The sequence below is a fragment of the Anas acuta genome, chromosome 1 (genome assembly GCF_963932015.1).
Source record: "Anas acuta chromosome 1, bAnaAcu1.1, whole genome shotgun sequence".
Taxonomy (NCBI): domain Eukaryota; kingdom Metazoa; phylum Chordata; class Aves; order Anseriformes; family Anatidae; genus Anas; species Anas acuta.
In genome coordinates, this window is record NC_088979.1 from 158,580,321 (window position 1) to 158,650,495 (window position 70,175).

General features: G+C 42.5%; 4 protein-coding genes, 1 long non-coding RNA gene and 1 other non-coding gene across 6 annotated transcripts; 4 read left to right on the forward strand and 2 right to left on the reverse strand.

Annotated features, from left to right (window-relative positions):
- Positions 1–17,262: 17,262 nt before the first annotated feature.
- SNRPF (small nuclear ribonucleoprotein polypeptide F) lies at positions 17,263–18,544 on the forward strand. The gene is made up of 4 exons (XM_068668648.1): positions 17,263–17,421; positions 17,532–17,657; positions 17,770–17,834; positions 18,413–18,544. Exons 1-4 carry the CDS (start codon positions 17,419–17,421, stop codon positions 18,477–18,479), a joined length of 261 nt encoding a protein of 86 aa, XP_068524749.1. The 5' UTR covers positions 17,263–17,418; the 3' UTR covers positions 18,480–18,544.
- Positions 18,545–23,105: 4,561 nt separating this feature from the next.
- AMDHD1 (amidohydrolase domain containing 1) lies at positions 23,106–33,756 on the forward strand. Its single transcript, XM_068668663.1, has 9 exons — positions 23,106–23,309; positions 24,397–24,503; positions 25,386–25,450; positions 26,029–26,306; positions 28,395–28,620; positions 29,585–29,709; positions 32,332–32,425; positions 32,829–32,989; positions 33,492–33,756. Exons 1-9 carry the CDS (start codon positions 23,173–23,175, stop codon positions 33,604–33,606), a joined length of 1,308 nt encoding a protein of 435 aa, XP_068524764.1. The 5' UTR covers positions 23,106–23,172; the 3' UTR covers positions 33,607–33,756.
- Positions 33,757–36,711: 2,955 nt separating this feature from the next.
- On the reverse strand, positions 36,712–50,241 carry HAL (histidine ammonia-lyase). The gene is made up of 20 exons (XM_068668653.1): positions 49,861–50,241; positions 49,350–49,410; positions 49,146–49,173; positions 48,765–48,839; positions 48,588–48,660; positions 48,424–48,490; positions 48,208–48,245; positions 48,003–48,128; positions 46,439–46,578; positions 44,927–44,974; positions 43,322–43,469; positions 43,145–43,240; positions 42,969–43,027; positions 42,396–42,476; positions 41,421–41,486; positions 41,167–41,332; positions 39,600–39,734; positions 38,689–38,797; positions 38,514–38,583; positions 36,712–37,537 (listed from the first exon to the last, which is right to left on the reverse strand). Exons 1-20 carry the CDS (start codon positions 50,105–50,107, stop codon positions 37,388–37,390), a joined length of 1,983 nt encoding a protein of 660 aa, XP_068524754.1. The 5' UTR covers positions 50,108–50,241; the 3' UTR covers positions 36,712–37,387.
- A 2,328-nt stretch (positions 50,242–52,569) lies between these two features.
- On the reverse strand, positions 52,570–67,542 carry LTA4H (leukotriene A4 hydrolase). The gene is made up of 19 exons (XM_068668671.1): positions 67,324–67,542; positions 66,454–66,584; positions 64,270–64,390; positions 63,744–63,812; positions 62,874–62,978; positions 61,525–61,577; positions 60,817–60,889; positions 60,348–60,488; positions 60,076–60,099; positions 59,003–59,073; positions 58,768–58,879; positions 57,703–57,847; positions 57,417–57,520; positions 57,007–57,077; positions 56,385–56,439; positions 55,413–55,508; positions 54,792–54,874; positions 53,425–53,529; positions 52,570–53,098 (listed from the first exon to the last, which is right to left on the reverse strand). The coding sequence occupies exons 1-19, from the start codon at positions 67,474–67,476 to the stop codon at positions 52,978–52,980; spliced, it is 1,833 nt and encodes a 610-aa protein (XP_068524772.1). The 5' UTR covers positions 67,477–67,542; the 3' UTR covers positions 52,570–52,977.
- A 92-nt stretch (positions 67,543–67,634) lies between these two features.
- On the forward strand, positions 67,635–69,546 carry LOC137849184 (uncharacterized). Its single transcript, XR_011091751.1, has 2 exons — positions 67,635–67,757; positions 67,942–69,546. It is a non-coding gene; the product is annotated as an uncharacterized lncRNA (long non-coding RNA).
- TRNAD-GUC (transfer RNA aspartic acid (anticodon GUC)) lies at positions 67,741–67,812 on the forward strand. Its single transcript has one exon. It is a non-coding gene; the product is annotated as a tRNA-Asp (tRNA).
- Positions 69,547–70,175: the final 629 nt, after the last annotated feature.

The following is a 70,175-nucleotide window of genomic DNA, read 5'->3' on the forward strand; positions in this document are numbered from 1 at the left end:
ATAGCAAAGCTTTGACTTCGTGAAAGACTCCTAATGTCGCTGAGACCTTGTTCTTCCTTTCCTTCCTTTCCCAAGCATACAGAATTACTCACCTTAGACTCTGAAATGTCCCTTTGCTCTCAGAGCTATGATCACTGAGAAAGTTTGGACATTTAAAGTGTTAATTGTTAATTGGTCATTGACAGTTGCCAAAGGCACTCAGGTTTAGGATGAGTTGTTTATTACTGAGGAAAAGTCGAAATTGAAATAATAGAAAAATATTAAAATACTGCCTAGCAGGCAGTTCTTTGTCATTACAATTTACCATTACTATGCTAGCACTGTCTTGTTCAGTCAGATATCCTAGAAGCCACAGTAATCAACGGAAAACATCAGCAAAGATGTGTTAATTTTGTATACCACTAAGAAGAGAGCTTTTTATGTTCAAAGGAAAATATATTGATAGTTTCTGCCTATCTATTATTAGCGATAGCTGAATACTGAGATTTCTAAATCCAACATCAAACAGAACTAGAAACTGTATACAGAAAATTTGATTTTTACATTGCCTTTTTTTTTTTTAATGAGTTTTGCTGTTTACTGGCTATTGAAAGACAAATTGGTCAACACTCTCAATAGGTGTGATGAATGTGACAGTGTTTATATAGAGTTGAAAGACAGTACTCTGACATAGGCAGGGTTTGTCTTTAGATCTGTAAATTGCTCCTTCATCTTCTCTCTCTCCTTTTGACTTTGTCACAAGCTTGAGTGAAATTCAGCTGAAATAAGGAGGTAGTCATGATTTCAAGACATTGACCCTGGCTTGCCTTGGGCCAGACATCCTTTCCTGATGAACCTTGTGGACGTTTCTATTACCAGACAGGTTGAGCTTTCTGTTTGTAACATGGCTAGGGAGTTATGGAGTTGTTAAAACCTCATATCAGAAAACTCACTGCAAAGATTTGCATGTGTAACTACTAACCATTCTCAAATTGTACAGTATTTGTATTTGGCAAAATATTGTCTTCTATGTAAAGTGGTTTATTACAGCCCCTTGTATTGTAGTGACCTAAGCTGTTCGCAAAGCCTTATTTAGGGCTGAACTCAGCTATCAGGTATGCAGTGATAAATCTGTTTCCTACTGAAGTCTTTTTCAGGTAGTTCATGGGTCTCATGCCAGCTATTTACAGAGGCTGACCGTCAGGCACATGCAAGTAAGGTGTAACAGCAGCATGGTCAGATGAGTGCAGAGATCAGGAGGATAACCAAGACAAAGATACAGGGAAGAAAAATATTGTTCTCACATTTGGAGCTTGGCATTTTAATCAACACCTTTTCTGTAGCAAAACATATTTCAATCTTTTAATGATGCTAACTGAACAGAATTTCTGTTTCTCACCTGACTTGAAGTGCATCTGTAGCATCCCAGCCTGAACACTTGGCATTTTCATTAGGTATTCAGGGGATGGCACTAGCAGTAAGTGTGGTGCAGATGGCCAGCACACATGCTCATAGCATCGAAGTCCCTGTCTGTACTCCACATAGGGAGTTTGAAGATTTAAACGCCATGTAGAGCTGAGCTAGTCTTCAAAACCAGGTTGGGCTTCCCCCTTTGCATGGAAAGTAAGCACAAAGAGCTACAGACACAGTTAAACTGAAGATTGCTCCAGACATTCAGAACTGCTGAGCACTGAGAGAACTGCATCACCTGCAGCCTCTGAGACCACTCCTAGCTAAGACAGATAATTTTTGACAGTTTTCCATCCAAGTAATGACCAGGCCTGAACACGCTTAATTAGTGAGATCTGATGAGTGCTAAGCCTGAGGTTGTATTAGTCTTGTTTCTAAATTTGGACACACACTTTGAACTAGTAATAGAGGAGTTAAAAGCAGCACATAAATGGGATTAGACTTGGCTCGCAAAACCTTGGCTTCTTCTTTGTCTGAGGGAATAAGAGACAGCGAGAAAACACACGGTGTAGCAGATGCTTCATGCAAAAAAATGGCTAGCAACTCAGAAAACACACCTTTCAACAGCCATCTCTGAGCATGTAAGGACACGGCATGACTTGAGTCCCGTGATGGGAGTCAGCATGCGCGGGCTGGGGGTGCATGGGAGGGCAGTGGCATCCAGCTGCAGCACGAAGGCAGCCTGCCTGCGACCCCGCTGAGCGCTGGTATGACCGACCCCTTCAGACGTAGAAGCCTGTGATACAGCATTCACAGGCTGCAGGGCTTCCCAAAGCTCCAGCCTTCCCTCCAGAGAGCCGCAAGGCTGCCCTGCTCCAGTGCCATGGGAAGGTCTGTCATCTCGTGCAATGGAGCAGCCTGAGAAGGTGCAGCTAGAGAATGACTTTGTAGGAGAGCATCCTCATGGTGTAAATTCAGTGAAGCACCTGGGAATTCAGGTTCTGATATGATCTCTTGGCACTAAATGATAATTTGTCTTGTTTTCTGAATACAACCATGGGTGCCCCCTAGTTTTGCAGCCCTGGGTGACACAGGTGCTCATAGAAATACATGTTCATATTGTTCCTGTCTAGTCTCCAGAATCGATCTCCCTGAGAAAAGATGTTCCAAGTTAGCCAGAATCCTTTCATTTGCAATTCTACTACTTAGGAGAGAGCTAAATCCATGCTACGTGCTATTTTGTCTTCTTTTCTTCTCCTCATTTATCTGATGTTTCAGGACTGGAGTAGAGTGCTTGGAAGAAATCTCCCAGCTGATGAACAAAAGACAATATTTAGTGTAGTTACTTTCAAGTAATCCACTCAAGCCATCCAGAGAGTTGGTGCCAAGGAAGATCATTGAGGCTAAGAGGCTTGTATATACTATTCCCATTTTTCCAGTGAGTTATTTGTCTTGTACTTAGAGCAGTCTGTAAACTATTTCTCTATATAATGAGAAGGAATTTTATACATGTAAAGAATTCTCCATACTTTACAGATGTGATTTTACAGTTCTTGCCATCAGAGAGCTTGGCAGAGGAATATCTGAGGTATCTAAAATATTATAGCAATGGCACTGAGAACTTAGGGCTTTTTAGGACTTGTTCAGTCTGCTACAGTGAAAGAAGTGCTTTAGCTTTGGGAAAGATGTGTAGAAATGCCAAAACCAATTCCTGGACAGTTTGAAAAACATCCCCTTTTCTCTTTACATGTTTACTTTTCCATTGAAAAGTAGTTTTAGAGGAACATATTGAAATGGCTTGCTGTGAAGGCTTTCCAAAATTATTAAAAGACCTTTCACAGAGAGCCTCCCTGTCATAATGTGAGAAGACTGTCCTCCTGAAATATTTTTTTTTCCTGGTCGTATCTACTTCCATATGATCACACATCCAGAAAGTGGAGCTATTCACACACTAGGAAAAGTAACATCAGCTCCTCCCTTTGTCCCAGTGAATATCAGATGAGTTGCTGGTTGTTGAGTTCACCAAGGTGGTGGCCCTTAGCACTGGTCTCCTCTAAGGGATTCTCTCCTCTGTGGGTTCCTGCTGATTTGTTTCCCTCCAGACTGCTGCATTTTACCAGATACTTTTGTCTTCAAGCATTGAACTCTACCTTACTTGCAAATTCGTGGTCTCAATCATGGCATGAAAAGTATTGACACAGATAGTTGAGGATTTAAGATGCATGTATCATGGGCGTTGCAACCAACACAGTTCTATTAGCGGCTCAGAGGTGCAATGCTGAAATCTTTGCTTGTTTGGGCTATGTCCCTGTGTTGCTTTTGGATCAGCCAAGTTTTGTAGTTCCTTTTTCGCAGTCTTTTTGAATCCATTTCAAATTCAGTGCTAAAAATGAACTTGGAAACAAAGCATCTTTTTTTCTAGTTACGGCTGTACCATTGGAAGATGTGGCAACATCAGCTAGAGTCCATCCACGTGCAAATGCAGAAACCACTTCAAGCAACAACCTTTAGCAGCAGTGTAACAACTTTCAAAACTGAAGGAAATTCAAAAATGTGCAGTCATGTTCAGGAAGATCAATATTTTCCACTCTAGAAGAAATTTTCACACCCAAGGAGATTGTTATTTAGAAAATACTTAAAGAAAAATAAATACAACAGATTGTGTGTATTCAGTCGTGTATTATTATTATTATTATTTAATAAATTAGCAGGTTTTAATACTTGAAGTTAAGCTCCCTTGTTGTTAGTTTGCCAAGCTAGAAATAAAAGCTTGTTCTCTACTCTGTACTGAGCACTTAAAGGCAATCCATGAATATGAACCTGCTCCAAAAAAAAGGACACTGGAGTTGTTGGTGAATCTCCTGAAGGAAGGTCTCTGGGGGAAAGCATCTCAGCTGTACGTGACTGCCTCCCTTCCAAGACCGTTTTACTGTGTACAAAACCCCAGCTGCACTCCTGACTGCATCGCTGATCTTAATTCCTCCTTTACAAAGTTAGAATTTCTCCTTCTAGCAACTAACCCGTCTTGGTGGGAAGGACAAGGCACTCTGGTGGTTTATCCCAGCAGCAGACTGACTTTCTCTGCCTTTGACAAAACACACATTCATCTTTACAGCCATTTATTTGCTCTCCAATTTGAGTCTTCCATGAAAGACTACATCTGGGGGCTTTTTCATGTCTTTCCCAAGCTGGACAACATGTGCCTTGTTTTCTTAGCTGTATCTGACCACTGCCTTAGACCATTTCAGCCAGTCTTTTCATTTGGATTAATTTAGTGTTTTTTTGTTTGTTTGTCTGATTGATTGATTGTTTGATTTTTTTTTTCCCCCTCTCTCTTTGCACCGTTTTCCATTAATAGGTATGTTTCAGGCCACTGGCAAAATACAGTTGTCCCTTGCTAACAGGCAATCTCACCTTGATGTTTGTCTCCTGGGCCTGTTTTTTTAACAGGAGATCAGTTCCCCTGGATTTCTGGACAGATTGCATGTGTTGTAAGGAGCAAAATATTTGGTTTTCTTTTCAATAGTTATAGTTCCTAAAATTTAATGAGTTTATATTAATTCTGCCTGATCATGTTAATCTCCACATTTGTCTTTGAGCATTTTTTCTGCCTGTATCACACCCACATTTAACATTTCCTACTAATTTCCTACTAATGTCATTGACATGCACCTCCCTTTCCATTTCATTAATAAAGTTGTTAAAAACCTTGCATGAGCCTTCAACGTGATTTACTATGTGTTGCTGCTTCCGTGACTAAGGGGGACTGTTAGTGGGTCTGGAACATCTCCAGTGTGCCTGGAATATCTCTGTACATGTATCTCCATAGTTTAAGGGCCTGCCCACAAGATAGACTGCTTACAAGACTGAAACAATATAATAACAGAGTTTTAGTCAGCTGCAAGCTCTCATTTTCCTCCCTTCTGTCAGAAGTTATTTCTTTGCAATTGTACATCCCCTCAAAATTTTAGCAATGTCCACAAGTCTTCCCTGGCCACAATGCTCACATACTTTGGGAGGTATGGCTCAGAAATTCTTCGTTCTTTTTTCCAAAGGAGCTGAGCAAAGGAAACAGCTCACACTGCAATGATTCTTCTTATTTATTTACTTTTTTTTCTGGTCTGAATAGTTTTGTTCGTTTATTTGTTTTTTACATTTTTTTTTTCCTGTCAAATTGGGTCTTGATGGCATTTTCTTTACAGTGACTCGATTCCTGGCAGATGGTATTTCTCACTAGTAGTGCCAAACATTACTTCCCTTAGTGAAGCTGTTTCTTGTTTCTGCACTGAAATTTGTAGAAAACTCATTAAATGTTCATTGTCTACCAGTATAAGCCACACAAAGACCTTATAAATCAACTGTTTTTCTCTTTCTGATCCTAATGATTATACTTGAAAATGTCAGAGGAAATGCACTCCAGGCTTTCAGTTTACATAGAAAATTGCCTCTCACATCACAAGATACACGTAGCAAAGGCAAAATGAAAAAATACGATTTTTTCAAAGATTTCCCATGTCTTGCTCCCATCACAAGAGTATCTCTTGCCTGTAATGACAAATCTACTCCGTATTGCCCTCGTTGAATGTTTAGGATGAAGCCTTCACCTTTCTATGCATCACTCTCCAAGCTGGGAGTATGGTAGCAACACCCAACAACAGCCAGAAAAATGGCTCTTCATGAAGAGCCCTCCACATCCCCTACTGCTGAACCAGCCTAAAGAAGTTCTTGTGGGTGGTTTTTATAGGCCACGTGTGCCCCAAAAGCAAGGTGAGGAGCAGAGTCTATGCTCAGACCTCAGAAATGCCCCACCATCTAGTGACACAGGGGAATGGGCAGGATCTCATCTGTAGTTCTTGACTGGGCCAAATATCACAGTATAGTTCAAGACATCTGATTTTAAGAGACAAGCTACAGGGATCAGTGAGATGCCTATCCAAAGCCATATTTAGTAATCTTCCCAGTTCTTTTCTTAATTTCTTTTCCCAAACTGATACGCTGATCATGATGTCTTGGTCAAGCCAAAAGAGAAAGCAAGAAAGCAGTATGAAAATTAGACCCAAAACCTCAAAACTGGATTGCTACCGTAAGGGTGGACAATGTGAGCATGTGTGCCTCTGCTGATGGTAGCCTGCACCCTCCTCAGCAGCTGTGGTTTCATTATAGTATCATACGACCCCCTGCTGGCCTCATTTTTCTCCTGAGCACTTCTTACGCTGCCAATTTTTCAGTTTTTCCCCTCGGGATTCTTCACAGAGCCACCCTCCTTTGTGAGGAATAAACGTCACTCCTGCAGCAGCGGAGAGCCCCGCGCCGACCAGTGCTGCCCAGTATTGTTTCGCTCCCATTGCAGCGGTGGTGGCGATCCCCGGCAGGAACCGACTGTATCTCAGGCTAATGAGTTGTCAGAAATTCGGCTCCGTCCCTCGCCTCCTGGGCAGGTTATTATTATGAGGGCTGTCAGTGGCGGGTGAGGATGGGGCAAGCCGTCCGTTCTGCAGTCAGCGGGGAGCTGCGAATCTGTTCACAGGGGATCAGCGGGGTGCTGTGGGAACTGGCCTGCCCTGCAAGCGTCCACCAAGGACGACCATTCAAGTGGGTTCATGGCGAGCTCAGCGAGCTTGCCTCTAATGTATGCCCTAATGAGCCAGCGGAGGGTGTTCTGCCTGCCTGAATGTCTTTAGTGTGGCAAAGCGGAGTGGACATTCCCATACAATAGTGGGCTTAAATTCAGCTTCTCACCGACGCCTAATTCATGGGCGGAACAGCCTTTGTGATACCTATAGAACAGAAGTACAGTAGGTCATTTCACCAACTAATTGGAGTTGACAATTGCATATCTGTCCATATCTCAGGGCCATTTACACGCCTCTGGAAATGGAGGGGGCATTTCATCTTTCCACATGTGGTCAGCCACCGAGGAGGGAAAAATATGGGTATCCTTTTGTGCTTTAGACAGTCACAGAGCTTTGCAATAAAAACCAGTATTGCCTGGCAATGCCTCTTTCACTTCCAAAATGGCAGGTAAAAACAAACAAACAAACAAAACAAAACAAAACAAAAAACCAAAATACTTCATTTTCCCCACCCATCGTTCGATATCTCTGCAGGGGACAGCCTGGCACACTCCTCGTGTTTGTCAGGTGTCCCACACAGGGGCAGATTAAGATCCTCAGTCTTGCATGTCTTCTAGGTGCTATCATTGCTGTAACAATATAATGCAATGATGGTCGTAATAGCGACCAAAAATGTTCCTGCTCCACAAATGAGAACACAGAAATCTCACAGCTTGCTGAAGGCCACTTGCTAGACCAGTGGCAGGGCAGAGACCAGCCCCTGACCCCACACCTTCAATGTCAGGGTACATCAAACCACCATGTGCTGTGGTCTTTTGGGGCATAGCATGAATGGTCTCAGTAGACCATTTTGTCCTCAAAAACACAACAAAGTCCTATTTCCGCATATAGCATTCTTTCAGAAGATTTAACACCGGTTTGAGCCAGCTTGGGAGATTTTTATTTTTCACTCACTAATATATATATATATATATATAAAAGATTGGTTTTGTCATTTATCTTGCTGAAACCTCCAGGCTTTGTCAGTGCAGCCCTCAACTCAGTTAACAGTGTGCTATGAAATCATATAATTAAATTAATGGCTTCTTCTGTTCCCTGAGAGTTTATTCCACATACGATCAGAAATGGTAAAATTGTCTGGTTAATGCTTTATGCTGGGGCTGAGAGAGAGTGGAAATGGCATTGGGATGGAGACAAATGAACTTTATGCTTTGACCCTATCAACCCAGAAGCAATTTAGTTGTTCTTGATTTGACATGGAGGTTTTCTAAGATGCTGTAGAGATGGAAGCTCTATAAAGCCACACAACAAATAGAATAAAGATGAGGTAAACTGCCACAACTTTTTCAAAATATGTTCATTAAGGATATTGCTTTGCTTAGGATGAAAGAATTTACAATGTTTTTGCTCTTAAAAAGTAATGACCTGCTGGAAGTGTGGGAAATATGTTTTTAAAAATCCAGTAAATGGAACACACGTCAGTAAAGACAGCTCAATTTCGTTACGGTGGTGTGATCACAAAAACATTTTCTACCATGCAACTTTTAATTAGTCTCGCAAAAAATTATTCTGCTTCACTTATACAAAGTACAGTAAATGGCTACATAAATGCATAAGGAATAAAATAAATACGCTTTGTTCAAATGTGGTGACCTTTGGAGACAAAGATGATAAGAGAATGAAGTTTCTTTCTGTTCCCCCTTGTATTTATCATGCAGCAAGTCAATGTTCCCTCATGAAATACAGTAATTATGATAAAAAATAAACTGAAGTGAACTTCTTCACTTCACACTTCAACAATCTTCCAGCCATACAGACGCATTCATGCATGTATGGCTGTCATTTCCAATCCAGACAATTTTTGATAAGCTTTAGCTATTCTGAGGTGCTGCCAGTTTGAGTGACAACCTTGATACCTGCAACTAAATGGTTAATCTGTTCACCATTGTGAACGTAGTCAGTGGTCTCAGACACAGCAGAATCCCACATTTTTCTGCTGTCTGAAATAAAATGGTTGTTAGTAAATAATAATAGACTATACATACACATTATGTGTAGTACATAAATATAGATTGGTATGGATGCACTGTTGTGGTATCATAGATACATATAATACACATGTGAATATTAAATCAGAGAAAACATGGAAAGTGAAACATTTTAAAATGATATAAAATGGATCTAACTTTTCCATAAATACAAAAATAATTACGTGATAATTTTGATTACAACAACGTTTCAGATGTACAATGTAAGTCTGAGTCATCTGTGCTCTATGGATTTTTAGTATAAGTCAACATCCAGTTCCCATGGAACTCAGGGGCATTCTGCCCTTGAAAGCACAGTGATTACTCCCATCCTGCTGCTATTTAAATGCACTTGAGATGATGTGTACTTCCAAATGTGAATAAAGCAGAAACAGTGAAGGCAAAGGTTATGTAGGCAAAGGTTGTTCAATTTCCCTCATTTGCTAAAGACATTACAGCTCTGATCAATGTGCTTAGCCTGCACCTTTTAGCCCATTATCCAAGGTTGAAGTCAACCTGGCAACATTACAAATGGTGCATTTTTCATTTGTACGAGCTATTGTATACCCACATATTCGCTCAGCATCAGAAACACTAGTCTGCAGTATTTTTCTTTTATACTTAATTTACTTATGTTGACTACTAAGGGAAAAAATCCACATTGATGCAAATGAACATCATATTTTCAGAATAAAATCACTGAAATTCTGAAAAATTTAGGACTGTGAGTAATGGACCCATAACAAAAACCTAATGTATAACTAGCGTATCAGAGAAATGGAGATTACTTATACATAACCTCTAGAGATACCTCACAAAATTCAGGTTCTTTAGTCTGGTAAGCTTTATAGAGGTACTCCCAAACACCACAGGGAGTGCAGCTATAATATTATAGAGGTCAATGTCAGCATGGCCTGTGGAAAAATCCTTCTGCAGACCTGCATTCAGCTACTCAGTAGTGAAGGAGCATCACAGCAGTTAGGTTTCCAGCCACTCTTCTGGATGGGCAATGCATCTGCTGGGGTCTTCTGGTGGAGGTGGTGTGAGCCAGTGCCATCACCACGGTTCTCTGCAGGCAGAGTCGTGAGGCATGGGACCAGCCATCTGCTTGGCTCCAGGCTGAATCATCTTATAAGGTACTCAGCACAAAGTCATACTTCCATTAACGTTCTTGGGGTCCCAGCTGAACAGTGCTGCAAAGTAAGCTGAACCAAGATTATTCACCTGTGGATCTGATATCTATTGTTAAATACATTTTAACTGTATCATTTAATCCTCTAAATCTCCTTTCCCAGAGATAAAAAATGATAAGAGAGCCTTCTTGGAGCATTTCAAGTGAGAACCTACAAAACCACAGGTGAACCAAAGTGTTTTATGTCCAATTCACAGGAGCACATAAATCCATAAAGTGTCGCAGGTATGAACTAGCCCCTTTCCCCTTCTAATTACAGATCTTTAACAATCTGTCAAAACAAGTAGTTGCTTGCCTTATGCATTATATAAAAGTCCATTGCGACCTACAACTGATCAAACAACCTTAAAGATAATTTTAGAAACACAGCATTTGCCAGAAAATATTCAAAGCTAAGCAGGGATATTCTAAATCTTTGCTTACTGTATAGCAAAAAAAAAAAAAAAAAAAAAAAAAAAAAAAAAAAAAAGTACAATAGTTTCATATCTAAGCTAGTGTTTATTATATATAATCCATATTAAATGCATCTGTTTATTAAGTGAGGTTCGCAATGTTATTATTAAGGTTTCACTGTTTTCCATTCTAAGCTCCTCTTTTTTAGCCGCTTATAACTTTGGCAGACTTTAGCCGTCTGTATAAACATTTACAAGAGGTAGATCTCTAGAAAAGCTTTCCTGGAAAGAGGGAAATATCTGTGCTGAGCTGATATTTTTCAAGAAAATTTCAGCCAAAAGGTCATTTCCAAGAATGGTGCTTGGGGAAGAAAAAAAAAAGTTACTATTCATTTATTTAAAAAAGTATCGCACAATTCTTCTGGAAAGATTACAGTGAGCTTTGGAGCAAAGACTTGGATGTCACAATAAATGTTCTTTGTTAAGGGTGTACCTTTGGCTGTGCTTGTGAAAATCTGCTGAAATGCGGCCACAAGCTAACCCCTGAACGTACTCTAACTCTCCAGATAATCAGTCTGCACGTGCTGGTGGGAGCAAGCTGGCTCAGATAGAGCAGTCTGTTTGTTGGCAAAGAAGCAGGCTTATTCCAATTGTTTTTGTTACCCAAACTGGCTTAAGTATCTCTATCCTGCACTGCAGTAAACAGTGCAGTCAGAGCCTAATCTCCTCTTCACTCCTCTGGCCGGTGCCAACCCTCACAAGTGCATCTGTCACCACGCTCCTGCGCAGCAGCGTGGGTCACCTACCGACCACCTGGGACCCTGCTTATCCCTCTGGCTCTTTTTGTTACCCAAGGTGTCAGCTGCTGTAGGGGGAATCACCAGCAAGGCAGTGACTGGAAAGAAGCTGCAAATGGGGAGAAAAGGTCTCATTCTCAGAGGCAGAAACAAGAGGCAACATGAGGATGCCTACCCAAAGCGTAGCTCTGGGGAAGAGAGACACCAAATTGAGGTGAATGTCTCTGAGACCTTGCAGTGCTGCTTAGGCCATTGGTGCTGCAGGGCAGGTAGGTGACAGCAGCTGCTGTAACAACCATAAAGGTCAGAAAAGGGCCTGGAGGGAGCAGTATGGCAGAAGGGCCAGGTCACACGGAGTGTGCCAGGAGCACCAGGAGGTGTCAGTGACTCTTGGGCAGCACTGCAGCTGCTGGTCACTGCTCTCTGGGCTCTTCGTGCCCTAGCAGGAAAGCCCACGGCACACCAGAGGCCTCCTCAGAAACACCTGCTGGGCAGAGAGAGGCCAGCTCCCATCCTCTGTGCTTATCAGAAAAAAAAAGAAAAAAAAAAAAGAAAAAAAAAGAGCAGTAGTTAAAAAAGAGCAGTAGTTGTATAACTGAACTAAGAGAGTACTCACCAAAATGAAGGCAGAAAATAGCATAAGAAATAACAATCTGAAGCATTATAGAAAGTACTTGTGGGAAAGGAGAACCAGCACACAGTCTCATGGCTAGAAATGTATCATGCAGAGCTGGTTACACTGCACATCATTGCTATTAACGCAACTAAGGGAAAGTTTGCAGGCCAAAACCTCAAGTTACTGAACCCTCAAAGCATCTTAGCATTTAAAAAAAAAAAAAAAAAAAAGGCATTTCTGTGGTAGCACCCTGCACACAGCACATACAGCCAGGTGCTGCCCCAAGCAGCATGCAAGTCAGGGCACTAGTAATTTGGGGTGGGTTGGCATAAAACCAGTGTAAACAGCTATGGCCATACTCTGTCTCCTGGCTCTGCATCAGATGGTGCATGCCGAACCGCGGGACTTTGAGTTACTTTCGCACTGAGCACGCCACAGTCCTTTTGTGACACCTGCCTCGAGTGCTCGGCCCTCATCCACTGGCCATCCCCACAGCCAACTCCTCGTCCCCACAACCCTTCCTATCTCGGGCAGGCGAAGCCTGTGGGGTTTGTGGGTCTGGGAGAAGCTTGCCCACTACATAAGCTTGGACTCCTGCCTGCTGCAGGGCGGCTATGAGACTCCCAGAGGCTTGGCTAGCCAGCTGCTGGAAACGGGCTGTTTGGAAGCTCCTCCTGCTCCCAGCTCCGTGGGGCCATTAACACAGACACACCTGGTGTTACAGCAGGCCCTCACCTCACCCTAGCCCTAGAGGGGCCCTCACCAAAGCACCGCGGGTTTGGCAGAGGGGCGGACAGCACCGGTCTCAGATGCACGGCAGGGCTTGCTGCCTCCCAGCTGAGACATGGGCCCTGGGCTCAAGTTCAAGCCAAACACGAAACGCAGACATAGGCTCTGGAACATTTTCAGAGAATGTGGGGCCAGGGATTTTTTTTTTGTCTGCAGCCCCTTCCTGGAAAGGCTTTCTGGCCTGGCTGCCCCAGGACCAGCGCTAGCTCCACTGGGAGAGGCACAGGCAGCAAACAGCCAGGCAGGCTCTGCAGAGGCTCCCACCCCAAATCCCTCTTCCCTTCAACTACCACAAGAATAGACATATCTGGCCAAATCAATAATTAATTCAGAGCCTTGCAGTGCTACGGATGGAGTTCAGGACATGTTTGTCCCTGCAGCTGCCAGCCAGCCTTGATGACTCAATGGTTTCTTTGGGAACTGTGCCCCTGTTTATTCACCTCATCACTCTGGAATATCACTTGGGCTCTGAGAGAGTTTTCTAAGAAGTTCAGAGATCCTGGATCTATCTCAGCTTTATTAACCCAGCAGTGTTTCTCTCTCTGACTTTCTCCTCTACAGCTATTTTCCTCCTGCTGTCCCTAAAATGGTGAGGGAACCTCTTGTACAAAACCTACTGTCCGTCCACCAGTGGCCCCTGGTGATCCATGCACCCAACTGACCGCCCTGTTGCCTTACCACGGCTTCCTCTCCTCCCCCTCCCCAAGATTCACTGTTAAAAATGGGTTTCCTCTGTTTGTCAGGGGGACTGTTTGTCTGAGAGGGCTTCGGCATGAATAAAGGATCATTAAGGTGTAGAAACTGTTGTTGGGTTTATATCCCCATCACCGGAATTTCAGCCAGGGATAGAGGTAAAAAGACAACAGAAGAAGCAGACAAGCTCCTCTGTTAAAATAGTTTGCCACCAAACACGGGGTCTCCAACATTAGACAGGTTTTCTGAGCTCTGCTCAGACTTCTCAAAACACCAGCTCTCGAACCACTTCACTGATCTGAAGCCAGCTATTAGTTTCTATTAAGAAGTTTGTGTGAAAGCAGTTTCCAAATTCCTTCTGCACAATGCTTGGTTCCCCCTCCTTTTTTGACACGCAGAAGAATTCCAGTTTATTATTTATACAGATCACTTTGTTTTCCTCGGTACATAACTTCAATTCCAATTCATTAATGTCAAAACATAAAAGAAACAACAGCACATAAAGCAACAAAAGTTTGCCAAAACCAGAAGATAACAGCTGATAATTAAGGAAGTCCCATTATTTCTTGGCAAAGGAGTCCGTGTTTTCAGAGACACATTCTTAAAGGGCCTCCCTTTAGTGTGGCGGCATAATTCACATGACTACTGTTTGCACGAACAAATAAAGGTTTTCAATATGCATAAAAGGAGGCTTTAATGTTCTCATAATCCTGTACAATACCCATTACATAGCATCCAAACGCTCCCCCTGCTCCTCAGCACAGTTTAGCCTGGTGGAAAGTTCATTGCAGAGCCACTCCAGAAACCCCCCCTTGTGGGGAGCAGTAAGTTTTTATGACTCCACCTTTTACCTGGGCTCTTGCTAGCACACACCTACCATCCCCAGCCTCATTTCATACCAACCCCAGGATGCAGGAAAAAGGCAGAGTGATGCCTAAGATCCTGTATGCCTGCCTCACAGCTTAGCTTGGTTTTCAGCAGTGGGGATCTCAGAGCACTTGCAGACCCCTCTTTTAGATGTCACTACTGGAGCCCAGTCCACATCCCTGGTGAAGGTCTGTGATGGGTGGTTATTGCCTCATCCATGGAGATTTGGTCACAGACAGTGCCATCAAAAAAGACAAGTTGTCAGGAAAAAGATGTTTTACTGGTAGAGATCTCTGTGAAAGTCAACTGCTTGATGAGAAGTTATCATGGCAAAGCCCCAGAAGGTGATGATTATGACTCACGTGAGGGTTGTGGACAACTTACGCATACTACCACAGCAGTTCCCCAAGTCACCAAGAGCTGATTCAGACCTTCATGTATATGAAAAAATTGGTTTTCTTTGTTGGAAAGTTTTTTACACAAAATTTTAGTTTTATTTTTATCTGACACTTTCTATAGAAAATTTATGGGAAAGAGCTGATTTCCCATTTCAGCATGTACAGCAAACCTTCTGTTATCTGAAGGTGTCTTTGGTGTGATGTCAAAGTTGGCGTTGCTACTACTCCAGTGAGGATGAACTGTGTGATATCAAAAGCGACTTGCTCAGTGTGGGAGAACACTGCAGCAGAGCAAAACCTCACTGACGCTGGCATTGCCTTGGGAAAGGTGCGGGATGGCCACACCATACACAGTCCAGAAGTTGGAATGTGAGGCAGCTCTGGAAGTTTCCTTAAGAAATGTGTTTATGACAGGCAGCATGAGGTTATTGCAGGGAGTTCCTGTCTCAGTAAACTCAGCTCAATCAGGAAATACTTCTGGACAGCTCAGCTTTCTCTCAGCAATGTGAGAGCACAGGAGCCGGTCCCCTCTGCCCAGTATTTGGGCGACATGGTGTTTTAATGATGTCAGTGCAGATTTGCACTTACACAGATAATGCTGTCTAATGTGTCCCTCCACCAGACATGCTGCTGCCATCGGATGACCCGCTGCTTACCGCTTTTCCTTAGGAAAAAAGTGTAGGCAGTCATGCTAAATGCCCACTCCTGAGCTGTACAAGGAACACTATCCATCCACCCAAGATCTAAGGTTTGTATTAATCTACAACAAAAACTCTTTCCTGTTCATTTCCTGTTGAGCAACATCCTAAATACCCTGACCCAACGACAGAAAAGAATGCAAACTATTACTTCCCCGATTACATGGGGAAACACAATGAGGACAAAAGGTGAAATTCACTCCTGTGCTGAAGGTCAAGAGAAGACCCACGTAAGCAAACCATCTCTGACTCAGAATGATTCAGTCAACAAAGGAAACAGCAAATTCCTCATGGAGGGGGAGAAAAGCTATCTTGTTTCCTGATTGACCAAGTTACCCAGTCACCTATACCAGACGTAGTCATGCGTTCTGTGCTTTTGGTACTTCTTCCTACCCTACCACCACGCAACACCCAGGCAACAGCTGAAGTGATTACTGACACATGAATTCATGCACTGATTTATGAAACTAGAAGTCAAGCACTCCCACTCTCTACTTTGACTTCAATACTGATATCTGTGACCCTAAGAAACTCTTCTATTTGTTGGTGATTTTAATAACAACAGGGCTGGAATATTTACTCATTTATCAGAGGAACTGAGCGTATGAAAAACTGAAAGGCCCTGCATTTCTTGGTACACAGACAGCTTTTCCAACACAAGTAGGAGACATTTGTAATCAAAATTGCTTCAATACCTAAAAATAAGAAGTGTTGTTTACAGATAAAATACTAAAACTGCTACACTGTCATTCACAAATATACACGTTTATCTTTAACAATTGTCAGGAAAGTGCAAAACTGACTCCTGTGGCATTATTTTATCCGAGACTCGCACTAAACTCATTGCACCCCGCTGGCCCACTGTGAGTCCTGGTGTCAGAAAGCCTATTAGCTTAATTTTGATGTTGTGTCTGTTGCCCAGCCAATACATGAGGAAAACCACTTGGTTTAAATGACCAGAGAAACAAGCATCTGAGTGCATTTTTGACACTTGCTGGCTGAAAAGAATCGTAATTCCCACTCTACCCATCCATAAAAGTATCCTAACAGTATCCAAGAAGTATGTAGAGCTGTAGACAGTTAGAATCTGGATAAGATAGGCTGAATCAACAGCACTACCTAGATTAATGCAGGTGATGATGGCTTTGCCTTCAAAACTTGGGCACTAGTCATTTGGAAAGGCATGTGCACAAAAAAATGAATAGACCTATTAGGGAAATGTATTTATTGAATGTACATGATTTTCATGTTCAGCATTAAATAACAGACACGACAAATACCAAACAGCACGAAGATTGCCTCATTTTTTATTTGCCTGCCCACGGTTAACAGCCACAAACGCAGGAACAGCAGGGCCGAGGTTTCAGGAACGTGAAGGGGCTGACGCTCTCCACAGCCAAGGAAAAGTTTCGGCAACTCCTCCACCTGAGCCAAGCGCTCGCAGGACAGCGCGCAGCCGCCCCCAGCCCCTCCCGCCCGCAGCCCGTGAGGCCGCAGGTGCGCACCCGAGTCCCGTACACGAACGGGAGCCCCCTGGTGGTGCCGCAGCCGCACGGAGGCGGAGCGGGCAGCGCCGCTGAGGCGGCGACACCCGGCGGACGGGGCGCGAAGCCTCCGCCGGGCTCGCAGCGCCCGGGGGCGGCCCCGGGGCAGCGCCGAGGAGGGGGGCGCGGGGACACCCGCCCGGCCCCGCCGCCTGCGCGAAATGGCGGCGCCCGCAGCGCTCTCGGCGCTAACTGCGGCGGCGGAGCGGCACGCGGCACCCGCTATTGGCTGCGGAGGGGCGGCGGGCGGCCGGCTCAGCCAATGGGGTGGAGCGCGCCGTCCGGCCGAGCCAATGGGAGGCCGCGCTTTTCCCCGCGGCGGGTGAGGGGTTAGAGGTCGGCGCGGCGCCCGGAAGGGGAAGCGGCCGCGGCGCCGCCTCCCATTCTCCCGCCGCTCCCGCGTGCGCCCCGCGCTGCTCGGGCCTCGCCGCGCGCCCGTTGCCATGGTGAGGGCGGGGGGGGCGGGGGGCGGCCGTTAACGGTCGCTAACGGTCCCGGGGCGGGGAGGGGCGGGGGGGCCGCGGGCGGGCGGTGCTGACCGGCGGTGTCCCCGCAGAGCCTGCCCCTCAACCCCAAGCCGTTCCTGAACGGGCTGACGGGGAAGCCGGTGATGGTGAAGCTCAAGTGGGGGATGGAGTACAAGGGCTACCTCGTCTCCGTCGACGGCTACATGAACATGCAGGTGAGGGGCGCTTCGGGAGCGGGGTGGCCTCCCCCCGTCACTGAGGGCCGCGGGGTAGATCCGCTGGGCACGGCTCCTGCGCGGTAACTTTGCTGCTGGTTTTCTTCCCAAGCTCGCCAACACAGAAGAGTACATCGACGGGGCGCTGTCGGGACACCTGGGCGAGGTTTTGATAAGGTAATTGGGGTGCGTGTAGCGGGGCAGCATCTTGCCAAACCTTTTTGTACTGCGTGGGTTAAAACTTGTAGTACCAGGTTCTGTGTGTCTCATCTATTCTGAAGTGCAGAGTGCTACTGAAGTGCACAAAGATTGTAATTTTTAAGCTGAGACCCCATCTGAGGCAGGAAAACAAAAGTATGTGTAAAGTATTTATGATCCCTTCTTCAGGTTATTAAATACCTCCTGGGGTTACTGCAGATCTATTAATCTCTTGCCAGTAGCAGAGCATGTTAGGGTACCTACTTTGCCGTTGCTGTTGAAAACATTTTGCATACTTGGAAATTACAGCTATTGCCCACAACTGCAGACTCAAATGCAAATGTTTCTTATACATCATTATTTACTACTTGTAAAAATTGTTTTTCCTATTTATAATGAACTTATTGGGAAAGCTGCGTAAAGTCAACAGCAGCAGTTTGTTAGGCAGGATTTGGCTGTTGCCAGGTCGCAGTGAAGTAGGAAAATGCTTAAAGCAGCGTATATGTAGGGAAAACTGAAATGCTTTCAGCTAAAGTAACTCTTGGTTCTCTTTACAGGTGCAATAATGTTTTGTACATCAGAGGTGTGGAAGAAGAGGAAGAAGATGGAGAAATGAGAGAATAGGTGTTTTGTATATCTGGGAATAAACTTTTTTCTGTTTTTTTTTTTATTTTCCACAACTTTTGTAATACGGTGTTTACGTGTTGTTGTTATTGTATTCTAACATGGGGGAAGTTAACCCTTTAAAAAGTCTCTAATTGTCTGTTGATGTCCAAAAAAAACACCAGTGCTGGCGGAATAGGCAATGATGTCAACATAAAATGGAAAATTGTAGAATGAAATGCGAGTATTTAAAAAAAAAGAAAGAAAGACAACACGTACAAACAAAACCAAAAAACCCACAACCAAAAGTTTTTATTACTAGGGTCAACAAGCGCCACTTGTTGGAAGCGCCACTTTCAAGGGAAATACATGAATTTAAATGGTTCCCAGAGTGGATTAGATACAAAGCTGTCTACTTCTTAGATGTACACAAGTATCTAATCTGTTAGAAAATAGGCTACAGTTCCTTCTTGTGTCATCTCAGGTTAGTGTCAGTGCCAGCACTCTGCTGGCAGGCTGTGGTGCAGACTAGCCTATAATGGAAGTTAAAGAACTTCCACAGACTCATTTTTCTAAATAGCTCCATGAGGAAGACACAATGCTGTGTAGCCTTGCTGAAGCAGAAACTAAGTTTCACCTTTACATGACAAACTAAGTCATCTTCAGTATTTGCAGGGCCTTCATTCTTAGTTGTTTTCTCTGCTTAAGGGCTGAAAGCTGTGAGCAAACCACCAGTTGTCTTCCGATCAGGAATGTGGGAAAACAGATGTGTGCATGCTTCACAGTGCATGTGTAGTTACTATCTAAATGCACTTTATTGGTTTATAAACTATTTGGAAATACTTGAAAGACTTCAATACAGGTGGGATATTGATATTATACATCATTGTCCCACAGTAATATTGTGCTTCTTTGAGCTGTGAAGCTTGAAGCGTGGTTGTAGAACCATTTTTAAGGCAGGGCAAATTTCTATAAACTGTAGCTAATAACCACGCAAACAAAAGACCCAGCAGCTACAAATGTCTATGAATTTAAATGGTACTAATAGAGTTAAAACAACACGCTGCAAAATGGGACTGTCTATACTCAGTCTCATACCTCCAAAAAAAATGAAAGGCCCTCTTTGTTATCAGGCATCCAGGATACTAATGTTTTGGCAAGAACACAGTAACCAGTTTTCAAATGTTGAAAGCAAACAGGTTAACTGAACCTGTTCCTTGTGCACTTCCTGGTGACAGGAGGCCACTGCTTTGCCAGTGCTGCCAGCACTGAGGGAGCTCAGAATCTACCCACAGGTGGATGGCGGGGCGTTCTGCAAACCAGAACCTAAGCAGCTAACTGGTGGGCATAAAGTGGGTGCGGGTCTCCCAGTACCTGGGTGAGGATCCTGTCCTTTGAACAATGACATGTGAAAGAGTGGCAGACACAGCTGGATTTGGATATACTGATGATGTACATGGGGGAAGAAAAAAAAAAGGCAGCTACTGCAGAGAAAAATTTCCCTGTTTCTTGTGATGGAAGTCACCCCTGTGGCTATGCACATGCTCCTCTAATATTTACAGCTGCAGGTTGCCAGGAGTGAACAGCCACATTGGATGTACTTGGGAAGGGCTTTCATTATTCAGATCAGCTCCTCTTTGGCAGCCTGAAGGCTTACTTCACAATTCTTCTGAAGTATCTTACAGTCCCACTGGGAAAGGGAAATGAGCCATTTAAACTAAAACAAGCGCTAGTACATGAATAAATCAGTACTTTTAAATCAGCGATGGACTTAGGAAACCTCCAAACAAGTAGAGCAAAAGTGTTCGATGTGTTCTAGAATATTTTGAGTAGCATTAAGGAGGGGCAAACCCACGTCTGGTTTATGATACAGCATGCCCAGTTTAACATACACGTAATGCATAGCAGTGCGTTCTCCGTGCTCTCATTGATAATTACAGCAGGATCAGGATCAGAGGGGAAGATGCTTGGGCCTGTCATCTTAGCATCCAGCTGCTTCCTTTCCTGGAGTGGCCTGGCACTGACTGAAAGCTGCTCCTCTGTATGTGGAGGAAGTGGGGCTGGAGGTGAGCTGAGTAAGGTGAGCACCGAATTCAGGTGGTGCCATCCTCACGGCAGTCTTACAGCTTTTCAGAATAACTTTGGGAAGCCCTAGTGTATGCTGAACAAATTATGTATATGTGAATCAATGTGAGTAGTTCCTCAGCTGAATAGAGAGAAACGTCTTGACTTGTGCTGTACGGCCAGCAGCCTAAGTCACCACCCTGAGGGTAGAGAATACGTTTTTGCCTTTTCAAAGAGAGCTAAAGCCTTCCTGTGATCCATAGCAAGCGTTCTTTCGCCGATTGCCCTCCTAAAGGGAGGGAGTTCTTCAACATAGCACAGCAATGCTTGATGCTTGAGAAATATCACCGAAAAAATCTTCATACAAGGAAGTCCTGTAGCAGGTTAAAATGAGTAGAAAAGTTTTTTTTTTTTTTTTCTTTTTCTTTTTCCCAATTAAATCTCTGGCAGCAAAATAAATGGGAGAGCATTTTGCGTATGCTGTTCTGACTGCGGCAGACACTCCCTAACTTAAAAATGGGCTGTTGATAGTCCAGAACAGACATCCTATACCCATCAGCTGGAAAGTGGCCACATCTTTTCTGTTTGCTTTTGCAAGGGCTGCTGAGAAATGAATCACAATGCTGAGATGTTCATGCATGACCACCATCAAGAAGAGAAGAAATCTCTTAATAACCTGATATTCCATTTACTTTTACATGTATCCTTACTTTTTTTTTTTGACCTATATTATTTCTACTATATTACTGCGCTTACTTTTTAGTGAAATGAGTTATTTTCTAACAAAAACTTACAGACTCAAGAAACTTAAAATACCCAAGGATAACAACAAAACCATTATGAGCATAGGATATCATCCTTCAAGCTGATTTAAGAACACACACCTTTTCAGTAGGCCAAGACCCAAGGAACTGTCTTTCCATATGTTACTGTGAAAGGTTATATTCTTGTGATTGCTTTTATCAATATCTATGCAATTTTGCAGAAAAAAAAAAAATAAATATAAAAGAAATCAGACACTATTTAAGATACTATATTTTAAAAATCTTTTCAAAAAGCACTTTTACCGGAACATTAACGCAGTGATTTAAAGGCACTGCCTTTAACAAACTCAGTTCCCCTGGTAGATTCCTCTGGCACTCTACCTTCCTGTTTTTACCTCCAGTGAATTCTGACATTAATGTTTTTATAATACAGCCTAATTTATATAATCTCTTCTTTTCTACCAAATCCAAGAATTTCTTGAGGATGCAACCTAGAAACTGCTTTGTCTCTCTGAGTAGGACTTTAAAAATGTATTAGGCACTGCATGTCATGAACCATGGGCTTTGCAGTAGATTGACCTTGTTCTTCATTTTCTTGCCTATTAAAGAGAAGAATCCTCAACAGAAAACAACAGAAAATAAATACTGTATACAATGTGTGTATACAAAATACTGAGTTTTCTGCAAGCAGAACACAAGGCTGAGAATGAAAATACTTGCGAATACAAGGAAGGTGATTTTGCAGTACTTAAAAACTGCCATAAGACAGTGCAATGGGGAAGCAGTCCTCATTCTAAACCTCTTTATTTTCCTGCCATCCCACCACACAAGAGGTGAGCTGTGTGCTGGGGTGTGCTTCAGCTCTGCTGCTTTTATGGGCAGGACTGAACCGGCAAGTGCCAGACCCCACCACAGCGTGCGGCACTGCATTCCTCACACCCCAGCTCTCACACCACCTCTGCTGCTGAAACGTCATCCCATGCGGTGTCTTGCCCTTGCTATCACTCTCTTGAGAGGTTCCTCGTTAATTTCTGCTTTCATACAAACTGTGATACTGCCAGGGAAAGCCAAAATAAGCAGCAGGATCTCCTGGAAGCAGCACAGCACCACCTACCACCTCTCATGTCCACCTTTTGTATTCCTGGTGAGAGAAAATGCTCAGAAGGAAGACACAGATTATGGTGTGCAGGATTTGAGCCAACAAATCCATCTGTTTCTGCTATATAGGAGTATGTGTATGCACGGAAGTGTGTTTTAAGCATTAGACATCAAGCCCCTTTCTAAAAGATAATAGAGTGTCTGAAGATTGCCACCATCACAGAGGTGTTTGAGGGACCACCTACTCAGAAATCCACTCCGTTTGCCAGCTGGGAATTACTGGAGCCCCACACTCGCTGTGAATAGCTGAAGAGAGAAGAAAATTGGAAATCCACATGGAGAGCGTTTGCTCCCCAGCTCTCCCATCCCCAGTTCTGTAGGGGGCAGCAGAATCTAACAAACCTTTGATCGTGGACTCGGATAAATTAGCATCAACCCAGATAAATGAGCGTCTGCCTGGATATCCAGGCGATGAGAGGTGTTGGGCTCCCTCGGGGGCTGCAGCTGGCAGGCTGGCGAGGCCACGGGTGCCAGCACACGCACCCAGCTCAGAAGCTCCCCATTCCCCTGCGGGGGTCTGGGCTGTGCTGTGATGGGGAGAGCAGCCCAGCGACCCTGCCAGCAGCACCCTGACAAAACCCATTGGGGAAAGCCCACCGAGTCCCTGCCCTGCCTGCCAGGGGGCCGCCCCGGGGCCCCCCTGGGTGCAGGAGGCGCCATTTCGCGCACCGCCCCGGGGGACTTTGAGCCGAGCGGCGGCCGCCCCCCGGCCGCCATTTGGCGCTGCCATGGCGGGGGAGCAGCGGCTGCTGCTGGAGAACGCCCGGCAGCTGGTGCTGGTGTGCGGCCGGGGCGAGAAGTACCTGCTGCAGGCCGGCATGGCCAGCCTGGCCGTGCTGCAAAACGCCAGCCTGGTGGTGGGACAGTGAGTGGCAGGGCCGGGGGGCTGCAGGGCGGCCAGGTGCCCTCGGCCCCGGTGGGCAGTGTGGGGATGGGGTCTGGGTGGGGCGAGGCTTGGGCTCCGGGGTGTGCAGCGGGATGGGAAAGAAACGATTCCTTGAAGCGTGCACTCGTAATTCCCATCATTTCAATCAGTAGCCTGCTAACTTACTTTTTAATGCTATGTGCACATCTTTAGCCTCTTAATGATAACTTCTTGCATGCTGCAGATTGTGACTGTCACCCTGTTCTCTGCTTTACTTCTAGGTGAACTGATGTGAACTAGCAGCAATCACATAAATGCTTTGTGCAATTAACAGAATCGCAGTTAACGAATGCATGCGGCTCCATCTCTTCTCTCCTGCTCCTAAGTGCTCTGGCTGTGACCGTGCCTGCCTCTTGGCAGCCCTGCTGCCTAGCGTAGAGGTGCCCTCAGTGCGCTGCCCGTGATGACTCCCGGCTGCTGTCCCCAATGCCTGAAAAGAGCTGGAGAAAGGCGAGGCTTAAAGAACAGAGCCTGACAGCTCCACTCGTGTGGCAAGGTCGAGCCTTGTGCATTCAGGGCATGCCCCGTGCCCAGCACAGTCTGAGATCCCCAGTACGATCCTCCAGATCCACCCTGAGAAAACGCCCATTGAACTGAAGATCAGCCCCGAGCAGATTTATCCCCACAGCTCACAGGGAGGCAAGGGGTAGCAGTGCCACTGGCTTCCTTGAGAAGAATGCCCTGCAGATACTTGCAGGAGGAATGTGTTACATTTGCTGATCCACAAGACAATAACAATGTTGTCTAGCGGAAGTTAGAACAGAGTACCAAGGTATCATCCTAAAGGAGTCTGAGGAGAGGACAAGACGTGTTACGGCAGAGAACTAGAAATGTATAGCATAACCCATCATTTGCTGTGCCTCGGTAAGATTAGCAAGCCACCTCCTCTGTGCATCTTTAGTCCTGCTAACAGTTCTCAGTGTTCCTGCTCTGCTGCTAGAGTTGTTGCTTCAGGGGCTCTTTGACCACTTTTGGAGCTTGACCTTTAAAGAGATACAAGATTCCTTTGTTCATCATCTATTTACAGAGATGGTTATATAAAAGCTGTGGGCCCCGCAGATGTTATTCGCAATCAGTTTTCAGGAGCAACATTTGAAAGAAAAATTGACTGCACTGGGAAATGCATATTGCCGGGTAGGTTTGTTTTGTCATATTGATGTAATGCAGAAAGGCTGCAAGTGCTTAGAGACAAAATACACATGTGAAGCGTTCCTTGGTCCTTTTTCCTCTTCATTAAGTACTGGTTTGATAATATCTTGTGGTGGGGGATAGAGTATGGTACCTTCTTCATCAGGATTGTTGGAAGGGTAAGGTTGCAGCACTCAGGGTATTTCTTTTGGCTTTGTGGTGGAGCTGTGTCTCCTATTGTTTCACCTTACATCTGTATCGTAGATCACAGCTGTAATGTAGCTGGTTCTCTGAGTGACTTAAATCTCACATCTCTTTCTGTCCCCTTTCCATCAGCTGTTCAGCTGTGGAGCTTTATCTCTCTCGGTGCTGTTCATAGATAGTTGGAGGCCCAAGGGCAGTACAGGAGTTCGTCACACACTCTGAAACTTTACCTGGTTCTGAGCAAGTATATTGCATTTTAAACTTTCCTGGTGGTATTACCACATGAGCTGTTAGACCTCTTTTTTTTTTTTTTTTTGAAATGCACTTTGGCATTCAGTAGTGTTGGTTTCACAGCTCTTTGAAAAAGCTCCCACTGGAGCAAGCGGGCAATTGCTGAAGTGCTAGAGTGCTGAGCCCAGCATAAACACTTTGCTTTCTTCAGAGAACACAAATAAACGGTAGTAAACAATTTCAAAGATTGTAATTTATCACTTCAACAAATAAAACATCATCAAAACAACATGAGAAACCGAGCAAGTTTCCTGGAGACATTTTGGATTTTTCTTTCTCTGTAAACAGAGGCTTTGTAGGGGAGCTTCTGTTGCCCATTTAAGTTGCTTGCATGTTAATGCTTTTCTTCTACAGTGAAATAACTTGAGTGTACGTTTACTTTGTTTTCTTTAGGCCTGGTAGATGCACATACACATCCAGTGTGGGCTGGTGATAGGGTTCATGAGTTTGCAATGAAGGTAACAGCATGAAATTACAGAGCTGGATTTTTCTTTCTCTCTCTTTTATTTTTTTTAATGCATAACTCTTTCTAGTGACATCTGTCTTTCATATGTAGAAAATAATGTAATTTCTGTCATGAAATACAAGTGAGGGAGGATGGCTGAGTTGTGAGGACTGATAGGCTGCAAGGGGAGTGGAACTGCAGCTTTTGCAGCCAGTCTCAGTGCACTTCTGCATTAACTGAAGCAATCCAGGAGTGTCACCTTTTGTTCCCATCTTAATCTTGAAGTCTTTTTTCTTTCATTCTTGTTTTTCCACATAAATGAATCTGTAAGCTAGAGATAGGTTTTCTCCTAGGGCCCAGGGGACATTATTTTTATGTAGCTTTTTACATTGTTTCTTTGCTTAGGTGGAGGGGAGAGAGAAGAGTAGAGAGAAGGAGGGAGGAAGGATTAATGGGGATATTTTTTATCTTTTTCTCTCTCACTGCAAAGAGACTTCAAGGCACTTTCCATAATCACTTGGAGAGAAAATACACACTTAATGGCTAATTGTATGTGTGTGGTGTTGTTTTTGTTTTCTTTTTTCTCCCAAGCTGGCAGGCGCTTCCTATATGGAAATCCACCAGGCTGGAGGAGGTATTCATTTTACTGTGGAACACACTCGGAAAGCCACAGAAGAAGAGCTGTTCAGTACTTTCAAACACCGACTTGAACGCATGCGCAGAGCAGGATCTACTTTGGTTGAGTGCAAGAGTGGATATGGCTTAAATTTAGAAACGGAACTTAAAATGCTTAGAGTGATTGAACGTGCTAAGCAATCCATGGATATTGGCATTTCATCAACATACTGTGGAGCTCATTCCGTGCCAAAGTAATGTGACTTAATTTTTCTTGCTCTTTTTCAGTGTTACTGCTTTTCATTGAAATTTGGTTGTTTTCAGAAAACTTTGTTCTGCCCAGCTCTCCTAAAATGTAACAAAATATATTTGAAACAATATGTTTATGTTTCCCAGTTTGGGTCTTCTTAAATCCTCTTCTGTTTTCTTCATATGCTCATGTCCAGAATATTTTGCTTGCATTTTCTTTGACCCATCAAACTTAGATTCTGCCTCAGGTTTTTATTCTGGGAAGAATTTTGCAGTTTTCCCTGATCTAAGGCCTGAATGTTCAGAGTGGTCCTCTGCCTTTGACTGGCTCATGAACATCTGGGGCAAGTTACACGGTGAAGGTGGCATCGTGTTTTGTTGAGCTCAAGTTTTCAATTCTTAATTTCCTGCAGCTTCTGTAACAGTGGAAGATCTCAAGGGGAGCACGTTGCCCACAGGTTCGGGGCTGGAAATTGCTCTTCTGAACGATTCAGATACAAATAAGTGATGAGCTTGTGGATTCTAGGATTTGTTAAACAGACATCTTCCAAGTCACATAAGCTCATGCCAGTTTCCTTTCATCATTATATTCCATAAAAGTGTCCTGTAGATATGCATAAATCATGTAAACAAAAGGTTAAGATCGATTTGACTCTTTTTACTTAAATCTTTATGATTTATATAAGTCTTAAAAAATAACGCTTTCTTTTGCTATAGGTTTATATAATGTTTGTTCCTCTCCATTTGACCTTGCAGAAATGTTTGCAGCATTAGAACTTCTGGACTATGAATATTGCTGGTTCTTTAAGAATCGAACCTAAAAAGCAGGCTTAAAGCAGGGGGGCAAAGAAGTAACTGATTTACCATTCCTGTAGTCATCATTTTGAATTAAATTCATGATTTTTGGGGCTATCTGATTCTAATTTTTTTATTATTATTTTTAGTTTATTGGTAAGGCTTTACTGGGCCCGTTTTTCATCTTTAGGAAGGAATTTTCAAAGTGATTTCCCGAGCAAAAGCCTCTTGCATTAGAACAACATCAGTTTTCAGTTTTTGGGCATTATGTCCCCAAAAACGTGAGATCAAGACTGTTTTGTCTTGGCTCTGGTCCTAATTTTTAAGTCCAAAGTCCTCCAAAGACTACTGAGCCTAAAGCAGAAAAGGGAGAAGGCTTGACATGGTAAGAGCCTGAGCAAGCCCAAGAACTGTTTCTGTGAAAGGTGAACAAAAGAAGGGCAGTGTGCCAGGTTTTACTCCGCTTTATAACTGCACAACCTCATTTGTAAATCAGAGCAGACTGGGGCTTCTTGAATTTACTGCCACTGTAAAACCCTGAACTCCCCCACATATGGCACTTGTGCAGTTCTGGTCTGCGCATGCTTTACAGCGCCTGAAATGAGGATTGAGCTGTCACAGACATTTAGCTGTAGTATGTCACTTATCTTCAGATCTTAAAATTGCAAAATACTAACTCTATTACATATTTTGGGATTGTTCATTCTTTCAGAGCCATTTACCTATCTCTCCTGGGTTATCTTTTGTGTAATAGGAGGTTCATAAATGGTTCTGACATTGGCAGATCTAATCTCGGGAGGCCTCTCTGATTTAGAGATGGTTATCTAGCTATTGCTCTGAATGATATCATAAAAGGAGGAGAGGTAAAAAAAAACACTACACATACCCTTTGAGCTTTGATACTTGCATAAAAATACTGCATGAATATCATTTAAGACATTAAAATAATCATTTACATATTTTGCATGGTTGTGTTTTAGGATACAATACAGCTGGGTCAGAATATATGAATAGGAAAGCAGAAGTATTGGTTTTTAAATGTCCCATGTCTTGGTTAGCATCCAAAGAAACCAACCTTATAAAATAAAGAGTAATATAGGCTAAAACTTTTGAATGGAAAGTAGCTCATGGTTTGAGTGTACATAAATTACAGCAACTTTTGTTTTTTAATCTGAAGTTTGAGTGATTTGTATTTGCATCATTTTCTAAACGATCTGGTAATTGCATGTATGATTTGAATATTTGCCAAGCTTCGAAGTTTTTGTTCTTACGGCTCTGTAACATTTTATTTTCATTAGAGGGAAAACTGCTACTGAGGCCGCAGATGACATTATCAATAACCATCTCCCTAAACTGAAAGAACTCAAACTAAGTGGTGAAATGCATGTTAACAATATAGATGTGTTCTGTGAGAAGGGCGTCTTTGATCTGGATTCTACTAGGAGAATTCTTCAAGCTGGAAAAGATATAGGGTTACAGATTAACTTCCATGGTGATGAACTCCATCCGATGAAATCTGCTGAGGTACTTCTCTCTTAATGTTCAGTTAAGCCACTTTTGGTTTTGTGTTGCTTTTATTAGACCTCAGTCTTTGAAAGAATTGCAGTTTTCACATCCAAGGTTTTCTTTTCAAATACTTTATGAAGTAGATCATTCATAGACAATATGAATGTGCAGCCATTGTGCAGTTTTGGACCTGGAAGGAAACCCTGACCTGTGTGACTGACATGCACTGCCTAATCAAACATCGACTTGGCTTATCTTCCACATGTGATACGGATGGGGGAGGTGGCTATCCACCCAAGGATGACAAAAGAATAGTTTATATGCAACTGGGGAAATACTTTTTCCTCAAATGTACTGTTAGCAGTAACAAGATGTGCAGTATAGCACACTCAGAGGGTTGGTTTAGCCAAGAATAGGCTCGAAACTATTTTGTTAAAGAAAGTCTGTCCCTTTCAATGTTTTACCATCATTTAAAGATTTCCTGTTTCCCATGGGTTCTGCTCAGATTATTCTCTACTACATTTTCAAGAAAATCTTAATTGATCATAAAAGCCTTCTTGGTGCTTCACCACAGAAAGCAGCAGTCACACTGCTTGTTCTGCAGCCAGTGTCAGTTCTGTCAGCCCTTTTCTTTTGCTTACTTTGTGAACAGGAGTTCATAATGGTTTTATCCATAGCTGGCCAACAGTGTACACGTTCATCTGTCAAAAACACCACTGAAGGTTCCCTTCCTCTCAGGTTAATACCTTTCTCTGATTAACTTTTCATGCAGTAAAGTAGAAAATATTTTGTCTCTGTATTTCATTTGTTCTTTCAGGCACTCTTTATGATTTTTCTTTTAGTAAATTTGACATTAACAATGAGTTGTCTGCTCCACTCATTTGATAACAACATTGTTTGACTGAATTAACTGTTAACTGTTACTCACCTTAATTACTAATTACTCACCTTAATTGAGTAATTTTCTTGATAATTCCCTCAGCTTGGAGCTGAACTAGGAGCCCAGGCTATCAGCCACCTAGAAGAAGTTAGTGATGAAGGCATTGCAGCAATAGCAAGAGCTAAGTGTGCAGCTGTCCTCTTGCCAACTACTGCCTACATGCTAAGGTAAGGCCACTAGATTGGAGGAAAAACTTTTGGAACAACAAAAACATATTTGTGGTTTAGGGTCTTCTTATGCAAAAGTGTAGGCTTGTATCTGTCTCCTAATGAGCAGGCAGGATCAGTGAAGACAAATCACAAAGAGCTGAATGAGCCTACTCATGTCGTATTTCTGGTGGACATTCCCAAAAACGAGGCAGTACCCCATTTCTGAGAAGTCTCACAGTAGATTGTGAGTGGTTTAGTCAACACTAGAATTTAGCCCTCGTGATAGGCTGACAATAATCAGGCATTCATTTAAGAAGAGAATGACTGGTTTTCATCAACACATTTAAACTTTGGAAATTGAATTGGCCTTTTTTCAGGCAATTTTTATCTGCAGTGTTTGTATTCTCTTGAAGAATTTTTTGCTGGGAAATGAGTCCTTTGGTTGTCTTAAGAGGTGAAAGACTGGGTAACATTGTAAAAAATTGATCTGATTTTACCCAGGCAATGCTGAGCAGAATTGGCTTAAATGCACTATTTTCCATGTGCAGAGATTTCAGATAAGCATAAATGGATCACTTGCTTCACTCTAGGTCATGAGGACCACAACCCAATAATGCCTTCTATTCTGTAAAGAGAAAAATCCTCAAACTGATTTTTTTTTTCAGTGGCCTGCTTTCTGAGGAGTTGGAAGGGCTTGTGCAGTTGTTATCTATGTCATTCTGATCATGTTCACTTCTGTGTCTGTGCTTGTGCTCATATTTGTGGTTAGCATATCCTGCACCACTGCTTCTGAACCCACTGGCTAATTGCAACTAAACGCACTGCCAGAATGCAGATCTTGGAGATAACTTCTGGTCCTGCAGGTTGACCCTGGGCAGGGAGGTAAAGGAGAGACAGCAGAACCATATCTACCTGTGGAATAGGCAGCAGCCGTAGCTCACATTGTTCAGAGAATCCATGCAGTGAAAGGTTTATAACCTCAGGATAAGTCTCAGACTGAGATAATGATCAGCTGTGAGTAATGGTAATGAGGCCTCATTTGTTCTGGTGTCCAGTGCACTATTTATTGAACACAGATCTCCCGTTCTAATATACTCTAAAAAGAGGAAGCCGTGTTTGAGGTACAACAGATAACTAGTTAAGAGTATTAGAGGGCCAAAAGCTGCACGACACCAATATGAGCAAAAGTTGCTGTGAGTTGATGTGGTACATCCTTTGAGATGCTGGCCTCCCTCAGCTCCACTACTAATTATGAGACTTCAGACCTCACAAGATCCTGCCCCTGCAGTAGTCCCAGGTATTATGAAAAGCTGTAGCAGCCAGGGCTTCATATGATGACCAGAACTGGGCCAGAGAATGCAGCTGAAGGGTTGCTTAATGATAAACATGCTCTCATTTTGGCCTTTGCTAACAGTTGTTTGCAGTATTCCTTAGTAGGAGTCTGGCAGTAGAGCACAGAGGACATGTGAGGACAGGGAGCAGCTTTTCAGACAAATCTTTTTAAATGCAGTTAACTCTCAGAGGGTCCTGTTGTGTACAGATCATGGTGTTTTCTCATAAATCTGCTAGGAGACTTCTATAGCAAGAGAATTGCCTTATACTAAATAAAAGCTCTTCAGAGATCTTGTTTATTGTTCTTTTCTGTTAACTGCAGTGCTTTTAAAACTACTTTTTGAGTAGCTCTTGCTCTGTGTTTTCATTTTTATTGTTACACTGGTTTATTTCTGGAAATTATGGTTGGTGCTGCTGGTGTTACAGCAGCTCTGGCTAAAAATCCTTAGTGAGTGTCTTTCCTAAGGCTGCTGACCGTCCTTGCAAACACCTATCCTGCTTTACCAAGTGTCTGAACAGTTTTGAAACAGCTATTCCAGATACTGAAGTTGATTGTAAATGCGACTGTTCATAAGATCAGAGCTCAGTTGGTGGTTACTACAGAGGTACCTCCTAACTGCCAAGTAATGTAAACCAGGGACATCATGCTCATAACGTTAGTGGATTTTATCGGTGGTAGAAGGTCAGATCTATGAAGCTGGATTCCCGCATAACCCTGAAGTTACAGCACCCCGGTGGGTTGTTTATATAGAATTCAGTGGGAGCATGAGGCTTTTATGAAGCAGCTAGCTTTAGCTAGTGAAGCTAGCTATTGTTTGCATTAACACTGCTAAGTGAGAGAAATCCTATAATACATACAAATGAAACTCACACTGTCAAGTTATGTTGAATTGCCAGCAGAATCAGGAAGAGACTATTGCATTGGTTATGCCTCTGCTCATGTTTGCAAGTCTGTCTTTGAAGCTAAAAGACTAGAAAATTACTTTTTTGAGAAATGAAGATTTTCACCTTGTAAATCCTTAAGTGGCTGAGGCCTGGATAAATACCAACATTTCAGTGGCCTGCAGCGTGGTGCTTGATAGTGGTTACTGTCACATGTTATTACTGCAAAAACAGTGGATCACAGTTTCCATTTATGCTGTCCATAGGGTGATAGGTATCCAAGAGGAGGATTTGGCCTTTCATCTCCAAAAGAATTGGTGTAACTGAATGCATGGATGTAGCCAAACTGAGTGATGACTTTTGCTCTTGTAATTCATCATGTAATAACTAAGAGAATTGTACTGACAAGCGTTTTTTTCCCACTAGACTGAAGCAACCTCAAGCTAGAAAAATGTTAAATGAAGGAGTTATAGTTGCTCTTGGCAGTGATTTTAATCCTAATGCATACTGTTTTTCAATGGTAAGCTATCCCTAATACTTACAACAACACAAAATTACAAAATCTCCCGCTAGTACGAATTGTGTGTAGATCTTACATATATAAAACATTCTTCGTATCCACAGAGAACTGCATGCGCAGCTTAGACAATTGCTCCTGCCTATTTATGTGGGTTGGTACTTTTTGCCAGAAATTCTTGAAACTTAAAGGGGGTTGATTTTTCAAATGCACTGAGGCTTCAAAAAAAAAAGCTTGCAAAGTTCCTGATTCCACATTTCTCATTTTGGAATTGGCAAGATTTACATCATGTGGGACAACTCCTTTTGTTGCATAAGGTGGGAGGAGAGTGCTGTGGGATTTGAGGCATAAACAACTTTATTTTTGTTATTGGTAACTCCCATTTTCTGCTTAATTTTCCTGCTAGCCTATGGTGATGCATCTGGCCTGTGTAAACATGAAGATGTCAATGAATGAAGCACTAGCAGCTGCCACCATTAATGCAGCTTATGCTCTGGGAAAATCAGACACGCATGGCTCCATAGAGATCGGCAAGCAGGGGGACCTTGTTATTATAAATTCATCAAGGTATGTTCTTCTGTTATCGTTTGTAATGTGATTTGACATAAGGGACTTAATTTTTCACTGTGAGGATAGTGGAGAGGTTAATGAATTCCTTGTGTTTAGAAGTTATTTTTACTTATAAAAAGGGACACAGCTAGCATTTTAGACCCACTTTCATTCTCCTTAATCCCTCCAGTGAAAGATAAAGCATCATAGTTTTAGGGCTAATATTACAAATAACCCGTGCGCATTGACAAATTATCTAAAGATAATACGTGTTTATTTTGTGGAAGGATTTCTGTAATGATTTGTACATTAGTTCATTGTATTCATGCAACAAGAGACCAACATGTACATGTAAATGTGGAATTTTGAATCAACGTCAACAGGGAATAGTGTTTTCCATGGTTTAAGCAAATGGTTCCCATGGTTTAAGTAAATATTTTGTAATTGCCAGGTATACTAGGTATGTGACCTGCTTTTATGCAAATAACAGATATTCTTAAACATCTCGTTGTCTTTTTAGGTGGGAGCATTTGATTTACCAGTTCGGGGGACATCAAACATTGATTGACTATGTTATAGTTAAAGGAGAAGTTGTCTATAAAAACGAGAGGTGTGGGATAACGAGCAGTTACTGAAGGAAGACAGTAATTTAGGAAGCTGCTATAATCAAATTGGCATGGAATATTTCAAAGTGACAGACAAATTAGATTTGTATTTACTGGTAAATTGATTGCTTGTTCATCTTACCAGCCCTTTTATTCAAATAAATGTTACCATGCATTACCCATCTAGTATATCAGCCGTCTGGTGCATCTTCATATCAGTTGTCCTTCTCTCCTTCTTCTCCGGTGCATAAAAATGATTTGAAACATGCCTGTTAGAAATAAACAGTTTTCTGTATATTTTTAAACTATAAAATTGTTGTATTTGAGGAAAAAAAAAAAAAAACAAGCACAGAAAACCAACAATCTATGAATAAAGAAAGGAAGTTGTGGGAAGCTGGGTGTCAGCCTCTTCTCACGTGTAACCAGTGATACAACTAAAGGCAATGGCCTCAAGTTGTGCCAGGGGAGGTTCAGGTTGGAAATGAGGAGATATTTCTGCTCAGAAAGAGCAGTCAGGCACTGGGGCGGGTTGCCCAGGGAGGTGGTGGAGTTACTGTCCCTGGGGGTGTTTCAGGGAAGGTTGGACATGGTGCTTGGGGACATGCTTTAGTGGGTGACATTGGTGGTGGGTGAGATGGTTGGACCAGATATCTTAGAGGACTTGTCCAACCTTAATGATTCCATTATTCTAAGAAAGAAGTTTGGATCTAGATAAGATTAACTGGGAAGAGTAATGTTAAGAAACCTGTAACAGAGGGCCAGGGTCTTAGGTATGCACATTTGGAATGGTGCTTGTTAGTGAACTAGATTCCTGATGAGCGACAGCAGTCTCATTCTAGTTTGAAAGCCATCATAATCATGTAGGAGCTTTATGTCTTTCTGATCTCCCTGAGCACTGGGGTCATCTGTTAACATCTAAAACACGCAAGCCACCCCATACAGTATCTTTCTTCATGTTTGATTTCATCCTGGCTAGCCAACCAAATCATTTTATAAAATAATTTAATGGTGTTCCTGTCACTAGATACATTTTTCCTGCAAGCAGATGTTGTACCAGATGTGGGGTTTTATAGAACTGGGAATAACATCTGAAGCATGCTGTTGCACTGTCCATTCTGCCTGAGACAGCATTCACAAATAACGTGAATGCAGGCAGCTGTCGGAGTGCTGTCACAGGCATTTCTGAAAAGCAGCGCACGGTCAGAGCAATGCCCCTGAGCTTAGCAGTGCTACAGCATGTCCTGGCCATGCCTTGGTCCCTGGCAGCCCGAGGTGTGCAGTGCGGCGAGGCAGAGCTCCTCACAGGGTGCCCAGCAAGTCTGGGTGCCCGAGGTGCTGTGCACCAGGGCAGGATGGAGGGAGGGGAAGGGCTGACGGCTGCACTTGCCACAGGCAGTTGTGAAGAGGTGAGTGGGAAGCAACACCCCTGGCCCTGCAACATCACTCCTCATAGCAAAGAGAAATACGAGTTAAAAATTTTGCTTACATTCACGCTGTTTTGGTTCTGTTTTCCCACATGGGAGCTTATGGCAGTAGGGCAGGGCAAACTGAGTGGCAGTGGTGGCAGCCCTAATATGAGCCCCAGGCTGTAATTGCCATTAATTGCTACATGCAATGGCAGAGCCTAGTGCCTATCCTCTGCTGTGCAGCGAGGCAGTACGTCTTCTCCGAAGTGCCTACAACATCTGCGGGACCATGCTGGCATAAGGAAAACCTCAAATATTCTCTTGCTGGACAGAAATAGTCATTTGTGGCCTGAAACTACTGACCTGAGGGGAATGTGCTCTCATGCACAAGCTCTGACGGGAATTTCAAACCATGTGCTTGCCTGATCAACGTGGCCAAATCCAGTAGCCATTTTGGAGCATGCCCCAGGGCTATAATTAGCGGGAGGTTTGCAGTTAGAGGATGTGGTTATCCTTCAGCAGCGTAACTGGCTTAAGTGGTTCCTGATGGCCGGCTGCATGGCCCTGCCATTGCGTGGTTTGCTGTGCTGCTGCGTCCATGCAGCTGCCAGGGAAAGCACAGCACACTGAAACACAGAACATTTCTTTTTTGCTTGTTGTTAGTGTGGCTCACTTTGGCAACGACACTCACTGCGTTGGCTGCTGCAGCACGTGGATGTAGGTAGGCGTGGAGCAGGTAAGAGCCGCGCCTGCTGGTTTTGCTGTTGGGGAAGCTATTATGTAGCCATACCCTGAGGCTGAGGGCAAACGGTTGAACAACCAGGCACATATCTCCTAGGGTCACTCTCGCAGCTGATTTTAATTAATAGCCAATTTTGTACAAAATGGAACAGCTTCAGCAGGAGGCTGAGATAGGCTTGCTGCAGAGAGCCCAGAGCTGGAGGGGTGGAGGCAGACTTGGCACAGGAGGGAGAGACAGGGGCCAGGGACAGAGGGGGCCGAGCTGGGATCTCACACATGGGTGGGTACCCTCACTCCCAGCTCTACGTAGTGTTGGGCTAAGGGCCCAGCACCACGCTCGTGTTTATATCTTGATGTGACGAGTCAAAAGTCACCTGGCTCTGCGCAGGGCAGGACACCCTGCAAGTCATGTTTTCTCCTGGCCAGGTTCAGTGTCTCCCTGCCAGCTTTCCAGTGGGTGTGAATCCTGTCCTTGGGGCACATTTATCATTGCAGGTCCCACCCAGAGACACACATGGGTGGCCCCATACTAGCAATTCAACTGCTTGTGCAGCATAGCTGATGGCCAGGGAGGTTTTTTTAGTCCACGCTGAGCCCACACGTGGCCGTGGTTATCAGGCCTGTACTGCCAAGGCTGATGTTTTTTAACTGGTCTTTACTTGTTGTCACTGTGCTGTGATGTGAAGCTAAGTCCTGAGTCCTCCTTTGCAAAATACATAGCCTGTGCCAGAGGTCAGTGTTGTAACACAGAGCACGTTACCACACAAGTTTCTCCATGGGGACAAGGCCCTCCGGTGCCAGACAAATGCCCAGGAAGCCATGGAAGTGCAGGTCTCCAGCGCTGGTTCACATCCACACCACCTCTTCCTCCCCAGAAAGAGTCTGTACCCTTCCCAGGCCCCATTGCCACCTGTCCTGCTTATTTCTAGGCTAAAGCTTTGTTTCACTTTTTCATCATGACAGGAAAACACGTTGCTACAGCTGTATGTGAAGCCTCTCTACTTTTATTGCAGATGCGAGCCCATAGGTCTTGGAAAGCTGCATTAAATGTAGTCCATCATCAGAACACAATGTATTTGTTCTGGAGCAATGATACCCATAGCATGTTCTTTTGCACACAGCTTTTTTGATTTGTGAAGCACCTGTTCTAAAAATGCTCTCATTACACAAGAATTTGTATACCTCATGTAAAATTTGCACAGTGCTGGAGGAGCGAGAGAGAAGAATTAAGTGTCAGAGATAATTTTGCATGTGGCAGAATGAAGGGTACTGCAGCAGTTACCCAAAGGAAAAAGGAAAAAGAGGTGAGAATAACAGATCTCAGCTGTTCAGTATCCTTGGCACACATAAGGAGAAGATAAGCAAAGAGCTGACAGAACAAATGCAAGAGACACTGAATAAAACATCCACTGGTTTCAGCAGAGGTCTGAATATTTTGTGTTCAAAAGCTCAGGAAGTTCAGTCAAATCCACACTATTATGACAGAGCTGTCTTTCACATGTGAAGAAACTAGCGAGCCATTTTTCTTCCATTGCTATGTGCTCCTGAGTGAGACAAACAGTTCTTTTGGGTCATCTGAAGAAACCACTCTGATTTTTGGTGAAACAGCCATACACAGGGAAGGTCCTGGAAAGGATCTGCTCTGTACCCGAGGAGAGCAACTATTAAAGTTCATTCTGATGTGAGTGGTCGTGGCCAATATGTGTTTTCTTTGCCAGCGATCCCAGGGAGAAGGCCGTTGGTGAACCGGGTCTTGACTCAGGGATGTGTTCTCTCCTGTACTTTTCAATGTAAGGTTTAGCTACTTCCCACACCTGTGAAATCACAAAGTGAAACAGGATTGTTGGAAGGAAAACTGAAGAATTACTCTTCATACTCAGTTAGACATCAATACTCGAGTTCAGGAAACCTTGAGGGAAAGTTACTGGGATGTAGCTGAGAATTAGAGACCTGCATAAATAAGCTGTAGGTGATCAGCAGAAGTAGCAAAGAGGGGGGTTTAGGGAAGAGCATGTGGAGTTGAGAGAGGACAGGAAAAGACAGTTCTGGGGGGATGAGATGAAAGGATTCAAGATGAAAACATTGCATCTTGTCTTGTTAGCAGGCAAATGCTTGGTGTGCAATAGCTGGGAGAGGATCACTGTCACTAGTTACCAAATCCCTGGGTCATGAAGGGGCCAGGGAAACAAAATGACATGCCTAAAGAAAAATGGAAGGGATAATGTCTGGTATTTAAGGCAGACAAGGAGAGGAAAATGTTCTACAGTCTCCTGTGTCTCTTCTTTCAAGGCTGTAAGACAGACGGCTGCAAGGCACAGTCTTACAGAGGGGGGACTGGGGTCTTTCATTTGCTTACACTCACTGATTGTTTGTTATTTACCTTTCACAAACAAGTGAGAGATGTTTGTGCAGTCCCATAGCTGTACAAACACTTGGCCTGGGTTAGCACTGCTAAAGCCCCTGCTGTTCCCTCATGCACCTCCCCTTACCGCTTCTAGCAGCCTGCTGGGCATGGCTGGGCAGCGTGCTACCTGGGGAATGAGGATCCCTGTCTGGAGAAGGATCCCATTGGAAATGGGATCCTGTGGATATGGGCAGGGGTGTGGGACCCTGCCCTCAAGCAGCTCCCCGCCAGTTTTAGTAATGTAAACCATTTATTACACAGGACCGGGCAAATGGGCGCTGTTACTGACTCCGGCCAGTGACCACAGCGAGGGACATCCCTGCAGCAGAGCCGTGGCGTGCCCCTGAGGACAGAGCACACCGCCCCCGCCAGAAGCCAACACTCACCTTCTGCTCCACCAGCAGCCTGTGAGCCGCTTCGATGTCTGGGGCCATGAAGCGGTCCTTCATCCAAGGCCTGCAACGAGACCCAGTGAGAACATTGGCCAAACATTAACCACCAGCGGCAGCAGGTCTCCAAAGCGGCCCGTGACCTCTGCCTGTCGCGTTTATCTGATCTTACCTCACAACTGAGCGCACAAGGTCGTAGACCTTCTCCAATGGCGTTGTCGTCCTCAGAGGGCGTAGGAATTCAATGCCCTGGCAGGCGGCGAGCAGCTCGATAGCCAGAACTAGGGAATCACAACAGCAAGGGGGGTCCTATACCCATAAATATCACTTCCAGGGTATCTTGAATACCCCAAGTAATGGGCATCATGAATCAGAAAACTTTTTAGGGCTGAGATGAAAAAAAGGGGACTGAGCTGTAGAAAGGCTTGGCTTATGAAACTTTGAAGGAGATTATTCTTTCTGGAAAAATTTGAACCTTATCTGCCCACCTCAGACCTGGTGATTATGGACATTAGTTCCTCAGTCTCACGAGCCAACTCACCAAAGGAGCTGGCTAAATCAGCTGGATTTAGAATATGTTGTTTCTCAACACAATGTTGAAACATGTTTCTCAGACTCACTAGTCTGCACGTGAAGAATGCAGTTCCATAAAACTAAGTCTTTAGAGCACTCATATGTATAAACTTAAGTGGGTGAGTGAGTTTAGTGTTTGTGACCTATGTATTTGTTCTTCCACTAACAGCTGACATCTGTATCTAAGCACATCACCTGCCAAACAAATAAATAAAAGGAAAAAACAGAAAAGCAAGAGAGCAATCTGTACTTCAAAGCAAGAGACGACAGTTTTGCTGAGCATCCTGTAGTGAGTAGTTTTGTTTCACAGGAAACACATAGCCCTGGATTTACCTCATCTCTATTCCAACTGCTTGTAAAAGTATATACTTAATAAAATATTTTTAAATAGTTCTTTCAGATGCATGAAGCCTTTTTTCTAATCATCTAAACATCTAAAAAGAATGGCATTAATATCTTAATCCAGTTAAATACATAAGGTTTGTATGGAAGTCAGTGTTTTAATGTTACCTTGTTCCACGTGCTCAATGACTCTCAATGCTTTTCTTGCAGACCATCCTCCCATGGATACGTGGTCCTCTGTAGCAGCACTGGTGGACAGAGAATCCACAGAGGAGGGATGGCACAAGGCTTTGTTCTCCGAAACTGCAAAAACCCAATGCAGTGAATGTTGGGCAGAAAGGGCAGTGACACCAGAAGCAACAGTCAGCCTGAAGCAAAGAGCCCATCCACCACTACAGGCTTCAGTGGAGAATACAACTGCTGCTCCTCTTTGGAGGATACATCAATGTTTTAGCTGAGTTGTTTGTAATAAACACCTTGAAAACTACCACCACATCTGAAAACAGTCACCAAATACTGGTCTTTAGATACAAATATTAACCAAAGACAGAAAGTTTGCGCACTCCCCACCACGAGCCCCTGGCCTCAGCACTGTGATGGGCTGGGAGGCAGGGCTGTCCTCACCGCCGTGCTGGAGGCTGGGGAATGCCCTGGGGTCTCTTGGGTGGCAGACACAAGCTGGAAGTGTGAGGCCTGTGAGCAGAACAGATGCCCCTGGCACCTGGAGCCCAGCAGCGGCTGAGGTCTGCAGCAATCACAAACTCTGGCCAAAAGGAAAAGTTGCCAGCCTTCAAACACAGCGACGAGCCCTTCAGGTCATATTCCAGTCCCACTTCCCAAAACAGCCTCTGGGCAGAGCCATTTTATTGCATCGATTTAGCTCATTGACTGTTTTTCTGTAGGGTATTTATCTACTTATTATCCGACGTCCTCTGTTCCTGACTGTTTGCAACTCTTAACTTACATTTTACCCTCTGCTTGCGGCATGTTTATCTTCATGTGGGTTCGTGTGTCCCTGAACTGTAATATTACAGAGGCCAGCATGCTTGTTGTTGGTTTAGTCATGAGTACTAGAGGAAAAATATACCAGTGCTTTTTTTTGGTGTGCTCCTCTGATACGCAGACCTGGAAACTCCTGTGGAGTTTGCTACTGGTGTAGATACCTGGCCATCAGATGGAGACACTGAGTGCTAAGGGTATCAGCCCAGCTTTGACACAAGTGGTGTCCCTATGAGAACTGAGGAATGAAGGTGCCTCCACTTAGAGACCATACCTATTCAAACACAGGATCTAGGTTTGGTGGAGTGGCTCAGACAGATAGAGTGTGTTGCCTGCAGAACTTGCTGTGAATTTTATAGCCTTATCTGAGCTGATTTGCAGGCTGTTGGGTGCAGAGCTCTCACTGATTTCAGCTGGAGATCATGTGCTGGCAACTCTGTACACAGAGGACTCTCTGCCAAGCCCATCAAGATGCAAGCATTCCTGAAGTCCACCTATGGGTTTGCATGTTCAGAGCACTAAATTTGCTCATGGGTCAGTGCAGAACAAAGAACCCTGAGCTGAAATAATTGCAGCTGTACTGAATGCTCAGACATCGCACCCAGCTAGCTCAAAGCATGTGGAGAAGAGAAGGAAAGCAGGAGTGTGATCCTTTAACAACAACTACCAAATTACAACTGCCTCAGTGTAAATTGATCTTTCTAGCTTGCCCTATTGGTACTACTTAAGCGCTCACCCAGGGCAGCTGCTGTGCAGTGTGCAATCATGAAGCCGGAGTTCAGGCCTCCTTCAGTGACTAAAAACGCAGGCAGTTCACTGAGTGAGGGGTTGCAGAGCCTCTCAATTCTTCTTTCACTAATCGCAGCGAGTTCATGCACACCAATTGCCAAGTAGTCCAAAGCCTATAAAAGACGTCCTCGTTAAATTAGGTGATAGGAAAAAAAATAATCAGAAGCGATAATGTCTTTTTTTCTCTATATGCTTAATTACCTTTGCAGGATATTCACCATGAAAATTTCCTCCAGAAATGGTCTCTGCTCTTTCAGCAAACACCATCTTTAAGGAGAGGTTAAGGCACAAATATGAATTAAATACAGCTTATGTGAAAGATATCTATGAGCAATCAGGATATCTTATCTGAAGGTATGTTTGCACTAGTAGGCTTTTATTTGCAAATACACTCTATCACAACTACGTACTTTTCAGAAAATGAAGGCCCAATCTCAGTTCTCCAAACTTGTAGACACAGTTTTGACATGTATTTTTTCAAATGGACTGCATGAAAAGAGGTGTTTGATTAGGGGGTGGGATTATTAAGGGTATGAAGAAACACACGTGTTTGAATCCCAGCACAATTTCTCAGTTACTTGATAGATTCTCTCCAAGGCACGTACAGTTTTAGACAGGTAACAAGCAGTGATGCATGTCAGCTATCAGTGGGATGTTACATGTAGTATCTTCATAATGCTGAGGAAAATCCAGCCTCACTCAGTGCCAGCAAAAAAAGTTTGCCCACAGTTTACCAGGCTGAACCACAAGGAGGTTTACCAGTCATATATGTTTTGTCTGCGTTCCCTGACAGAATGCAAACCTTGCCCTGGAATGCAGATCTCACCAGTGCTGCACCACCAGTGTTTCATACAAGTCACCATTCATCTAAGTTCATTTGGTTACCAAGTCCCACCTATCTACATATGCAACAGAAGCATACGGATTATTATCTAGGAAACCTTAACGTGCACTAGACTGAATGCATGGGTGGTGCCCTTGCCCCAGCACACACTTACATGCACTGATGCAGATATGGGGAAAGGAAGAGAGGCTGCCATTGCAACCAGTGGTAGTTATTGACTGAAACCAACTAGAATTTTTTTGCCTTGTATACAAATAATTACTTAGAAAAAAAAAAAAAGATAGAAAAGGACAAGTAAAATGTTACCAAGAAATAAATTCATAAAAAGATACAGGGTTGTCCGTGGCACTGTTGATTTCAGTCATCATGATGTCCTTCACGAAAGCGATTGTATCGTTTACAACTCCATGGACCTAGAACAAGACATTAGCACCTGAGCTAGATTGGACACAGTTCATCCTCGGGGGTGCTGATCCACTTGCATGTGCTCTCTTTAACTCATGTTAAAGCTCATGGCATTGTGTTCATCCAGGATGCTTGACAGGTACCTGAACAATTTATCTCTCTGGCTGGAAACACCTTTCCCCAGTTCATGGTCTTAACTTCAGTGCAGAAGAAATACCCTCTAAAGCCTACAAATGGGGAAAACAGTGCCTTCCCCCTGCTACCAGTATCTGATCTTTTTCAGACCCAAGCACAGCATTGCCAGATACTGCATGAGGGATGTGTGCATGGGATCAGCAAATTACCCATCCCTATTAATATTAACTTTGAAGTAAGGGAGAAGCAAAATAAAATCTCTTTCTCTGATGGTGTCAGACAATGCATAGATGACAGTATTTTTGAGGTGGGCATTTTACTATCGTTTTTCTCTTTTTATGAAAGGAAATAAATTCAGTTTTTACCTGAGGACAGCAACGCATTGTGTACGCGTCCTGAACTCGGTCACAAAATCGATGGCTCTCTAGGAGGAACAATGGGATGAAAAGCAGATATTCCTCACACAAAAGCATAGGTGCTGCGGCTGGGAGACCCAGCCTGTCCTGTGCAACTTGGCAGGGTGAAGGTTGAGATTACTCACCTGCTATTTCTGATGGATGGTGGTCAGAATCCAGGAGGGACCTGAATCGAAATGCCACTTCAGCCTGCCCTTTGTGTGGGCGCACAGCGTGGATGTCTAGTAAGACAAATCAGACTGATAGGTTTTGCCTCTCTCCAATGGCTTTAAGCAAACAGTCAGGAAAGGTCCAGTACCCACCGGTATCAAAGGCCTTAGTTGTACCCTTCAGGACTTCAAGCGTAAGGGCAGCAACTATGTCTGCTTGCCTAGCGATAGCACTGGCTCTTTCAACTGCTTCACATCCCAGCGAGGTGATCATTTGTGTCCCGTTGATGAGGGCCAGACCCTTCAAAGAGAGAGCAGATGTTCAGCGAGTTCATTGCAGCTATTCCGCATGCTGTGATAATTACCCATCTCAGGGATAATTCTCTTTCTTGTATAAGGCATGTAAAGACCTTTGCTAAGCTCCCTGGGTTGTCCTGAAGAAAATCATAAAAAGCACAGCTTGACTGGGTATCTTTGCTACATAAATTGTCAATGTTCATGACCCTACTAAGTTATTATAAACACCTTTGGAACTCCAGTGGTTCCAAGAAAGAGGTTTATTTAGTTCATGTTAGTTCAAAATTTAAATCTTTTCCAAGTGCTTTGGAAGTGGAATGTTTAATAGCATTATTATTGATTTTATTTGTATTATTATTATTATTTCTTAAGTCATTAAACCAAAGAAGTTAAGAGCATGGGTAGTGCAAACAACAATGATAATAAAGAAATGGAGAGTTAAAACAGAATTAAAAATTATCACTGCTTTCAAAGATTTGTTGAGTTCAGCTAAAACGAGCCACAGGTTTGTTCTAAACAAACATGAGGCTGATCTCGGAATCACAGAACGGCTGAGGCTGGAAGGAACCTCTGAAGATCTTCTAGTCCAACCCCCTGCCAAGCAGGGTCACCTAGAGCAATGGGAGCTTGCCGTTTGACTTTAGGAGACACTGGGTTTGGCTTCTTTCCCCTGCTGTTGTTTTACAGCTTCTGAGCCCCCTCACCAGCCCTCTCATCTGTTGCATTGCCATGTAAACTTTAATACTTAAGTGAGATTCATCTCACCCAGTTTTAACCAATCTAGAAGACAGATATCTGGTTCAAGTCAGTCATCCGAGTTCTTGCTATGGTCAAAGGGCTGAGAAGCACCTTCAGAGGGCTCAGATGAAGACAGATCTGAATACCAAGCCTCTAGAGACAGCAAAGTGAACTGCTGATTGGCAACCAAAAAGATAGGTCTGCACCAATGCTGCAGGGGATAGATCTACTAGTACTGCTTGCATTGCTGTGGCTATCAGCAAAAAAAAGCCTGTCCTCATCAGTGCAATACTACACCAGGTTCCACTGGCCTGGAGACACACGGGATGGCAACTGTGATAACTTCTGCCAAAGAAGGGTCAGGAGTGGTTGGAAATACAGATCTGTACCAGTTACCACTGGCAAAAGGACTGGGTTCTACCAGTGGTATTGAAATGGGGGTAAAGATGGAACTTATTTTTCTGCTGTCCTGAAGCCCTGCAGTCACAGCTTCTCTGATAGCTGCAGTTGCCACGTAGATGGGAGTTACAATGGGAATGCTGCCATAAACCCTGCTGGAGAATGGGGTCTTTGGTATCCCTCCCTGTGGCTGACTTCAAATACTCTTCTGTAGCTTAATTTAAAATGACTGTTAATTAATTTCAGGCTTACATAGCAAGTATAAAGCAACTAGTGATTGACTAAGCTTGTTTTTCATCAGCTGGCATCATTACACTTTATTACCTCTTTTGGTTTCAAGGTAATTGGTCTCAGACCATGGGCTTCCAGGACCTGTGAAAGAGTTTAATGAAAAGATAATTAATGATTTTTTTTTTTCCCAGTAATTCAACCACCAATACTATAAAATCTTAACTGTTTCCATAAATGAATTAACAACAAAAAAAGTCCCCAAGTGAAGGAAGAAAAACAGTTTTATATTATGAACATTTTAGGTTAATTTTTCTGCTGGGCAAAATAAAGGACAGCATTTTGGAGCTTCTAAGCTATCACCTCATTTCCCAGTTCTATAAAGGAAGGCAGTAGGAGCACCAACGTGAGATACTGTCACAGCCCATGAACAGCTATCATGTATTATCTCATGGGAAAGAGTAATATGAGAGAAGGCTGGAAACACCTTGGGAAGATGGTTCTGCCTACCCCCTACCACACAGCAGGTTTGGCTTGGTATAAACTGTTCCCTTATAGATGATTCCCTAACCCTTCCTGTAGAAAACCTCCAGTGGAAAAGAGCCCTACTCAGTTTATTCTGTGCATATCTGTTCCATAAAATCACTCCTGTGGGAAATGGAGGAACGGTGTAACCTTGGTTTTGATAAGAGTCCTCTCAGCCCTTCCAGCTGAAGAGGCGACAAACCTCAGAGGTGTGCAGTTGGTCCCAAGCCACAACAGATCCTCTTTCCTCTGGAAATGATACAAGGAACTATTTGGGCAATGGCAGAAGCAGGGAGAGTGAGAGAGAGAAGGTGGGAAGGCTGGATGATCTCATGTTGAACATATGTCCTGGGGAGGCTGCCTTCAATTCCATTCTTGCTACAGAGCTCTACCAGGAGCCACTGACTTGAAGAACAAAGCTCTTAATTTGTCTACTGCCCCATTTCCCCTCCCATCGTTTCCTGCATTTCCAGGGAAATGGGCAAAAGCTGAGATGGTGATGCTCCAAATATTACATAGGTGATGCTTCAAATATTACATAGATTCATAATAAAGGTCCCTCCAACATCTGAACACAGAAGGTCTGGCACATGCTGGCCTCCTTCCTCCCTAACTCCTCTCTGTGTATTTCTACAGCCTACCATGATGGTATAATTATCAATCCTTTAATAAATCTGGTGGATAAATATTATGAATAAATATTCATGGAAAGGAGTGTAAGGATTGACAGAACAAACTACTTTGAAAAACGTCGGAGAGGCCAGACTTGGGGATGTTCAACGCTAGATCAATCTGCTGATGCATTAGTGACAGGGTAACAATTAATTAATTAAAAACTAATTATATTATAATCTAGTTATAAATTATATTATAATCTAGCTATAATCTGCATTATGATACTATGACGTGATATTTCTTTAGGACTTAATAACATGCTGGGCGTTTGTTTCTGGTCCCCTGTCATGTGGGTTACTTGCTCTATTCTCATGGATCCGCCTTCCTCAAGGTAGAGGATGAGCTGTTAAACACAACCCAGTCCCAATTCAAACTGGTACACAAAATCTAAAGACTTTTAAATCTTACGTATTTAGCATCAGCCCAGCCACTCTTTGGGGACCACATCTTTCCTTCTCCAATTAATCCCAGAGCAAGATGAGAGAGGGGAGCCAAGTCTCCGCTGGCCCCGACTGTCCCTTTCTCGGGGATGTAAGGCAGGCAGGATGCTAGAAAGAAAACAAAAAACAAATACAACTTCTGTTAGAGTTTCCCCTTGATATGCTCCTTGGAAAACAGAGAAGCCAGCACATGAAGGTGGTCACAGTAACATCTTGTAATGGTTATCTGTTATCAATGGCACCAACAGGACCACTTGTCATGCAGACAGGTTTGTCCATGCTCCAAGAATGGCTGAAATTTATAAAGAAATCGCCTCCCTTTTGAATTCAGTTCTGTAAGGAGGGGGGACCACAGCTAGGGGTCTATAAGCACATGTCCAGGCAGCTAAAATGCCGCTCTTAGCTCCCCATCACAGGCTGACCACCAGCCAGAGCTATCTGACCATTTCCCACTTCACTAAACACTGAGTACCTCCTAGAAACCATCTCCTAACCCCTTTCCCTTGCCTCATCCCTCTGGGCATTGAGTGTGTGGAAATGAAGAAACAGAGCCCATGGAACCTCTGTTTTTCCTCAAAAGAAGTCCTGAGCAGGGAGCAGAGGTGCTCTTTGGTCACCACTGCCACTGTAGCACGCCTTGCCAGAAGGACCATCAATGAAGAGCCACCAACAAAGAGCAGAGACACCCCTTTGGTCTCCCTGCTGCGGTGTCCATCAGGGACACTCTGCTCCAGCTGCTGTGACAGCTGTGGTGGCAACGTGCACTGCTGACCACGCTCTGCTGCGGGTCTGCCTGGTAGGCCTGCTTGTGAAAACCTGGGCACCTCTCAGGGATCTACTCACAGAAACAGGTGCATCTGCTCAGCAAACTCCAACATGAGCAGTTTTCTGTGTGGTGGTGGCCCCACCCAAAAGTCTTGGTGTCCCAAAAGGTACTGGCATGCACGTCAGCATGCACCCAACCTGACAAAAAATTTAGACTTGAGCCTTTGCAAAAGAGCTCGCCTGGAGTCAGCATCGTGTTCTTCACGGACCAACTACTGATGGCAGCAGTGAGGCATCACCATGTAGGCTAGTTAATGTCAGTGTTCAAAAGACAAGTAAATGTCTTTTAAAAGACACTTAAACACTTTAAAAGGCATTTTAAATGTCTCCCTGCTCTGCAGGGGAAGGTTTACGGCTCACCAGGGATTCAGGGACCCAAGTCAGTTGGTTTGACACCGGGGAATAGAACAGGTCAGTGGTTAAAAAAAAAAAAAAAAGGTATTTAACATTTAACATGTTAACATTTCCAGCAGGCCACCCTTCCATGAGCAGTCAGTATGGAAACAGCTCTCACTCACTGCTGGCCTCAGCCTGTTTGTGAGCAGGGTGTTATCCATGTTAACATCCATAGCTTGACTCATTGAGCTACATCCTTTAAAGAAACAGTTAAAAACAAACACGAAAACAAACAAACCACACCACCAACAATAACAGCAAAAGAGAGGGAAGCTTTCTTTCAGCATCTTTTTTTTTTTTTTTCTTTTTACCATTAAATGCTTCGATAACTTGCTGGAGGGTTTCTAGGGAAATTCCGCTGTACCCTTTTGCTAGAACATTGATCCTCAGCGCCAACAGCATGCGAGACCTCTCGGGGGTCAAAGGTTTCCCCACACCTGAAACAGTAATGGGCTCAGTTACCCACCTGCTAGCAACAGCACAGGGAAGGGAAAGCACCAAGCGATTTCTTGTTACCTGCAGAATGTGAACGAACCAAGTTCACTTGAAGCTCCCTATGAAGATAAAAGAAGTTACATAAAAAAATAAGTAAGTTTTTGAAATTCAAGTTTTATTTTGCACAAAACAGAAAGCAGCCTCCTCTCATCTAATCATAAGCATGCAGTGTAGAGCTGCTCCATCTTCTTTCTTTCCTCAAAAGAAAGGAAGAAGAGAGCTGCACACATAACTTACATAAGTTTACTGTTTGGAATGACAGTTCTGGCAAACTTCCCAAACCCTGTGGTGATTCCATAAACAACTGCAAGAAACACACATTTCTGGGTAAGGAGAGAGCCTGAGATAGTTTTCACAGCGTCTGACAAAAATAATTAATAGTTAGTGATAAAAATATTTACCTTTCTGTTCCTTTACAATCCTTTCAATTACTTCTCGTGATCGTTTGACTTTAGCTTCAGCTTCAGGTGTGAGCTAGAAAATGAGTATTTTGAACATTAGTTTATCTATTACATCATTTAATTCTAATCATAGAAAGATAAACATGACTTTTTGCCATGTTTGTTCAGAATCTTTACCTTTATCTTGTAGAGCCCCTTTCCCAAACTGACCAGGTCCTCCGTTGTTAAGCTGTTGCCATCTAAAGAAATATACTACACCAAAGAACCACCTTTCAGTTTGGGATACATATACACATAGAATTGCTTAATGATCACAGTATTAAAACAACAACAACAAAAACAGCAAAAGCTCAGCGATGGCAGGAAGATCATGCATGCTCTCATTCATAAGATAGGAACACCATAATAAAAGTGCAATGAGCAAATCACAATTTAGATTCCCAGGCCCAGCAAACCTAACAGCCACTGATCTCATGAACATTGCAGTGGCTAACTCTCCACAAGCTCTGAAGAATATGAGGATCATTACTGAGTTGTAAGACCATTGGTAATTCCTACCTGTTCTGGTTCTCGGTATTTGCTATATCTGAAAGTTACGTAAAGGAAAAGAAATGGCAAACACGATGTCAAAAGTAGTAGAGTCCATTTGATTAAAACTGGCAATGTCTTTTAAAAATGAAGGAACACTGAAAGAACATGGAAATCTAGAAAATTATAAGTCTGGAATTATAAAAAGTTCATGGCTTGCTCAAAAAAGGATACAAATGAACTCCTTCCGGCTGAGACGGTATGAAATCTGGAGACATTATGTCTCCTTCTATAACTAGAAGAAATATCCAAAGTAAACATGAACAGGATTAAACTGTACTCTAAGTATAGATTAATATGTTATTCTTTACACTACACAACAGTAAGCACACTAATTTGCAGTCATCATCACCAAACAAATCTGTATGCCTCTAGGAAAATAATTAGTGTTTATATAGTTTATTTAAGGTTATCTAAAGACAGAAACAGGAGAGCCCAGTCCTTGGACATATGCTCCATCTCCTGAACAATCATAGAGAATATAAGACATCATATAGGGAGGATATATACAGCATCCTGTAGTTTCTAAATCCTAAATAGTCCTGTTAGAATTTTAATTTTGGTATTTTTCCATAAAAATCTTAGACACCATCTCTGATGCAATTTTAGATCAACTAAAACACAGCTCGCTAACTCAGGTGCCATTGCAGTCATTTCGTCATGCATTGCCTAAGGTTTTCCTTACCAACTTCAACAAATTCATTGTCCTCTAGGGCATCCTCCACTGTGTCATCAAGATCCAGCAAGCCAAGACCCTTGCACCTTCGAACATAAAATTTTACTTCTTCCACCGATGTAAATCCTCCGTTATCAGGCTTGTTTTTCATGTACCGTCTCACAGCTTCCCTTCCCAGCCATCCGACTGTGTTAGCACCGTTGAGGCATGGCACTGCCAGCCATTCCCCTCGGACGTGCACCGTGTATCTTGGCATGCTTTCTCTCCAGAATTGCTCCTTGCCTGAAGGGCTGAAGTGTGAAGCAGCCTTACATTTACCACGCCACAGCCTGAGAGCAGTATCCAGCCGGGTTCTGGTGTCCCAATCAGATCAAGGCAAAAATCCACCCCCAAAGATCCCCACCTTTGTAAATAAGCGAGATCGATGCATTCAGCTGACTTCAGCCAATGAAACCAAACAGAGCGAGCACACCCTTTTCCTGGAAAGGACCAGATATCCCCCCTCTTCTGATCAAAACCTTACCTGCGAGAATCTCTGGTTATTTGGACAGTGCTGTAGCAGAAGCCTAATTAGATTTTGGGAGTGAATGAAAGGAATGTTGTAAATTCATAAACTGAAATAGAGAAAAAAAATTTTCAATGAATTTTTCCACTAGAAGTCGTCACCCAGAGGGGTAGCAAGAAGAGAACTGAATGGCTCACTAAGTCCTTAACACAAAAAAGTTGTAACAATTTAGGTAGGTTTTCTGCTGCTTTATTTTGAGCTATTCTGTTTCCAAAACAGACAGTATTTTAGTGAGTTTATTAAAAGATGACCGACACAGCATTCATAAATATGTAAACTGATTTTTGAGCCTCAGTCACACAAGAGTTAATTTTTCCATCACTTTTAATTAAACTACATAGACATATGTAGGTTAGAGCTGAATAGAAGAACTCAGCATACCTTGAACAAGTAAAATCCAACCAGGTATGTTCATGCCTTAATTTATATTAGAGCTGCTAACAGGGAAAGATTAATCTCCTGGTAAAATGCATCTTCATCTACTTGAAAGCTTATACTAATCAAAACGCAAAACAAATATATTGAATGACTCTCCAATGCTACTCTGAATACAATCAAATCCAGACTTTTTGCTGTGACTTACATACAGTATTTTTCCTCCTCCAAAACAGCTTTTTTCTTTTTTCTTTGTTGCTCCTTGACAGGGGTTTCTATGTCAACAGATTTCATTTATGTTAATTTACCATTTTCAGGAAAAGCTGTTCTGCCCAGATTCGTTTCAAAAAACAACCCCTAGATGGCAGTATTCACAACCGTTTCACTTAAACTATCAACTTGGACTGAAATATGCAACATACAGTTCCTAATGCTTTTAACCTTATTTCTAACTCACAGTATCAGCGTAGAGTGGTGATGACTGGGACTGATTATAAAATGGAAATACTAAAAAAAAATCCAAATCTGTGAAGGAAAGACTTAGGTTTCAGTCCCCTGCAATAATTAGAAGTTTTAAAAATATGTAGTGGGTTGAAATAATTTAAGTCACTAAAAGCACAGCAAGGCATTAAATATGAAATATGGCAAAAACGCCAGGTTTGCTAAAGAAAGAGAACAAAAGTATTTCAGACAACTCATAATAATAGTACACAATGAAAGATCCAATAGCAATGAAAAAGTAAAACAACTGTATTGTGATTGATGTAAAGAACTGACTAACGTAACAGCCGTGATAAATGTGGCTAGACAGATTTTTTCCTCAGTTTTCAGTACAGTGCTGTAATCCATTTACGTCTTCAAAGTCCTATTAAACCCATAGTAATTCACACCAGTGGAAAATATTCTCCTACAACACAGGAGAGTAAATAAGGGAATTGGAATGATGGGCTGAGGCCAATGAGGTTCAACAAAACCAAGTGCCAGGTACTACACTTTGGTCACAACCCCACACAGCGCTACAGGCTTGGGGCAGAGTGGCTGGAAAGCTGTGCAGAGGAAAAGGCTCTGGGGGTGTTGGTGGATGCTCAACTGAACACGAGCCAGCAGTGTGCCCAGGTGGCCAAGAAGGCCAATGGCATCCTGACTTGCATCAGGAATAGTGCAGCCAGCAGGACCAGGGAGGTGATCGCCCCCCTGTGCTCTGCTCTGGAGAGGCCACACCTGGAGTGCTGGGTTCAGCTTTGGGCCCCTCACTACAAGGACATCGAGGCCCTGGAGCGTGTCCAGAGAAGGGCTATGAAGCTGGTGAAGGGTCCGGAGCATAGGTCCTGTGGGGAGCAGCTGAAGGAACTGGGCTTGTTTAGGCTGCAGAAGAAGATGCTCAGGGGAGACCTTATTGCTCTCTGAACTACCTGAAAGGAACGGGTGGGGAGCTGGGGGTCAGCCTCTTCTTGCAGATAACTAGTGATAGAACTAGAGGGAATGGCCTCAAGTCGCACCAGGGGAGGTTCAGGTTGGAGATGAGGAGACATTTATTCTCAGAAAGAGCAGTCAGGCATTGGGATGGGTTGCCCAGGGAGGTGGTGGAGTCACCATCCCTGGGGGTGTTTCAGGAAGGGGTAGATGTGATGCTTAGGGACACGGTTTAGTGGGCAGTATTGGTGGTATTGGACAACTGGACCACATGATCATGGAGGTAGGTCGTTGCCAACCTTAATGATCCTATAATTCTATTATTCTGACATTTTTTGTACAGATCAACACACAGACAAGTAGACTGAGCAATAAAAAGATTTATTTTTCAGTTGTCAGATACTTGAAGTTATTTTCATATTACTGTGAAAAAAAAAAAAGAAAGCTATGCACAAAGAGTTATGCCATCCACCAGTTAATTTTCCATGTTTTAAAATTCCATGGTTCACTACATCTTATACAGCTTCTTTGCATGTTCCATGAATTGCTTGTAAGAAAACCTTTCTCCCAGCTCCAGAGATTTAGTGATTTTGCAGTAATACTTGGGAGGTACAAAATAGAAAGTACCAAATTTGATCCAGAAAGTTCATTTTAAGCTAAATTAGTACCAAAGCAGCAGATCATTTATGGCATAATCAAGCACACATATGAATGGTTTGCAGAATCAGTCTTTTTTCAGCAACTAGAAAATTTCAAAGCAATCAATAAACTTGTCACTGATCCTGTTTCAAGTCTTTGCCCACAAGCATTGATGTGACCGGGTGCATACAGGCTCTGTGCTCTAGGAATGTCTTGACAGTCAGATCTCGAGACTTGTCAAAATTGTAGAGATCCCTAAAAAAAACAAAAAACAAAAAACAACCAAGCACAGCATTACAAAAAAAAGAATCTGTGAAAAAACAGTATAATGCAGATTTTCTCAAAGCTTTACTTTTATCTTGACAGCCTGACATTAAGAGACATATTGAGAAACTAGTGTTTCCTCTCTTAAAAAGTCAGTAAGTGGAACGTGACTCTGAAGATAAGCTTGTTGGCAGTATATAGAAAATTGTTTTATCACTATAAAATATAACAAATACTTACATGGTGTCAAGACATATATTCCATTATACTAAAAACGCCAACATTGTTAGCTCCTACAATTTGGAGATTACTTTTACCTGAACAAGGGCCGAGTAAACTTCATCCTCCCTTGATCTGTTGCCATTTTTAGAGCCAGAGGAATAGCTTCTTCCCACTTGGACTGGATACAGAGGCGTAGCCATCTGAAAAAAAAAAAAAGAAAAAAATGTTATTTTTCATTTGCAGTTGTCTTATGATTCTGTTTCCATAAATGTCCTAGACAGTGCTGTGTGCTCAGACTAGAATTTCAGCATATATAAAATACTAACATAAGTGCAATTTAAAATATTTAGTGTCTGAGTGGCAGGTTACAAAGTGGACTTTCTCATAAAACACAAAAAAAAGTTTCCAAGTTTCTCCAAAATTGTCTTTTTACTGCGGCTATATATATTTTTTTATGTTAGAGTAGCATCCAGTTGCATCACTCAAAGCTGAATTATAAAGTACTTTCCACATTTGACCAAGTTACCAAAAAACTTGAAGAAAAACACAAACAAAACCTCACCAGGTTTTGTTTTAAAAATATAAGAAAATATTCTTTTAAGAAACAAGAACTATACTTACAAGAACTATACTGTATGCTTAAAAACATTTAGTTTTGTTCATGATAAGGAATGAAGAACTCTAATTTAGCAATAAGGCAGAATAACTATCACTACTGCAAATGTACCCAAGTATGTAACAATAGCAAAGTATGTAATTCTTCTAAACATTTGTGAAGATTACTTTTGTTCCCAAACAAAAAAAAAAAATTAAAAAAGTATTTATTTTTAAACACATGGCCTGTTTTAACAATGCATATACAAAGTAGAAGAAGTTAGGATGGCGTAAAAATCAAAACATGTAGCACAAGGCTTTTCGTATTTCTTTAGAGACTTCTCTTGATATGTGCTTATTTTGAAGAGACAAAAGCTTTGTAATAGCAGGCATTAAAATGTGCCAAAAAAGAGTTGCGTTGGAAAATAAACACAAAACAAGTAAACAAAAATGAACACACACGCACACCAGCACATCAACAGAACTCATTAGGCCAGCCCGGAAGATCTAGTCCTGACTGACAAATGGAAAGATTTTTCAATATCTTTGAGTCAAAGAGAGGCTCATTAGTGTATTATCCAATACCACCCCCAAAATAAGTTATCAGGTCATCAGACTCCTTTGCAAGCATGACAGATGTGAATAAAGCACAGCTAATCCACTGCTCCCTTCCCGTTGTTCTACTAGACTATATTTACCCAATTTATAAGTAACAATACCGCTCTGGTAAGCAGGTTTACACATACACATAAATAGTAATGACTGCATCAGAGCTATAAAACGGTACAGCTCAGATCATTTCTGAGGCAGGACAGTTTGTTTTATGGAAGCATTTAAAGTGAGAAAAAATGTCCATACTAGAACAAACCTGAATCGTATTTCAGAATTAGTTATAGCATTGAAGTCATATACTTGCTGCATTCGTTTAACATGTGACACTGGAAGAGGAGCCTAAAAAAGGAAATTGCATAGTCAGAAATAAGACAGAGGCACACTTCATTCCACACACTCCAAAAATAAACAGGTTCATTTAAAAAGATTGATGCTACAAAGGATTTAAAAGCTTACCATGATAAATATTTGAATTTGTTCCCTTCACCTCTTCAGAACATTAGTGAAGGGGCAAGGAATAAGTGCAATGGTTAGCAAATTCCCACATCCAGTACTACCAAAACGTACAAATCTTGAACTAATTTCATTCTGTTTCATTTACAGCATTTATAGCTCATTTGCAGGTCGCAAACACCACATACAGACAAATTCAAGCACCTTCTAGTTTTGTTTTTATTTTTCAATCCAAAGTAGTTCACATGTTGTTCATCAGCTGAAGAACCAAAAGGTAAGTAGGGCTGATGGTTTTAGAGACTACGTATGGTTAGAGCAGGTTATTTTAGCAAGACTTAAGAGAACATTTAATTCCAAAGAACGTTTGGTCTTCTGTGCCTGCTTTTGTGATACAAGAATCAGGTTACCACAGGCATGCTTTTACCTCCAGCAGCAACTGTCCCAGGAACTCAATCAGCTGATGAGATGACATTTCCTTCAGGTCTGCTGAGCTGAATGAGCCCAAATCACCCTCTTTTGCCTAAAAGAGAATGGTTTACTTAAGTTTCTAATAGGTATTTTAAAGCACAAACAGGTGTAACTTTGTTTCAACATCTGCATTTCCTTTTGCTCTATTTCCCATAAAAACACATCAATTTGTATCTGCACAGTAGATACTATAAGATTCTACTGGTAGGAGGTAAGCCATTGTCTGACACTTGGTATTTCCTTACTTTCACTTCTACTTGTTTTCTCTCCACTGATCTTTCTGTCTCCCCTATCTTTCTATTAAAGTCACATGAAAATAAAATACTTTTTCTATAAAATTTTACACTGAGAAAACAAAGTTAAAGACAATATACAAGTAGAGTGAAAAGCCACAAGGCCAACAAAAGGAAGGTACATTGAATCCTTTGTTAGTTGTATGAGTTTAATGGTAAAAATTATGAGACGATTGTATGGTTATTAGGTATTTATTACAATTTATGCATTTTAAGTTTTGATGAGAAATACATCCTAGCCCTAGTGTAACGTAGAGGTATTATTGCTATATAATCAGTAACATAGAGATACCTCTCTTTATGTTTCTCATCAAGCCATAATAACAGGGTTTCAAAAAGAACATTGCCAGTTTGGTTGTTACATACACGTAACACAAAGCTGGCTGAGTGCCTTGGGGAAAAAAAAAAAAAAAAAGAGTACTGCACTTCACGTACAGAAGTTGTAGTAAGTCCACAGACTCCATGATGAAAGGCTAGTATACAGAATGCAAAATCCCTGGCAGCAATACTATCACCATAATAAATGCATTCTCTCTCAGCAAGTGATAGATTCCAGAAGAGAATGACTCACTTTGTGTATAGAAAATTAGCTTTTCAAGACACAGAGATATTAGCAGAATTCTTGAACCACTCACTTTGATCCATCTTTGGCTCAAGGCAACGCAGGCATTTGCTAGTGTCATATCATATCTGTCAGAGATTAAAAACAAAGGATCACACTTTGGAAACACAAAACGCTTCTGTAATGTTTTTACAAGAACGCTTAGAAATTGTTTTCAAATGTCTCCACTTCTGTTCATTGTAGGCTCCAACTTAATAAGGCAATATAATTTACAAAAGTTCAGTTATCACAAAGTGTATTTTTGTTTTAGTTACAAGCATCTTGTGCATAGGTGACACTATACATTGATCTCACACACCTCTAAAATGATTGGTATTTCCAAGTACATTGAACATATATTACACCATCTAAGTGAAAAGAGAGCATTACTGTAACAGACTATCAAGGGAAAAAAATATACCTTTCCTGGCAAATTTCAAAGTAAAATGAATTTTCACCAGCAAAACAAACAAACAAACATAACAGCAACACTTTGTTCTATATAAACATCTGTTTTTACATAGTGCAAGGACATTTTCTAATAAAAGGTTTATGGGAAGACTTCTACCCTGTTTACACACTGCTTCATGACTGTTTGAAAAATCACGTGCAATCTGAACAAGAGAAACATATTATAAACAAACAAAAATGCTTACGTAGGCTTCACCGGTGGCATTCCTGGAGCGTGCATCCAAGAGTTCCAGTCAACTTTATCAAGAATATCTACCTACAAGCGACACAAATTCTGACTGGATTTTAAGTGTTATTTTTAGACAAAAGCATACCCTATGAAGTCTAATTTCAATCTGACTTTTCCGCCCCCCTTTAATATCCCTCCAACTTGGAGAATCTTATACACAGCACTTCAAAACAAAACATAATAGAAATAAAATACCTCTAGAAAAAAAAAGCATCATAATGCAAACCCATCTTTGTAAGATTCCAGACTGCATTGCATTGAGATCAAGATAAAGAGGAGAAAGAAGAAGAACTGGTCCTTAAAGAAGGTAATTCCTGAGTTATGTTATAGTTTTATATAATTGAAAGGTTTTAAACACAATCCAACCTTATCCTTGAAGTAGGAGTACAAGAACTTCTTCCACTCATCAGTTCCTACGCTCTTATAAGCAAACTGCTGAATGTAAGCCTTCAAGAAGCCCATGAAGACATCTAACAGTTAGAAAGAACAAACAATTGTTTCAACATTTGAAATTAAAATGGTAAAAAAAATAAAAAAATAAAATATATATATATAATATATATATATATATATATATTATATAATATATATATATATATTATAAAATATATATATATATATTTTTTTTATTTTAAGTCTGACCAACACCTACCTGGTCCTCCAAGAAGTTGCTCAAGGTGAAAAAGCAAAGCAAAGCCTTTCTCATATGGAACAGATGAATAGGCCGCATCAAGATCAATGTCACTCAGATCAGGGACGAGGTTAGTTACGGGATTTGTATCTCCAAGAGTTTTTATCTGTGACAAAGATAAAAGAAAATACATGAATCTAGAAAGACTAACATTTTTGCAAGTCACCACTAATCCCATTTCTACAGATATCATCAATCCAAGATAGAGATCACCTCATCATCCCAATGTAGTTAATTACAGTCACATTTGTTGCAGTCATGATCGCCTGGTAAAATATTTATCCCTTTCTTAACAAACTACTCACTCTAAATATGTGATATAAAAAAAAAAACAGTAAGGAAACAATAAAATATGCAAACTGCATCACCAAACACAGTGAGAAGGAGCTACGTTATCACAGACAAGAGATCTGAAAACTGAAGTTTAACTATGGTATCTAACCATGAAACTAAACAACCCTCTTAGACAGCAACAGATCTGGAATACTCTCAGCTATAACTCAGCATGCAGGAAAAAATAAATCCATTATTTGCATTTGGCAATGGCAAATCTGCGGTTTTGCTTGCAGATAAGCTGATGGCACTAAGGGACATAGTTTAGTGATGGGGCTTGGCAGGTTGGTTGATAGTTGGATTGGATGACCCTGAAGGTCTTTTCCAACTTAAACGATTGCAAGACTCTACAATTTTGACAAACTTTCAGCTGCCAATTAGTATGCTAACAGATAACAATATTACAGTTTTAATACTGCAGTTTAGCCACATCAGTAACAACCAAGAGAGCCTGGAAAGATGTCCACCCTTACAGAACAGCTTGAAATGTTTCAAAATGCTTAACCTATTCTCTAAGCATATTAAGCATTAGGAAGACAACATACACCTTGTAATCAACGTCGTGCACCTCTAGTAAGAAGGCATTAGGAAAGCTGACTAGGTAAGTCTTATTTGTGGGAAACGTGAAATCAACTTTATTTTATTTAGGTATATACCTAAAACAAAAGTTGTCAGAACTTTTAACATACTCACTGTATTTTGCAGTTCTCTCCAACCACCAAGGGCTTGAAAGTGCCTGAACTGCTCACCAAACAACCGACCACCAATCCTGCGTTCCAGGTATACAGTGTGTCCCTCATTCAGCCTGGAAATACATTGATAATGTCAGCACTGGTAGGACAGCAGAACTCATTTCATTGGTCTTTTTATAGATTATTTTTAATACATGGTTTGCATTACATTGCATTGCATTGAATATCATACCTACCAAAAGTGCTCCCATGTTTTGTTTGTTACCAAGTTTCCTGTCCAGCTATGAGAGATTTCATGGGCAATAACCTGAAACGCAGAAAAACAGTGACAGCCTTACTGTTTAGACTCCTCTTGAAAACAAATGATCAAATCCTTATAGAAAGGAAAAATCCTAGCAGGATTACTGCACTGTATTCACAAAGCCAACTGATATTGTATATATTGGATCTGTAAACTTATCCATATAAATATTATTTAAAGGACTAACAATGCCTTTGAATGAACCTTCTCCGGAAATAATTTTGAATTTGTAGCTTGCAAGTCCTAGAGCCACACTGATCAACAAAAATAATGCCTCTGATAGTACCATGCAGGCACTCGTTTATGAAGTTGTATTACAGAACACTGGACACATAGCAAGCCATGAACTAGTATTACTTTCCCACAAAAGCAAACAATGCAGGGCTGGGATGTTCTAAAACAGCAAACAGAAAGCAGGATAGTGATGCAAAATGTACCCATGTCTAATATTTCAGTTTTCTTAGAAGAAACATCATATAGGGAATCATATTCACTTTTTAAGCAGTATATCAGTCTGGTAAGAGAGACTTAAAGAGATAAAACAGCATCCAGAGTACTCAACTTCCCAGACAAAACAAGAATTTATTCATGTCGTTCTCACAATTTCCACTTTAATGTACCCAATGCGAGTTCCAGTATGTAGATAGGTATATAGAGGAAGAAACTTCCTACAAACAATTCAGATGAAATCAATATGGTTGTGATTTTAAGCATACAGGACAAGAAGACTGCAACTGAGCAGCAGACTTCAGTCAGTCCCCTATGTATACAGTCATGTTATTTTCATCTGTTTGTTTCATAAGTGAATGTATAAAAAATGGATACATCTCCAATTTCTCTAGGGTTTACTTATAATTAAAACTCACTTTGTAAGACTTCTTGAATCACTGCATTAGCTTTTAATTCCCCCAATGAACAAGAGACTAAGTTTTCAGATATCTTTTACAAAGCTAAGATGCAAATTCAACCTATGTTCTGCTTGAAGACATGAACTTATTGTGCACTTACATTTGATAGAGATCGATCACCTGCCTAAAAACAGAAAAAAAAAAGACAAGGTAAGACAAGGTAGTTGTCAGTTCAAGTAAAACTCAATATACACCACTTACTGCAGTTCCATGCATGATCCCTAAACTCCAAAGGGGACAGAAAAATTTACAGTTCTCGGGAGGGCGGGGGGGGGGGGAGGGGGAAGATTAGCAGTCTGTAAATTAACATCCATCACTTGACGGATGAGCAAGCTCTAAGGAAAAGCTGAATTTTGTCAGTGTTACACTTACCAATAGCGTTGGAGTCACAAAAGTAAGACAAGGATTCTCCATGCCACCATAAGGAAAAGAAGGTGGTAAGACTAACAAGTCATACTGTCCCCACACATAGGGTCCTGCTAAATCTTCTGCTATTTGCAGCATAGCTTCAGTCTGAAACAAGAATTCCCATTAGTTTCTAATACGATTTCTGACTACAAACACTAAACAAGTTATACATGTAAGCTACTGACCCCACACTTCATTCTCTTTGACCTTGGGAAGCACCACATGTAAAATGAGCACAATGCTGCGCATCAGTACTTTAGTTTAGTAAGAGTTTTGTGCTGTGCTGGAAGAGAGCAGCATTTTTTGTGGTGGAAAGCAGAGAAAGGAGGACTACGGATGAACAAATCTGGACAAAACCTGAAGCTGGAGCCAGTTCCTTTTCCATTACCATGTAAAACAAATAGTTGACAAAACAGTTCTGTTAATTACCTACCTCAGCAAATTCGTAGGCTGACTTATCCACTAACTCCTTTTCAGCCCACACCAGTGTCCTTGGACCAATCTGCCTGTTGAAAGTGAAAATGCCAGCAAGACACCATGAAAGGGAAATCATTCCATGGGAAGCTAACACAGACAGCATACATTTAATGTGCTCAGGAGAAACCCATGATGCTGAAGAAACTTGTTACAATCTCCCTCTCCATTGCTAAAGCGACACTAGAAGAAGCTTTAGAAAAAAAACAAGCCATAAATATCCACTGCTCAGGACAAATAAATGGGCAACACATCTACAGATTGTAAAATGCTGTAAGCCCTATTAAACAAGCATTATTATGGGCTAGCTTAACACATTCTTGTGCAGACAAGCAATGAGGCTGAAAATTTCATTTTCTCCCTTTTGTACATAATCAGGCCTATCTGTTACCAGAGGAAAAAGATACTACTATTCCTTCAGCTTAAAATGCTCTTGGGAGATTTCAATCAACTCCAAAGTCTTCAGAGTATTTCTTTATCTTACAGCAAAAGTATATTCAATAGAAAAACGATGCAAGAGTGAATCAAGATGCATATGGTTTGATACAAAGATTTCACAAGACAGTAATAAATTCAGCAAGGTGCAGTATTGTAGAACAAATTAAATACTCTGAAGATTTAAAAAAAAAACCAATTATTATTATTTACTTTATATTGATTCACTCACCTGCTTTCTAAAGCTCCAACCACTAAAGCAATCAAGTAGCAAGGTATGGGAACCTAAATAAGAACATGAAAAAAAGACTTATTGTAAAGTGAGCTATCAATATCATTGATTCAAAGAAAAACAAAGTTATGTAAACAAAAAAGAATGTACATTTCCTCTACAGCTTTCTGTCTTACATTATGATAAAGGCATTTTTCCCCCAAATGATAATTCCTTTATCTGAAAGTACGTGTTTCATTGATCTTTCAGGTAAAGGCCACAAACTTTTAAATACCATTTCTGCTTGAAAAGAAAAATCCTGTAGCTGTAGCATAGCACAGGACCAGGTTTGGTTACTGTTCAAAAGAAAATTAGTTTTCCAAACTAATTCCAGTGTTACTAAATTTTATGGAAGCAGATAACATGCAACAGACATCTTACAAACTAGACCAAGAGTTGCAAAGGTTTTTGGCTACAAACTAGACCAAGAGTTGCAAAGGTTTTTGGCTCTACAGAGCAGGTACTGTATTGAAGAGCTCCCAGATAAGGTGAACACTTTTTTCTTTTTTCCTCTCCCCTCCCCTCTCTCAAGTTTCACCCAGCAGCCAAATCAACCCAACAGCTGCTGCAGTTGAGGTTCCACTCCTCTCCCCAGCCACTCAAGTCTGTCCATCCATCCCTCCACACATTTATTCAGACCCTCCAGTAGTCCAGATCGACTTACTAAGGTTTTTCATTTTTTTCTGCCTGTTCAGCAAAATAAACTAAGCTCACTAAGAGATCCCATACACACCAGAGCTGTAACCCCAAAAGCAAAGCACAAAAAAGCCAGGAGAGTAAATTGAGACTGCCACTCTAAGAACACTGGAATCATTAAACTAGCTGCAACATTAATGAAACTTCATCCTAATAACAGTCATTTTTTAATTAGCTAGAGACACTTTCCATAAAAGCCAAAGTTTTCACCTTTTAATAGTCTCTGTTGTCAGAATGTGCACCGCTTCAAGTTTAATTTGATTCCAATGTTCAGCTTCACTGCAAAAATCTTGGTAAGCTTAAAATTCGCAGGATCTGGTTTTCAAAATTCACTCCCATGCTATTAAATCCTACCCATTAGTTCCCAAGAATCAATGCAGACAGAGGTGTTTCCACAGTACTAGCTTTCAGCATATTAAACATTTCCAAAAAAATCATCAGGCTTTTCTGGGAATTCCCGATGACCAGGAAACATCACCAGCACTTACTGGATTGAACCTATTGTCAGTCACTTGATTTACTGGTGATATCAAAAACATATCTGAACTGGCTGTAAACTGCAAGAGTTAGGAAAAAAGACATTAGGAACCCCTCTACTAGCCTGCAGCACTCACATTCTGTCTGAAACGGTATATCTTCCGACTGCTGTCCTCTGGGTCAGGCATTTCTCCATCGCGATTGGCACTCATAAGAGCCACCAGCTCTTTAGGAACAGATACCTGAAAGAAGGTTGTGCAACCATGAGGAACTCAGTTGGCATACGGGAGTATATAATATACTAGATGCAGCTAGAGCAAAAGAATAGCCCTGATTTGTTCTATCTGAAAATTTTCCCCTTCAGGTAGAATATGCCGTATAGAAAATATTGACTTAGGACAATAGTTAATTAACCAAAAGGACAACCTCTGACAAATGTTCGAAGTTTCACTTTCTTTAAACTACTAATCATCACAATGCACATCTGTCTTTGTGCTTCTTTAAAACAATTGGACTACTTATGACAACTCTGCAAAGGTGCCCCAACTCTGTACCAGAAAGTATTACTTTAGGTATATATGAAGTAACTTCAAGTATTTTTACTTCGCAAGGCTTTGTTGTTTGACTGTCAGACCTTCCTGGTTTAAGACTGTATTTTTTCCTACTGCAGAACTTTTTTTCTTTTAGACATAAAGATACATGTGAATGAAAAAAAAAGATGATGCCTAGAGAAGTGCTAAAGAGAAGATAAGCACATTTTTGGCTCTTGCAGTAAGCTAAAAGTCATAGAATCATAGAATATCCCGAGTTGGAGGGGACCCATAAGGATCATCAAGTCCAACTCCTGGCACTACACAGGTCTACCCAAAAGTTTAGGCCATGTGGCTAAGCGCACAGTCCAATATTCTCTGTTTTTATTTGAGGCCATATGCTAGCAGCTACAAAAATAAAATCATTCATTGTAGTGATGGCATTTATTTAGGCACACGTGACTTAGACTCATCTACCTCTGCATAGTATGTTAGCTTCACAGCTGGTGTATCTTGGCAAGGAAGGATGGCTCTGCAATGGGTAGCCTAGAAGAAAAAACATAAAATGTAGCATTCTTTCTTACACAAAGGATTACAAATGAACCACTATTATATTGGAAACCTATACAGTTCCTGCAGTGAATTCATTATCCACAAACCAATACTTCCTGTCATTTATAGCTTACACTAGTCTTACATTGAAAGATTTTCTAAAGAAAAATCGTTAGGTAAGACATCATTAATCACACACGCTGATTGCGAAGGACTAGATGTTCTTCAGCAAGAATACTGGAGAAGGTAAAACAGTTCTGGACCTATTAAACTGCAAACATAAAATAAAATCTCAGCAATGTTATGATTTTATTTTTTTCTGTTTAGGGCCATTGACACACACAATTACAAGTTAAAGATTACTGTACTTATCCCATACTAGCCTTCCCCTCCTGTTTAGAAAACAACTGTGATATGTAAACAACAACTTAGAAAAATTAGTCAACACAACCTGGCACTGGCTGAAGAGAAACGGGTGTTTCTTTCCAGAAGTTTGCTCTGGTGTAAACCATTGGAGAGCTGAAGACTGTGGAGAGCTTTCGAAAGAAATTTCGATAATTGCTTCTTGTCCCCTGTACAATAAAGAATACAGTCAGAGAGTTTTGACAGGACTTGTGATCACTCCTGGCATTCCTCTACAAAGCTTGCTGGAAAATGTGCCTGCAGTGCTGTCTCAGGAGCACTGATAATGCAAACAAGTAGCACACTACTACAGCTTCTCCCAGTTATGATTATAAAAAATAGCTGGTTTATTTCAATTTTGATGTCACAAGGACACTTCCATTATTGTTTTTACTAACCAGCATTTTCTCCTCTTTTACCATTCAAGGAGAACACGGACTTTTTCTTTAAACTATTTGGACAACCTAAGTTCACACAGTTTTCCCAAAACTATCTAATGATATACACATAAGTATAAAAAACTCAATTCAGTAAGTAAATAAAAAAGCATATATTACATGCCATAACAACACAGTATTTGCACATTGTGTAAATCAAAATAATTAAATTGTGCAGTTGATATTAGATTCTGTTAAAGTGATCCTTGAGAAGAAAAAAATACTATAAATAATAATTACTGGAAAACCCTATGAGCAGTAAGGTTAATGAGGAAAAAAAGTTTAAATTAAATTTAAGGCTTAAGGACTTAAGTCAAATTTAACAGCTGTGCTAGATCAGCATCAGCTTGCTATCAAGAGAAAACAAAACAAAAAAACAAGTTCATCCTCTTGTTTTTTGTTTGTACTGTTTTTTAAAGCAGAACAAAACCATGACCAGCAGCAAAAGCAGGCAGAAGTACTTGCTTCTATTACCTGTAAGCTCCATGTACAGATGCATTTCTCTCGAATTAACAATCAAATCATAAACCAGAACAAACTCCAGCAATCAAAGCTGTTAGACACTAGATAAGCCGACCAAATATACATATCTCGTTTATAACCGGCATTCCAAAGTACATATTTGACAGCAAAAGAAAAAACAATTTGTATTACCATAAGGCACACGTGCTTACTGAACAGTCAGACTTCCAGTTGTAACTCTTAACCTTTCCTATCACTGTTCTATTTCGATTTACATGGAAGACTGTAACATAAGATTACAAATTCTTACAACTAAGACTCAAAACTATTTGTAGGTGATTTTTCTTAGAAGAAGAACGTCTGGTGACTAAAAAAATCTGAGTTTTTTTCAGATCTGAAAAATCTGAAAAGAAACAATTCCCTATGTCTCTGCTGCCTGTTTGTCCAAGGCATTCATTCATTCAATTTCACATCAAACCACCAGAGCTCTCCGAGAAGGGACCAATCTCTTATGACAGCCTTTTTTCTTCCACTTCACTTATGTTTGTGAACTGCACTAATTCACAGAGTGAAGAAAAAATTTAGAATCAAATATGAATTTGTAGGGATAGTAACCAGTTTTGAAAAAGAAATGATAAGAAACAACTTACAATTTTATTCAAGAAGGGAACCTCCTTGTACAATCAGGACTTTCAGCTTTAACAAATGAGATGATACAGAGTTGTAGCATACAACTCAAACTGTTAAAAACGTATCATACTTTTGCAAGAATTTTCTATTTCATGCAATTTAAAAGAGGTAAATCACCATTCTCCATGGTGTTGCCAAAATTCGAGTTCCTCTTTTTAGGGTATTTGGGTTAGGCAATACAATAAAGCTTGTATTACTTGAAAACATATTCCCAGGTAATTGTAGGGGCAACCTGCACTTCTACAGCAATGCAGGGTCAGTCAGTAACAGGGTCAGGAACTCCACATGCTCCACACTGGGGTAATTCCAAACAAGATATAACTCTGGCAGGTGAAGGACATTAACGATAAGAAGTGCTGGAACAACTGTGAAACAGCTCACATCATTTCACTGCTTACTTTAGCAAGCCACTCTGTACATTTAAAATAGAGACCTGGACACAGGTACAGACTCCCAAAGCTTTGCCTGTCTCATGAAGGCCAAATATTAATTTTGTCTACAACATCGTAGAACAAATACATTCAACACCTTAATTTACAAGTCCCTTTGTAAGCTTTACACAAAGACCTTGCAAACAGGAAAGCAGCTTTTATAGCACAGCTTGGAAAGCATCTCAAAGAACAGGCAGATGTGTAAACATATACCTTCTTAGCTCAAAAGGAAGCGTGATTTCCAAGGGGGTCCCCTTGAACTTATGTTTTTCTCCAAAAGCAAATTTTGCATCCTGTCCATTCGCAGTCACTTTAAATACCTGGAGGTCTTTTGTATCCAAGACCTGTAATGAAGCAAATATTACCTACTTGTTAAACAGCGTTAACAATTATCACAGCACTCCTCAAATCATAAAGACAAGTCTATCTGAAGCTAAAGGAAGATTTGAATAGTTCTAGGTAAAACTGGGATGATTAAATAACCACACTGGGCACTGGGGATCAGCACTTTAAGAGAGTAGCACGGAACTTGACAAACCGGAGGGAGAGGAAGGTGAAAGCTGATTTCTGGCTACGAACACGGAAAAGGGGAAACAGGAGGTTACTAAGCACACAAAGGTGAAGGAGCTCACATGGCTGCCGTGGAATGAGGAGGAGGCTACAGGGGGGCCTGCCAAGACTTCCAGCCAAGCCCTTCAGGCAAGCACCAACAAGGCAGCGCTCACACATGCGAAATGAAGAATAAAGCTCTGGCCTTCGCTATTAACAGAACGGGCTTTCCCAAAACACAAGCGCCAACCCCGAAAGGGGACGGCAGGGGGAAAAGGCAACCGAAGCACAGCCGCGACGCCCGGCTCCCCCCTCACCCCCAACGGCCCGGCACAGGCCGCGGCTGCAGGGGGCGGCGGGGGCCGGGGCAGCGGCTGGGGGGAGCCCGAGGGGAGCCTGAGGGGAACCTGAGGGCAGGCGGCGACCCCATCCCCGACCCCATCCCCGACCCCATCCCCGTCCCCTCAGCGAGGCGGCTCCGCGCGGGCCGTTGCGGTGGTCGCTCCCCGCTCCCCCCCCCCTCCCCGCCGTTACCAGGCAACGCAGCGCCTCGCGCTCGGCGCGCAGGGTGAAGGCGGCCGCGCCCCGCAGCGCCCGCGCGCCGAAGTCGACCCGGCAGCGCAGGTGCAGGTGGCGCGTGAGGCAGCAGGCGGGGGACGCGAAGGAGCTGGGGTCCGCCGCCGCCATGGCTCGCGCTCTGCACGCTGAGCTGAGCGCCCGCCGCGCGCCGCCTCCTGCTGAGGGGAGGGGAGGGGAGGGGGGAGCAGAGGGAGGTGGTGCCGCGCGGGGACCGCTGGGAAATGTAGTTCTGCGCGCCATAGGAATCAGCGAGGGCAGCGCGGCCGGGGACTGCGCCTCCCGTGGTGCAGCGCGGCGGGGACGAGGCGCGGTGCTGGGCGCTGAGCGCGGAGAGCGATATAGGGACTGCGCGGAGGGCATCTCTCGTACAGTTCCTCGTTAGTATAGTGGTAAGTATCCCCGCCTGTCACGCGGGAGACCGGGGTTCGATTCCCCGACGGGGAGGTACAAGATGTTTTGCTTCTTCCCCCTCGCCTCCAATTTGTGAAATCGAAGCTGTTGCAAGAAAAACGTTGAAATTGTAAAATTGTACCGCAGCTTTTTTTTTTTTTTTTTTTTTTCTCTAAAAAAAAGGAAACAAAGCAGAAACCTGCAGGAGCAGGGCGGTCCGGGCGGCTGGCGGTGCAGCTGCAGGATTTACAAGCTCAGCCACGTCACTGAAAGAACACATGGGGAAAGCACAAGCGGCTGGACAGGGGCTGTAGCCGAGCCTTCCCAAACCATTCACCTTTTGTTTCTCACACCGAGCTGGAAAAAAGCCCAGCCCTGAGGCAGGGGCGGTGGGCATGCAGGCGGTGCGGGATGAAGTGGTGCTCACAGGCCCCTGTCAGAAGCCATCAGGCTCCTGCGGCCCCCCACAGCCCCCAGCCACCCCGCCTGGCTGCCCCCCAGACAGGGGAGCAAGATAAAGGCTGAGGAAAGGGGGGATGTGAGGCGGAGAACCATCCCCGGAGACACCCGGGAGCTCTGCGTTACCCAGCCAGAGCTGGGGCCTGTGCCGACACAGCCAGGTGAACCCAGACGGGAGAGGAAGGCAAGCTCGGCAGGTCTCTTGCCGCCTGTATTACAGAAGGAACAAAAACTAAAGTCCATTTTGCAATTTCTGAATTTCCTTCCATGCCCACTTCCCTTTCGCAAAGTCCACACTTACGTCTTTGCAAACAGAAATATATATACATATATATTTTGCTTAGTAGGCTGCATATTTCAAAACCGAGGATGGACCATAAAATACGATATAAGAACCGTTTCGTGGTTCATATGTGTTGGCATCAAGTCAGGCAATTTCAGCTGTCATAAAGCAATAATGGATTAGAAAAGCAATTCCCTTCCAAACAGAAATACGCTGACGAAGCTCTGCAGGCATGAAAAAGAGTCTTGCAAGCACTTCCATACCTGCTTAGCCAGGGTTCAGGTTTTGAGACTGGGCTGCCACAGGGCACGGGCAAGCTGCACAAGAGGCAAGGTTTGGCTGTGTAGGTGCAGCTTCTGCAAGGGAGAGCCCTGCTCTGTGTGTGGGGGCAAAGGTAGAAGGAGCAAGGAGCTCAGGGTGCTGAGCGGGGTTTTACGAGGTCAGCCCATTTCCCCCTGGAAGCACTTTGTTCCCACCTGAGCTCCCCCCGTCAGCTCAACCAGCCTGACATGGTGGCCCCCTTTTGGCCTGCAGTGGCCTGACATCATGGAGCTGCCAGGCCCTGACAAAACGCCGCCGGCAATGCCAGCAAGCCCAGCAGGCACCACCTCACACCACGGGGAGGAATTCGGTGCAGTCCATGCTGGCTTCCTCACGGCAAAGTCCAGAGGAGGCACAAGGAGAGGGAGCCCCGGCAGCGAGCCTCGCGTGGTGTTTGCAGGAAAGCTTGGACTAGGTCCAGCACTAATGAAAGCCTGAGGAACTTGCAGAAGCCTTGCTCTGATTTCTTCTTCCAAATCCTCTTGAATTATCCACAGGCAGCTCTCCTCCACATCCCTTTTGATGTTCCTGATTGTTTCATCACATCTTATTTCACTACCAAGAGCGCAGGGAGGAGAGCCAGTATTGGCCTCACAGCTGCAGGAGACAGCTTAGCCAAACCAAATAGCGACAAGAGTGCTGGAAAGCAAACTGCTGCTCGCAGCCTTGCTGATGGTGCAGCGTGATGGCACAGCAGCCCCCAGGGGAGGTCTGGGCTGGAGTTTCATCCTGAAAATCAAAACTGCATCTCCTTGGAGCATCCTGCTGAGGCACGCTAAGGCCCTGAGCACTTTGTAACTCTGCGGGTTCTGTCCTCTGTGTGTTGTATCCATATGTGTGTTTAACGTTGTGCATTTTATATATGCTTAACTGCCAAACTTTACAATTATCCATTGTCAAGAAGATTTTTGGAAAGCAAAAGCATTGCTTGAAAATGTTGGAAACTCATTAGTAATGAAGAAACACAAGCTCATGAGCACTGAGAAGTTTATGCTCTTAGTTACTCAAAGGGCAAGGAAAAGAACAGAAAAGCCCCTCTTTGAACTTGAAGACTATAGCAATAAATCCATGTTTTAAGCCTAGTTAAAAATACGTTCCAGCAATTGTTCTAGCAGACACATAAATATAATCAGCTACTGAAAGTATGCTAGTTGTGGTCTCACTTAGAAAGAAGCTAATCAATACATAGGGAGACCAGGTAGAGCAGAGTCAAAAATGTCTCTATAAATGTTCAGTAAGGGCTAACAGGAGGAACAGACCCAGGAAGACCTCCACCACGTTGAGTGATGTTTCATCATGTTGTAGGGGTGTCAGTTTGGAAAGGTCCGTGTGTTGTTTTCAAACCATCTGAATT

Excerpts from the sequence above, each read along its gene's own strand:
- HAL (XM_068668653.1), bottom strand. The coding sequence starts at position 50,107 with ATGCCAAGATACACGGTGCACGTCCGAGGGGAATGGCTGGCAGTGCCA. Across the intron at positions 43,241-43,321 it reads AACTAAGGCCTTTGATACCG|ACATCCACGCTGTGCGCCCA; the intron begins GTGGGTACTGGA and ends TTGTCTTACTAG. Across the intron at positions 38,584-38,688 it reads CTTGTGCGCTCAGTTGTGAG|GCCTTGGATGAAGGACCGCT; the intron begins GTAAGATCAGAT and ends GTCTCGTTGCAG.
- LTA4H (XM_068668671.1), bottom strand. The coding sequence starts at position 67,476 with ATGGCGGCGGCGGACCCCAGCTCCTTCGCGTCCCCCGCCTGCTGCCTC. Across the intron at positions 66,585-67,323 it reads GCGAGGCGCTGCGTTGCCTG|GTCTTGGATACAAAAGACCT; the intron begins GTAACGGCGGGG and ends GCTTCATTACAG. Across the intron at positions 58,880-59,002 it reads AAAACATGGGAGCACTTTTG|GCTGAATGAGGGACACACTG; the intron begins GTAGGTATGATA and ends ATGTATTTCCAG.
- AMDHD1 (XM_068668663.1), top strand. The coding sequence starts at position 23,173 with ATGGCGGGGGAGCAGCGGCTGCTGCTGGAGAACGCCCGGCAGCTGGTG. Across the intron at positions 24,504-25,385 it reads TGGGAAATGCATATTGCCGG|GCCTGGTAGATGCACATACA; the intron begins GTAGGTTTGTTT and ends TGTTTTCTTTAG. Across the intron at positions 25,451-26,028 it reads TTCATGAGTTTGCAATGAAG|CTGGCAGGCGCTTCCTATAT; the intron begins GTAACAGCATGA and ends TTTTCTCCCAAG.
- SNRPF (XM_068668648.1), top strand. Across the intron at positions 17,658-17,769 it reads ACGGCTACATGAACATGCAG|CTCGCCAACACAGAAGAGTA; the intron begins GTGAGGGGCGCT and ends TTTCTTCCCAAG. Across the intron at positions 17,835-18,412 it reads CTGGGCGAGGTTTTGATAAG|GTGCAATAATGTTTTGTACA; the intron begins GTAATTGGGGTG and ends TTCTCTTTACAG.